Source organism: Salvelinus namaycush, chromosome 12 (genome assembly GCF_016432855.1).
Source record: "Salvelinus namaycush isolate Seneca chromosome 12, SaNama_1.0, whole genome shotgun sequence".
NCBI classification, from domain to species: Eukaryota; Metazoa; Chordata; class Actinopteri; order Salmoniformes; family Salmonidae; genus Salvelinus; species Salvelinus namaycush.
The window spans coordinates 40,316,373-40,378,397 of record NC_052318.1 but is presented as its reverse complement, the minus strand read 5'-3'; the positions used below and the strand labels follow the sequence as shown (position 1 = coordinate 40,378,397).

At 44.1% G+C, this 62,025-nt stretch overlaps 1 protein-coding gene across 2 annotated transcripts; it reads right to left on the bottom strand.

Moving 5' to 3' along the window:
- Positions 1-2,886: 2,886 nt before the first annotated feature.
- On the bottom strand, positions 2,887-54,232 carry LOC120056586 (neuroligin-2-like). Of its 2 annotated transcripts, XM_039004774.1 has the most exons (8): positions 53,797-54,232; positions 40,284-40,337; positions 31,837-31,986; positions 8,559-8,744; positions 5,442-5,707; positions 5,135-5,288; positions 3,960-4,326; positions 2,887-3,820 (listed from the first exon to the last, which is right to left on the bottom strand). In XM_039004774.1, exons 1-8 carry the CDS (start codon positions 54,218-54,220, stop codon positions 2,887-2,889), a joined length of 2,535 nt encoding a protein of 844 aa, XP_038860702.1. In that variant the 5' UTR covers positions 54,221-54,232. The 2 variants fall into 2 exon arrangements, with proteins under 2 accessions (XP_038860702.1, XP_038860703.1); XM_039004775.1 differs by lacking the exon at positions 40,284-40,337 and having other exon boundaries at positions 53,797-54,220.
- Positions 54,233-62,025: the final 7,793 nt, after the last annotated feature.

Here is a 62,025-nt window from a genome sequence, read left to right as displayed (position 1 = left end):
ATACTGTACCTGCTCTAAGCTATTCGGTAATACTATGTCACTTCTCAGGACAGTGATGGTCACTAACAATTACCAACAGCACCACCATCAAGATTCAAGTTCCCTTGTTTTGTAGGTTTGGGTTGAGCACAGTTTCAAACCATGCCTATCTCTACCATTATCACTACCTTCCTCTACCTCTACCATTATCACTGCCTTCCTCTACCATTATCACTGCCTTCCTCTTCAGTCTCTCTCTCTATCGCTCTCCCTTTATCTTTCTCTCTGTATCCATATTCTCTCTCTAAATCTGCTATCTATGCAGCTCTTACCATTGGCCACCTAACAGATGCAAAATAACTCATCTTAAATGAATTGTCATTCAAGACAAAAGCTGTCTTCGTGATTGATGTGGCAGTTGACAAAATGTGCAAGTAATGCCGACCTCCCCCAGAACCCCACCCACGTCCAGTATGTTCCTTCTACCCTAGAGAAACCTGAGCCATATCCCTGTCCCTACTGCTATTTATGTTGAACTCAACCATGCTATGATTTTAGATGTAGTTTTCATTCACAGATCATTCATGTATGTTAATAACTGTCTATATGTGCCCATAACTTGTTGCACTTTGACCTTGAAAATCTAAGATATGAAAGAAAATCAAACAACAAGAGCTCAAATCAGCCATCTGAACTTGCACCTGTTGTCACAAAGGAAAGATTTGGCCCTTCACTCATAAACCAAACCATAAACATAATATTTACAAATACCAGTTTGTTCTCTTAGACTTTAAAAAAATGTACAGTTTGTTTCCCATGTGTGTTTTGTTCTTTTTCTGAGTCCCGGTTCTCTGTCCAGTCCCCTGTGATGGACCCCAGTCTATAACCCCGGAGTGTGATCATCATCATCCCAAAACAAGACAGGAAATAAAACAGGAAAAACATCCCGCTAGTTTTGTTGTTTGTGTTATATGTGAGTAATGTTTATCAAATGTTTTTCTACTCAAGTTGTAGAATGCATCCTCTGTGCATCGGCGACATGTCAGGTGCCTGCTGAAGATTCGTCTCCATTGTTGTTTTCAATGTCAATGTTTTCCTAACGTTGTCTCAACTTCGGGAACAGTTTTTTTTCTCATGAACGTCCAGAGTTTGTCGTGTCCCTGTGTTCAGTTGTGCAGTTGAAAGATCTGAAACGTGCGTACAAGGTTTTTTCACCTTTGACCTACAGTATGTCAGTCTGAGCCCCCTTCATACCCCCTGCCCCTCAACAACAGAGAGAATCTCAGAACAACAGAAGAGATGAAAAGACTGACATATCCAGTATCCAGAAACCTGTAGCACGCAGCTAAAAGTCCACTGAGGAGAGGATAAGAGTGCTTAAAACTAAGATAATTGTTCAAAGACAACCCTCATTTCCAGGAAAATATTTAGAATTATATCCATTTTTACCATTGAGGCAATTCACGTGAAATATGACATTTTCACGATTGAAAAACTAGTATTAGCCTATCATGGATAAACACTGCAAGCTGATGGAGTGGTAAAGTCCAACAACATTTTTTTACAGAGGAATGATCAAAGACAATCTTCAGTTGAGACGGTAACGCGATGACCGTGCAACACTTCACAGCTGAAGTAATGAGAGAAAGAGTGAACTAAAAAGAGAGGTGGGGGAGACGGGGCTTCAAACAGTCTCTCAGGGCGGCAGGTGCTTGTGGCACGGCCTCAGTGATAAGAAATGAAAAAATAAAGGACATATTTGTTCTTCTTGTTCTGATCAATATTCATCCCCTGATACCTCTTTTGAAGTACCTACAGAATAGAACAGTTTTCTTCATGAAGTGCACAAAGTTCAGCAGATATAAAAAACTAAAAGAAATTACTTTTCAAGAAGAAAAGAAAACAACAATAAGAAAACAAGGCCAAACATAAAAATAAACAAGCTTTCCACTCCGATGTCCGTGCTCCGTTTAGAAGAAAAAAAATCATGCAAAAGATCCCAGACAGCAAACCAGTTATGAATCTTAATATTCTCTTTATATTTTTACAAGGATATATTTTCCCCCTTGAGTAAAGCCCAGCCACAGTGCAACACTGAATGCAAGAAAAAACAAAACAAAGTGCGATAGATCAAAAAGAAAGATGAAACATTTGGCACTTTTTTGATGGTAATTCCTTGTGTAAGATCAAGTCAGGATGGGCCTCTCTTGGTGGTCCATTGGACCCTCATTGAGAGAGGAGCGTTATCACAGTTCTTGGCACCAAGAATGCTGGTAAAAACGAGATATCAGAATATCACTTTTTTCATTCATATCCTTACAATTTATCAATAATACATAATTTACATTTATGTGTTTGTATAAAAGACTCCACAGAGGAAAAAAGGAGTCATGAAGTGGTTTATTTGAGAGAGAAAGGAGGATGAAAATGAGACTGGGAGGATTGTGTGAACGTTGTGATCAAGAGCTACAGGAACAGACAGGAAGAGAAAGTGAGTGGGAGGCAGAGAAGAAGAGAAGCAGTAATATGGGTTGGGAGAGAGAGAGAGGAAGATAGACAGAGTGAGAGAGAGGAAGAGAGTGAAACACCCAGATTGTACAGACATATGAACAGGTTGGAGGATGTGTGATAGAGATGTGTTAGTTGTAATGATGGGTCTTTGTCCCAGCAGTCCACAGCCTGAGTTAGACTGAGCCATGTGTCCCAACGGTAGGGGGTGACAGCACAGCCTCATGGGGAGATTGACAGAGAACAGAACAACAGAGAGAAAAAAAGAAAAAAGCAACACAGAAGAAGAGTCCCAGGAAAAAGCTGGAGGATAATCCCAGTGAGAGAGAGAAAGAACAGGGGGGGATCCATCTGTGGTGTTTGTTTGTATCTCTGCTGAACCAGAGGTTGTGCCTCGTCCTATACGCGGGTGGTGGAGTGTTGGTGTGGCAGGGCGTTGTTGCTGTGGCCAGGGGTTGGGGTGGTGGAGGGGGCCGGGGCGGGGGGGTAGGTGTTGAAAGGGTGGAGGGGCTGCATGCCGCTGATGGTGCTTGGGATCATGGTAATGGTGTTGGCCGTCATCAGCGGCACGTCCTCCGGTGCCCGCCGCAGGGCCAGCGTGTAGTCTGGTGGGCCCACCTGTGCCCGTAGAGGGTCCAGGTCGCCGTGGAGACCCCGGGAAGGGAGGGGCGTGCCGATGCCGTGCTCCATCTCCACCCTCTGCTGCTTCATCTGCAGGGACATGAGCTCTTCCTCCTGGCTCAATGCCAGGTCGTTGTGGGACGGGGCGCCCACCATTCCCATGCCCATGGTGGTGCCTATGCCGCGCTGTGGGGACAAGCGGCGGTGGCGTCTCTGCAGCAGCTCGTGGCGTTTGTCCCGCTTGTAGTAGAGGGCTGCGAAGGCCAGCACGTTGAGGAAGAGCAGCGAGGCGCCCACCGCCACTGTCACACTCAGCTCCGTGGAGTAGTCCCTTATCTCGTCGGGGAACGGGTTGCGGCGGGGCGGCTCGGAGGGGTCTGGCTCGGGTTCGGGGGGGTTGGTGGAGATGACGGGGTGGCGGGTGGAGCGTGCCCCAGGGGGACCAGGCCGGTGGACGCGGGGACCTCCTCCTCCAGGCGGCAGGCGGGTGGTGATGGGGTAGATGTCCTCATGCATGGAGTGCAAGTGAGGCACCAGCTCCAGCCAGAAGGCCACTTTGTTGGCCCGGTAGTTGTCCCTGACGCGGGGCTTCAGGCCGATGTGGAGGTACTGCTTGTCCTTGGAGCTGAACTTGGTCCAGATGACCTCCTCAAAGCGGTTGGGCTTGGTGTGGATGAACTTAGTGTCCTGGGGTACAGGCAGGTTGGGATCCCTTATGGGAGGGAGTGAGAGAGAGAGAGACGAAAAGATTATCACAAGTATTGAGCATGTACTGTATGCATCTGATAAAGCATGTTTCTAATTTGATATCTCAATGCTGTGTCTAGGTCCTGTCTAAGTCCAGTACTGACCCGGTCTTGGCAAAGTTGGTCCAGTACGTCATGACCACAGCGCTGAGCATGACGTCGTTCTTGGAGAAGTTACAGGGGAACAGGTCGGTGGCTCCCACCATTGGGACCCCAAACACGTAGGGCAGCTCATCCCCGTGGGCCGCGTCTGCCCACTCTGGCCGGGCCTCCGTCTGGCAATGGTGGTGGAAGGTGTAGAAGTAGACAGGAGACTGGAACTCAGCGTGCAGCTTGGCTGTGGCCACCGCTGGCGCCACCCACTGGTGATCTGTGAACAGTGCCAGCAGGGTCTTCCTCCTCATGTCTCCGTTGTCCCTGTCGGCCCAGTCTGTGTACATGAACTTTATGGTCTCCCTCAGGATGTCCTTACCTGGAGACAGAGACAGACCGAGAGCAATAGAGAGAGCAAGCAAAATAGATTAGAGAGAGACACAGAACGAGGGTGGGAGAAAGAGACAGAGAGAGAAAGGGGGGAGAAACAGAGCGAGAGAGGGGAGAGACAGAGAGAGGGGGGAGACATATAGTGGGGAGGGCGTAGAGGGGAGGAGAGACATAGAGAGAGGAGAGAGAGAGAGAGAGAGAGAGAGAGAGAGAGGGGGGAGAGAGAGAGCTAGAGAGGGGGAGAGAGACAGAGGGGGGAGAGAGACAGAGAGAGAGACAGAGAGAGAGACAGAGAGAGAAAGACAGAGAGAGCGACACACAGAGAGAGGAGAGAGAGAGAGGGGGGAGAGAGAGATAGATAGGGGGGAGACAGAAGGGAGAGAAAGACAGAGAGGAGAGAAAGAGAGAGGGGGATAGAAAGAGAGCAACAAGAGACGGGGAGGAGATGGGACAGAGAGACCTTGAATAGCCAGCAATGAAATACTAAACCATAGTAAAATAAAATATACATCTACTCTTAACACACATGGGTAACTGGAGCATTACTTCTGCTCCTATAGGGGTGTCTATCATGCAGTGGTGTAAAGTACTTAAGTAGTACTTTGAAGTATTTTTACTCAAGTAGTTTTTTGGGGTATCTGTACTTTACTTTTTCTATTTTTGCCAAATTGTACTTCTACTTCTGAATCATTTTCTATTAAGGTATCTTTACTTTTACTCAAGTATGACTATTGAGTATTGTTTCCACCACTGCTAACATGTTTGTGTGGATGAGGACATTTATAACAAACTCTCACCCTCAGGGTATCCATACAGGTTGTCCACAAAGTTGGAGATGGTGTAGTCGAAGGAAGCTGCAGAGATCCCATCATCCCCCTCACTGTCGTCCACAAACTTCAGCCCTTCTCCCTGGTTCACCCCTAGCAGGATGTCATAGTTCAGGAACTCCCCCTGGTGGCAACACACACACACATAGCATCACAGAATATGGAGGAAGAAAAAGACACTGCTATAGCAACAGTAATTGCATTAACATAAGAGACTCTGAGGATTCCAGATATTTGTATATTTTAATGGTGACTGGAGCCAGAGGCTGAGTCTGACCTGTTGCATGAGAATCTCGGGGTCGTCGGGAACCACGTCTCCATCCACCACGGGGCCGAAGGCGATGTGATACCTGGCCGGCTGGATGTCCTGGTCCACCAGCTCCCTGAAGCTCTTCCTCCTCAGACACTCCACCAGGTCGCCTGTGTCCCCGTAGCTGCAGCCTACCTTCTTAGCCAGGATCTTGGTGTACATAAGGGGCCGGTAGTTGACCGACCAGCTGGAGATGGCTGAGCCGCTCTGGGCTATGGCCCTCTGGAACAGCCCTGGGGGCCACAAGAGGGTCAGAGGACTTAGTGTAGTGTAGAATATACAGTGCATTCGGAAAGTATTCAGACCCCTTCACTTTTTCCACATTTTGTTACGTTACAGCCTTATTCCAAAGTGGATTAAATAGTTTCCCCCCCCTCAATCTACACACAATAACCCATAATGACAAAGCAAAAACATGTTTCTAAAACTTTGTAAATCTATATAAAAATAATAATAATTAAATATCACATTTACATAAGTATTCAGACCGTTTGATCAGTACTTTGTTGAAGCACCTTTGGCAGCGATTACAGCCTCAAGTCTTCTTATGTATGACGCTACAAGCTTGGCACACCTGTATTTGGGGAGTTTCTCCCATTCTTCTCTGCAGATCCTCTCAAGCTCTGTCATGTTTGATGGGGAGTGTCGCTGCACAGCTATTTTGAGGTTTTTCCAGAGATGTTCGATCGGGTTCAAGTCCGGGCTCTGGCTGGGCCACTCAAGGACATTCAGGGACTCAGGGCACACTTGCGTTGTCTTGGCTGTGTGCTTAGGGTCGTTGTCCTGTTGGAAGGTGAATCTTCGCCCCAGTCTGAGGTCCTGAGCGCTCTGGAGCATGTTTTCATTAAGGATCTCTCTGTACTTTGCTCCGTTCCTCTTTCCCTCAAACCTGACTAGTCTCCCAGTCCCTGCCGCTGAAAAACATCCCCACAGCATGATGTTGCCACCACCATGCTTCACTGTAGGGATGGTATTGGCCAGGTGATGAGCAGTGCCTGGTTTCCTCCAGATGTGACGCTTAGCATTCAGGGCAAAGAGTGCAATCTTGGTTTTCATGGTCTGAGAGTCCTTTAGGAGCCTTTTGGCAAACTCCAAGAGTGCTGTCATGTGCCTTTTACTGAGGAGTGGCTTCCGTCTGGCCACTCTTCCATAAAGGCCTGATTGGTGGAGTGCTGCAGAGATGGTTGTCCTTCTGGAAGGTTCCTCCATCTCCACAGAGGAACTCTCGAGCTCTGTCACCTCCATGACCAAGGCCCTTCTCCCCAGATTGCTCAGTTTGGCCGGGCGGCCAGCTCTAGGAAGAGACTTGGTGGTTCCAAACTTCTTCAATTTAAGAATGACGGAGGCCACCGTGTTCTTAGGGACCTTCAATGCTGTCTCAGAGCTCCAGGGCCACGGCTTGGTTTTTGCTCTGACATACACTGTCAACAGTGGAACCTTATATAGACAGGCGTGTGCCTTTCCAAATCATGTCCAAATCAAGTTTTAGAAACATCTCAAGGATGATCGATGGAAACAGGATGCACCTGAGTTCAATTTTGAGTCTCATAGTAAAGGGTCTGAATACTTATGTAAATAAGGTATTTCTGTTTTTTATTTTTAATACATTTACAACAAACAAAAAAATATTTGTTTTCGCTTTGTTATTATGGGGTATTGTGCGTGGATTGATGATCATTTTTTATTTATTTAATCAATTTTAGAATAAGGCTGTACCGTAAAAAATGTGGAAAAAGAGAAAGCATTCACTCTTTCCATTAAAACTGGCTTTTTATCCCTCTGACTCAGTTACTAGCAGTTCACGAGGCCTTTAAGGCAGTACAGAGTGAGTGCTTTAAATGATGCGTCAGAGGAGGAGCCACCACCGTGGCACCGTGAAGTATTACATATGGAGGGAGCACTGTTCCAGGTACACTGCCTCTCTCCAAAGCCCCACTAAATCATTGTAAACATTAGGCTTGGCAAATCCGCTGGTTTCCTCACATCACATACGGAGGCAGCGACAAGAAAATGGCGACAGGCCCGGCACACAGCCGTGTTGGCGTTAACACTGACTGGTGGCTGTGTTAAACAAAGAGAGAGAGAGAGAGAGAGGGAGATAAAGAGAGCACTGCTGCACTGTTATGTAAAGTGCCTTGTTGTCCCCCTGTTTTCATCTGCAGATTCTGTCATTAATAATTAAGACCCCCTCCCCTCCATTCCATCCCCCATCCTCTGCAAGTGCCCCCTCCCCTGCTCCTCTCCCTGTGAAATCAATTAAGACTTGTCTCAGCTGCGGCTCAAGTCCTGAGCTCAGCTCAGCTCTGCTCTCTCCTGCTCAGACAGACAGCAATATTTTCAGTCCTCATTAGAGTTCTGTCAAACACCTGTCTCACATACACAGACACACATCCATATTAACGCAGTCCCAAAGTCCTGACTCACACGCCAGTCTCTCCCTTAGATAGCTACACAAACCAAGACTCCTATTCCTATTTCCTATGCCAAAGTCAAATTCATACGGCTGTCTGGTGCATATTGATCTGATTTTACAAAACCTATTCTATGTTTCTGATAGTCGTATACACACGGGCCGAAAGTTCTACCCAATAATACTTTACCTCATTCAAATTCACACATCATCCTAGGGTTCAATGCCATACTACCTTGTTGCTCAGTTAGACACTATGGAACTGAGGCAAGAGGGACGATTGTCTTTAAGAACACCTTTCTGGGTTTCCTTTCTGACACACACCTGAAGTACATTTAAATCATCTTGGATGTTGCTATGGTAGTGAGGATGAAAATGACAGTTGTGATAATGATGACAGGTTTGACAGTGACGGTGGGGATTGTTGTCCTAGATTCGTTTTAGTAGCAGTTTATTACATGTTTACATGTAGGCCGTACTTGGCAGCTAAACGTTGAATGTCAGTACACGTCACATACAAGTAAATACATCTCAAGGCACTTTAAAAGCAACGACGTGATGATGAGATCGCTGTCATCATAGAGGATGACTGATGAATATTTTTGATGATGTTGGCGATGACGATTATGCTGCTGTTGTTGCTAATGACTAAAACGATGGTGACAGGTCCTTACCCTCAGAGTGGTGGGAGAGGATGAGCAGATTGACACAGGAGGCTCCGGCGCCGGAGCCAAAGATGGTGATCCTCTCTGGGTCTCCTCCAAAGTGGCCAATGTTCTCATTGAGCCAGCGCAGAGCCTGGATCTGGTCCAACAGACCATAGTTCCCCTTGGCTGACTGGTCCCCAGTACTCAGAAACCCTGCAGGACAGAGAAAGAGAGAGAGAGAGAAAGAGAGAGAGAGAGAGAGAGAGAGAGAGAGAGAGAGAGGGGATGGAGGGAGGGATGAGGCATGTGAGACAGAAGTAAAGAGTGATTCGAGGAATAGGAGAGTGAGAGAGGTACGCAAGGGTGATACGATGACAGGGAATATTAATGAGAGAAGAAAGAGAGCAGAATAAGAGCGAGGAAGAAATGAGAAGGCAGAGTAGGAAGAGATTCAAGGAGAGAATACCAAATAATTAAATATTTCATCCTGGTCTTTTTCTGTTCTCCACAAACAAAGATGGCAGCAGCATCCGGTGACAGTGGCCTGGGTATTTACGAGGCCACAGCTCGTTAGCAGCCTCAAGTGCTTTAACAGAAACTTTGCCAAATTAGTCAAGCACTGTATTATCTGATAAAAGCAATGACACTCATTTTTAATACCCATGTCGTTAAATGAACGCAGTAAAGAGAGCTCGTTAGGAGAGGCACAGGAGACACATGTTTCATATGCTTCCAATATAGACACATACAGTGGCTTGCGAAAGTATTCACGCCCTTTGGCATTTTTCCTATTATGTTGTATCATTTGATTTACACAACATGTCTACCACTGTGAAGATGCAAACTATATTTTATTGTGAAACAAACAAGAAATAAGAAAAAAAAACTGAAAACTTGAGCGTGCTTGAACTATTCACCCCCCCAAAGTCAATACTTTGTAGAACCACCTTTTTATAGCTGCATGTCTCTTGGGGTATGTCTCTATAAACTTGGCACATCTAGCCACTAGAAATTTTGCCCATTCTTCAAGGCAACACCGCTTCAAGTTGGATGAGTTCCCCTTGTGTACAGCAATCTGTAAGTCATACCACAGATTCTCCATTGGATTGAGGTCTGGGCTTTGAATAGGCCATTCCAAGACATTTAAATGTTTCCCCTTAAACCACTCAAGTGTTGCTTTAGCAGTATGCTTAGGGCCATTGTCCTGCTGGAAGGTGAACCTCCGTCCCAGTCTCAAATCTCTGGAAGACTGAAACAGGTTTCCCTCCAGAATTTCCCTGTATTTAGCGCCATCCATCATTCCATCAATTTTGACCAGTTTCCCAGTCCCTGCCGATGAAAAACATCCCCACAGCATGATGCTGCCACCACCATGCTTCACTGTGGGGATGGGGTTCTCAGGGTGATGAGAGGTGTTGGATTTGCGCCAGACATAGCGTTTTCCTTGATGGCCAAAAAACAAAATTTTTGTCTCATCTGACCAGAGTACATTCTTCCATATGTTTGGGGAGTCTCCCACATGCCTTTCGGCGAACACCAAACATGTTTGCTTATTCTTTTCTTTAAGCAATGGCTTTTTCTGGCCACTCTTCCGTAAAGCCCAGCTCTGTGGAGTGTACGGCTTAAAGTGGTCCTATAGACAGATACTCCAATCTTCGCTGTGGAGCTTTGCAGCTCCTTCAGGGTTATCTTTGGTCTCTTTGTTGCCTCTCTGATTAATGCCCTCCATGCCTGGTCTGTGAGTTTTGGTGGGCGGCCCTCTCTTGGCAGGTTTGTTGTGGTGCCATATTCTTTCCATTTTTTAATAATGGATTTAATGGTGCTCCGTGGGATGTTCAAAGTTTCAGATATTTTTTTATAACCCAACCCTGATCTGTACTTCTCCACAACTTTGTCCCTGACCTGTTTGGAGAGCGTCTTGGTCTTCATGGTGCCACTTGCTTGGTGCTGCCCCTTGTTTAGTGGTGTTCCAGACTCTGGTGCCTTTCAGAACAGTTGTAAATATACTAAGATCATGTGACAGATCATGTAACAGATCATGTGACACTTAGATTGCACACAGGTGGACCTTATTTAACTAATTATGTGACTTCTGAAGGTAATTGGTTGCACCAAATCTTATTTAGGGGCTTCATAGCAAAGGGGATGAATACATATGCACGCACCATTTTTCAGTTTTTAAATTTTAAATAAGTACATTTTTCATTTTACTTCACCAATTTGGACTATTTTGTGTATGTCCATTACATGAAATCCAAATAAAAACATATTTAAATTACAGGTTGTAATGCAACAAAATAGGAAAAACACAAAAAAAACATAGGCACCCACATACATGCACACAAACAGTTTATATATATATACACTGATATGGTGAAGGAGATAATGGGTCTATGAAGTGGTAACAGGTTTTAGCATATATATATATATATACGCTATATATATATATATATATATATATGCTAAAACCTGTTACCACTTCATAAACCCATTATCTCCTTCACCATATCAGTGTTGGACAGCTAATTGGTGTTGCTGGTGTTTTCACATAAAACCCTGTGCACACTGGTAGCAGAGCAGCACTCTGTTATCTGTGCCTCTGAGGCCTAGCTCCTGCCTCTCTGCCTGCCTTGCTGGTTAATTGGTAGTTTGGACTTGATAGTTACTGGGTGGACTGTAAACAATGCCGGCAGTGATTAATACCTGTGGTACTGACATGCTACAACTGTACCAGGAGAGGAGCACACGTGTGAACTGACATGTGTGCCACATGACTTTATGAAAAGGGAATTCATAGCTAGGAAGTGGCATTCTGTGAATGGTGATTATACATATTATACAGCGTTTTGCCAAAGACTGTATTATTGCCTGAATAATGACCTTGACAGTCAGATTAAATGGATCATGATGTGTCAGCAACAGAATCCTAGCTAAGCGTGATGTGTAATTGATTGTCCTTGAGCAGAGCATGCCATCCTGCCTCTATGATTCCACACCATGCAGGTCAAGGAAAACACCACTCCAGGAGCTGCAGTACAAGGAACTACATGGGCAAATATGGTGAAATCCTTCCATGGCTCCGGGAGAGGGTTTTGTATTCTCGGTAGCCCTGTTTGTAAGGAGCAAAGGGCAGAGAGAGGGAGAGAGAGGCCTGGGGAGAGACAGAGGGTCAAAGACATATGAAATGCAGCTATTCACTCATCCACTGCTGCTTAACTGCCCCCAGCACCAAAGTCAAAGAAAAGAGACCAAAATAAGACTAAACACAAAAGCAATCTGACCTCTAACCCCTGAGCGAGCGAAAGCTGGAGAGAGAGGGAGGCAGAGAGCGAGAGAGAGAAAAAGAAAGAAAGAAAGAAAAAGAAAGAGAGAGAGAGAGGGGAATGGATTAAACAGATGAGGATTGGGCGGTCTTCACCCAGTGGCCCCACTCTGATTGGCTGACTGGTAAATGCTCGCCCGGTGATTGGACAGTTTATAGAGTGATGACAGAGTGGTGTCTCTGTGTCATAATGATTTGGATCATTGTGGTCAGGGACAGGCTCTTGGGCTCCTGTGACTCAGTGACCCTACGACCCTTAAACTGTGACCCGTGCTGCTGGCCAGAGCCAGAGGTGTGAAGATGTGTCCGCTCTCATAGCATCCATGTGCTGAGCTGTCTGCCTGCCTCTGTTGCCTGGCAACCAGCCAGAGCTACAGTCACAGAGATCAAGACACACACACATGGACTTAGAGTCAGAGACACTTGCATGCTCACATGAGCTTCTCCCCACTGTCTTTGATTGGGTAAGAGGGAGAGGGAATATGGTTATCTGCCAATATTTAAGATAAGTCAGACTCTCTCCTCCCCTCGCCGCTCTCTCTCCTCTCGCTCTCTCTCCTCTCGCTCTCTCTCCTCCCCTCGCCGCTCTCTCTCTCTCTCTCCTCTTGCTCTCTCTCTCCTCTCGCCTCTCTCTCTCTCTCTCTCTCTCCTCTCACTCTCTCTCTCTCCTCTCGCTCTCTCCTCTCGCTCTCTCTCTCCTCTCGCTCTCTCTGTTTTCTTTTCCATACTCTTCCTGTCTGCTGAGTTGGGCTTCCTGCCGACTTTAGCGCTGAGAGCAGCAGTTTACGAGGCCGAACTCATGCATATTCAATACTCGCTTTAGGTAATGGCCAAGGAACTGTGAGGAGGGTTTTCAACCTCGGAGAGCGAGAGAAGGAGAGATCTGGCAGAGAGAAAGAAAGGGGAGAGAGACATAAATGAAGGCTAGAGAGCACTAGATTGAGAGTGATTTGAACAGAAATGAAAAATATGAGACGAAGAGCTCTCTAAGCATCCACCAGACAACACTTCATGAAAAACTACCCCTTCCTGCTACTGGAACCATGGTAATACCGTCACAGCTGCTGGTAATACCCTACCACACATACCAATAGGATGCTTGTTTAAAATTCTCAAGTCTTATATTGTGAATGATTGATGTTTCTTCTTCAGGGGAGACGGTGAGCAACCATTATCATTAATTAATTGTAGCTTGCATATCTTAAATAGGCAACTTTATAATCATACATACCTGGTATGTGTGGTATTGAATTGTGTGTTCTAATCATGAACTATGAGCAATGAGTCGCACGCACGCACGCACGCACGCACGCACGCACGCACGCACGCACGCACGCACGCACGCACGCACGCACGCACGCAACCCATGAAACAGTTGGCTATGAATGGAGTCAGAGCTATGAGTGCCAATTAGGAGTAGTGATGTGCTGTTCTCCAGTACAGTGGCTCAGTAAAAGCCTGTAGTGTTCACTGTTCCAAGGAGAGAGCTGTCAGTGTGTGAATAGTTGATGTAAGATTTGTTCTTGAGGTGGGCGTGGCAGGCGGTGATCAAATCAGGTCATTAAATTAGATAAGCACGTGGTCGCCACATGTTGTATGTAAACACCTTTGATCTGACTACTTTGATATGGATTACTTTGATGTACGTTCTGCTGCCGCGTATGTGTGTGTGTGTGTGTGTGTGTGTGTGTGTGTGTGTTTGTACCCAGGTGTGAGGGGCTTGTTGTGATCCTGGGGGTAGTGTTTTGGTCTATATGTAAGACAAAAGACTTGGTGCTTTTAATCAAGTAGAGTCCTTGGTCAGTTGTGGGACAAAGATGTGTTATGCCGTTGATCAGGGGCAGTGTATTAGACTATTTGAGGAACTAAGGTCTATTGTGCCTTTTGATACATTTTGTGGGGTGGAGACGAGAGGGGGGGGGGGGGGGGGGGGGGGGGGGGGGTTGGTTGGCCATGTTGAAACGGTTCTGGTGTTGAGGGTAAGGTTTTGGTTGGGGGGCCAGTTGAAACTGTTTTGAATGAGGTGCGTTTTGGGTTCTGGGCTGAAATCCAGCATTGTTATCAAACCGGTTGGGGCAAGGCTTACATGCTGACCACACCGCTTGCGTCGCGTGTGCGAGCATGGCAAAATAAATTTAAACATACATGTTTTTCAATTATTGCACCCACACTGCTCGCGCGGGCCAACGAGTGTCTGCGTTGCCAAGCGCTAAAATAGAAGTCAGTTCTATTTGTGACGCTGAACGTGGTGCAAGTCCTGCCTCTCCTATCTCCTCATTGGTTTAAAGAAGCAGCCATCTCCTCATTGGTTATACACACGTGGGTGATTGAAAGTTGAACTGAGTTTGGTCGGTCGTCATGGTAATTATGAAAGTTAGATGCCAATCGCCATATAAAGTCCAAAGAAGAAATAGCCTGGAAGGAGGAGCAATGACTAGAAATTATTTGGTTGACCGTTTTATGTGTGGATTAATTGTCGGAGTAGAGCATCTTGTGTATTTCAGGTAAAATAACAACTCAACGTTTATATCCCAGGACAAATTAGCTAGAAACAGCAAGCTAGCTAAATAGGACAAATTAGCTAGAAACAGCAAGCTAGCTAAATAGGACAAATTAGCTAGAAACTGCAAGCTAGCTAGCTAAATTGCCATAAATGTTTAATGCTTTTCGACCTGTCCCCAAATTAATATAATTGGTTCAGAGTTTGTTTTGATATTTCAACCTGCGTGTCATAATCACGTTTGGTGTGGGGAGACAAAATCAATTTGCGCGCGGCCGGTTTGGGTACGGTGTTAGGCCTCCCAGAGCATTCACACCTGGCCCAGTGGGGAATCAACAAGCAGTTTGCTGGACTTCACAGAGCCCTGGAAGTTCACTTTGGTGCAATTTTTATATGAAATATTTTCACAACTCTGAGCACAAAAATCCTAAATCAGATCATCAAAATGTCTCATGTTTCAAAACTCTAAGCACATTTTCAATTGACGGAGTACAACAAACACATTCACTGCACCAAATAACTCGTTCAATTTGGATACACATTCAATCTAAGTGTCTGCTTTTCAAAATGAAATATTCACTTTACTTTTGATATTATTTACTATCAGTTAATCAAACTGATCAAAACTGATAAGTAACGAACCAAAAGTATGTGATGCCTAGTTAACGGATATAGTTGGATAACGGCTGTACACCGTACATTTCTATATTTTTACCTCATAAATGTATCAATTTGAGTCAATTTATGTTGGAAGGTAAAACCAAATCATATGTGGATGTGGCTTCAAATACTACATCATAGGATAAAGTAGAAAGAGTCACTACGTGCTACAATTTGGAATTACAGTGTACAGTGCACTGCTGAAATACCTGGGTTTGTCACGCCCTGACCGTAGAGATCCTTTTTATGTCTCTATTTTGGTTGGTCAGGGCGTGAGTTGGGGTGGGCATTCTATGTTTTTGTTCTATGTTTTCTATTTCTATGTGTTTGGCCGGGTGTGGTTCTCAATCAGAGGCAGCTGTCTATCGTTGTCTCTGATTGAGAACCATACTTAGGTAGCCTTTTCCCACCTGTGTTTTGTGGGTAGTTGTTTTCTGTTTTGTGTCTGCACCAGACAGAACTGTTTCGCTTTCGTTCTCCTGTTTGTTGTTTTTGTTCGATTTGTGTTTTTGGATTAAATCATGAACACTTTAAACGATGCACCTTGGTCCACTCTTCCTTCAGCCGACGAGAACCATTACAGGGTTATATCTAACAATATATTCCACTCATTATCTGAATGCCATTGGTACATTGTAAGCTGATGAATTTCAAGGAGCGAGACAGGCGATACTGTATCAGTTGACAAGTCACATAAGAAAAGGTTGATCTTGTAGTGTTGCATGGAGGGCAGAAATGGCATACAACACCGTGCAACGTTTTTAAAGTAGCCAAATGCTTTACAATACTTTTCTTTACAAGGATAATGAGATTGTAAGACTGGAATATTTCTCAACATGCTCACAACCTGCCAAGGATAGAAATAATAAAAACAATTGCATGTCAAGTTACAGTCAAATACTGCATGGAATATTATATTTAGCATCTACTATTCTTTCTATTCAGCACTTCAAAAAGAACAGTTTTGAAATGTGTATGTTATATTTTTGCTATTGGGTTAAATGGTAGTTAATAAGACAAAAACTGGTGAGCATATCATTATCTGCTGTATTGGATGGATTTTCCATATGTCTCCATCACACATTTCAATGTTCACACAAACATAATACAACTATCTAGTTGATGTTTTTTCAGGTGCTTTATCATATTGCTGAATGTCCTATTGACAACTGAACAATCATTCAGACAAAACACACAAGTGTTTATATTTGTGTTTTTCCATAAATCAGTTAGTCTCAGGTTGTCTAGATATGGATTTTGTTTGTAGCATCTGTTACAGTTGCATTTTTTAAAAGATTTGTTTTCAGCATGCTTTCATTTATACTTTCTTTTGTCATTCACAAGTTGAACGTCAATAAGAAGTAATATAACTGTAACGATGTGCGCTGAGAGTTGTGAAGCAAGTTCAGGGAGTGAGTGTTTTAATAAATAAAAGAAATCATGAACACGAAACACAAACAACGCACCGACAAGAAAACAGAGTCAATAACACCCGAGGAAAGAACCAAGGGGAGTGACAGATATAGGGAAGATAATCAAGGAGGTGATGGAGACCAGGTGAGTTTCATGAGGCGCAGGTGCGCGAGACGATGGTGACAGGTGTGCGGGATAATCAGCAGCCTGATGACCTAGAGGCCGGAGAGTGAGTATACGTGACAATAACTGTGTGGTATGAATTTACAATGGAATCAGTTCCTAATCTACTGAAACTTCATGGCCAAGTTATTTTATTTAACATTCCCTCCAGTGTCTTGATACTAAAGGTTTTCTGTACCAAATCTTGGGAATCATTTTACCCACCCTTGGATTTTGATGGATACGACATGACATTGACAGCCCCATTTCACATGTTTATACTTCAAAAATATGTTTTTACAGGGTAGTGAAATATTGTTTATATGCTAAACTGTTGAGAATAAGGAACCTATGGTGAAACAGGAAGACACTAATGTTTTATATACTATACATATCCAGAAGGCTCATAAACAAGTACAGTGGCTTGCGAAAGTATTCACCCCCCTTGGAATTTTTCCTTATTTGTTGCCTTACAACCTGGAATTAAAATAGATTTTTTTGGGGGTTTGTATCATTTCATTTATACAACATGCCTACTACTTTGAAGATGCAAAATATTTTGTTATTGTGGAACAACAAGGAATAAATACCCCCCCCCCCCCAAAGTCAATACTTTGTAGAGCCACCTTTTGCAGCAATTACAGCTGCAAGTCTCTTGGGGTATGTCTCTATAAGCTTGGCACATCTAGCCACTGGAATTTTTGCCCATTCTTCAAGGCAAAACTGCTCCAGCTTCTTCAAGTTGGATGGGTTCCACTGATGTATAGTAATCTTTAAGTCATACCACAGATTCTCCATTGGATTGAGATGTGGGCTTTGAAAGGCCATTACAAGACATTTAAATGTTTCCCCTTAAACCACTCAAGTGTTGCTTTAGCAGTATGCTTAGGGCCATTGTCCTGCTGGAAGGTGAACCTCCGTCCCAGTCTCAAATCTCTGGAAGACTGAAACAGGTTTCCTTCCAGAATTTCCCTGTATTTAGCGCCATCCATCATTCCATCAATTTTGACCAGTTTCCCAGTCCCTGCCGATGAAAAACATCCCCACAGCATGATGCTGCCACCACTATGCTCCACTGTGGGGATGGTGTTCTCAGGGTGATGAGAGGTGTTGGGTTTGCGCCAGACATAGCGTTTTCCTTGATGGCCAAAAAACTAAATTTTAGTCTCATCTGACCAGAGTACCGTCTTCCATATGTATGGGGAGTCTCCCACATGCCTTTTGGCGAACACCAAACGTGTTTGCTTATTATTTTCTTTAAGCAATGGCTTTTTTTCTGGCCACTCTTCCATAAAGCCCAGCTCTGTGGAGTGTACGGCTTAAAGTGGTCCTATAGACAGATACTCCAATCTCCGCTGTGGAGCTTTGCAGCTCCTTCAAGGTTATTTTTGGTCTCTTTGTTGCATCTCTGATTAATGCCCTCCTTGCCTGGTCCGTGAGTTTTGGTGGGTGGTCCGCTCTTGGCAGGTTTGTTGTGGTGCTATATTCTTTCCATCTTTTAATAATGGATTTAATGGTGCTCTGTGGGATGTTCAAAGTTTCAGATATTTTTTTATAACCCAACTCTGATCTGTACTTCTCCACAACTTTGTCACTAACCTGTTTGGAGAGCTCCTTGGTCTTCATGGTGCCGCTTGCTTGGTGGTGCCCCTTGTTTAGTGGTGTTGCAGACTCTGGGTCCTTTCAGAACAGGTGTATATATACTGAGATCATGTGACAGATCATGTGACACTGCACACAGGTGGACTTTACTAAACTAATTATGTGACTTCTGAAGGTAATTTGTTGCGCCAGATCTTATTTAGGGGCTTTGTAGCAAAGGGGGTGAATACATATGCACGCACCACTTTTCAATGTATTTTTTTTTATTTTTTTTAACAAGTATTTTTTTTCATTTCACTTCCCCAATTTGGACTATTATGTGTATGTTCATTACATGAAATCCAAATAAAAATCTATTTAAATTACAGGTTGTAATGCAACAAAATAGGAAAAATGCCAAGGGGGATGAATACTTTTGCAAGGCACTGTAGCTGTATACTTTTAAAGGATGTTATAATATATATTTTAGTTATCAAGATGTCAGTACTGTACTACTACACTAATACTACATTGTAACATACTACTACTGTACTACTTTCTAAGATGGTAACCTTTTACACTCATACCCATATACGGGTTGAAAATGGCAGAATTGGGTACTGATAAGCACATAAACTGGAACGCAGTGGCTGAAAGTAAGATTATATAAATGACGTCAGAGCTCAGGCTCTGCGCTTCATAGCTCTGTATGGGTTTTGACTGACAGCCATTCTGAACTTGAGCACCGCACGTGACAAGAAGTTGCCCCCATCCCTCCTGCTAATGGGCCAACTTGTGCACATTTTGTTGCCCGATTGAGGGAAATGCCGAAAATTAAGAGGACTGTGTATTTTGAAAGATGAGACGTTGAGGATTATAATAAATACTGCTTTGATGTCATACAAGCAAGCCAAACACCCATCGGTCCAAATGTGCACTTCACATTTCCATATCATAAAACTCATGTAATTTACAGTGTTGTTTTTGATCATTATGCTTGATGTACAGTTACAAGATGAAATTACCTCATAACCCTGGGTTGTTCTGAACAGAATGAGCCCGTTTGTCTATTGTGAAGAAAGTTTGCCGCCGAACACGAATCTGAATGCACTCGTGACTGGGGCTGTTAAGGTGACCGTATTGCCACCACACTGGTAGTCACGAGTCATGAAGGCAGTCAAATTCCACGTGACCGTTTAGTTACGGTAATTAGGCTTCTCCAAGCACTGATGCTGCTGCTCGTCATTAGTAGCCTACCAAACTTGCTAACTGCCTGGTACTCAGCACTCTATTGTCCCTCTAATCACTCTGACATCAATGGAAATGTAATCAAAAATCTAATCAAACACTTCATGAGAGCCCATGCGCCCATGTTGCGCAACATTTCTATTGGCTATGCAATTATGTGAGAAAACAGAGTGATGGCCTCTATTAAAAAGAGGAGGATCCCATCAGATTTCTACAGACCTACTATATTTATTTCTTAACCTTCCTAATATTAAGCATATTACTTATCTTTACAACAGGAGTATAGCCTTCCTGGTTGGCATGAAAATCAACCACGGGAAAATCATCCTCCATTTGCTATTTAAGTGCATAGATTACATGTATTTTATTTGCACACCTCATGTAGCCTAGCCCATAGGCCTATACTTTTTTATAAGGTTTGAATCACAACTGAAGTGGCCAAATAACTTCTTAAAATTAAGCACATTAATCCACTTTACAAGGGGTATAGAGCCTAACTGGCATACATATGCAACAAGTTTCAAGTTTGGGGGAATATTTTTCACCATAAAAAAAATTAAAATCGGTCACTTTTGATAATTGTGTATTCTCGCTAATTGGCCATTCGCGCTTATAGCCTTCTGCTGTGTACGCATTGCTGCGCTTATAATGTGAAGAAATAGCCTAATAATTTATCAACATTTTAAGCTAAATGGTCTGATCCGCTACATCAGCCTCATTGCGTAAAAAAGGTTTTTGATGCTAGTGGTTGTATTAATTTGGGATCTATCGCATCCCACAACTGTCCCAGACTACAGTATGTTTGGAATATTTATTTATTGCACAGAGTAGGTCAACTTTCCTACTTTGGGGATAGTAGATTGACATAGGCTAATGCTTTTGCTGTTCGTTAGGCCTACTCATGTTGTTGGCTGACGAAAAGTAAATGTGAACAGTTCTTCCAATATCTTCAATATGCACCTCGGAATTGGATAAGGACGTGCGCAGTTGCGTCCCCGATGTGTCTGTCTTCACTTGTAGCCTGTGAGAAAGACCCAATCACATGAGGAGAGCCATGTGAGTGAGAGGTGCTTCGGAGCAAGCAGCACTCAGGGAGAATAGAATTCAAATTATTATATTTAGCCCAAGGGCACAACGGTCACTGGCCGCAAAAGGCATGTATTTTTTTAGGGGGATTTACTCGCAACACAAAGGGGATGCCGCCGGAAAATTCAAAGCATTACCAAGTGCTTGTCAAATGCTGAATAAGAGTGTAACGCCCTGGGCGTCGGGGGGGTGTGAAATCAGACGCAGGAACAGCAGAGCTTCAATATGTTGTTTCTTTAATGCCCAACTGGCAAACAAAATGTCCAACACGGACTTACTGGGTGTCATACACAACTGTCCCAAAACACGGGAGACAAACCCAGTCCACAATACATATGTCCACTCCCGAAATCCAAAGCTACAAATGAACAATCCCGCACAAAGAAGCGTACGGGCTGGCTGACTAATAAAGCCACACTAATTCCCAACTACCTGAACACAGGTGATACAAATTAACACATAAGGGAGGGGGAGGAAAAAGAGTCAGTGGCAGCTAGTAGGCCGGTGACGACGACCGCCGAGCGCCACCCGAACGGGAAGGAGAGCCTGCCTCGGTTGAAGTCGTGACAAAGAGACTGATGACGTGTGTACAGCCTGTGAAAAAAACAAAGCAGAGCTCATGCCTTTCAAGCTACTTTTTTCATTAGAGTCGCATCATGCAGCCTTACAATGTATTCAAAATCAAAACATTATCCCAACGTTTGTAGAACAACTAAAGTTACATGAATAACTCTAAATTAAGCATATAGGAGAACCTATTTACTTTTTAACCGCTCAACACAGAATAGCCGCATGTGCGCACTCCCTTCAAATCGTTTGGAGAAAATATCCTTTCTATTTTATTCAGCTTTGTATTCTTCATACTATAATAATCTGTTTGTTAACTTGGCTTTCGAAGATTTTAGAAAGGCAGGGCAGGATGTACATAGGTCTATAATAGTTTGGGTCTAGAGTGTCTCCCCCTTTGAAGAGGGGGATGACCGCGGCAGCTTTCCAATCTTTGGGGATGTTGAAATAGTTTTGGTGTTGAGGGTAGGATTTTGGTTGGGGGGGCCTGTTGAAACTGTTTTGAATGGGGTGTGTTTTGGGGTCTAGGTTGAAATCCAATATTGTAATCAAACTGGTTGTGGTTAGACTGGTTGTCCCCACACCTGGACCAGTGGGGAATCAACAAGCAGTTGGCTGGACTACACAGAGCCTTGGAAGTTACCGTTGTTGTTTTATCACTTAGGCACAATTTTTATGTGAAACTTTTTCACAACTCTAAGCACAAGAATCAAATCAAATCATAAAAATGGCTCATGTTTCAAAACTCTACACACATTTTCAATTGACTGAGTACAACAAACTCATTCAGTCACTTGTTCACTGCACCAAATCACTTTTTCAATTTGGATACACATTCAATCTAAGTATCTGCTTTTCCAAATGTAATATTTAATAATTTTTTCTATGATTTTCATGTCATTTGATAACAATACAATTAACTATCACTTTGAAAACTATTACAATCAAACTGCTCAAAACTGATAAGTACTGACTCAAAATGATGTAATGCCTAGTTAATGTAAATAGTTTTATAACGGCTGAACACTGTAAATCTATCAATTTGACATCAATTTATGTTGAAGGTAAAACCAAATCATATATGGATGTAAATACATCATAGAACAAAGTGGAAAGAGTCACTGTGCTACCATTTTGAATTATAGCATAGTGTACAATAGACTGCTGAAATATCTGGGTCTACTTTTAAAAATCCACCTTTCCAGAAAAAAGTATCTCACCGTTGCCACTTGTTATAGACCCCCCTCAGCCCCCAGCGGTGCCCTGGACTCCATATGTGAATTGATTGCCCCCCATCTATCTTCAGAGTTCGTACTGTTAGGTGACCTAACTGGGATATGCTTAACACCCCGGCCGTCCTACAATCTAAGCTAGATGCCCTCAATCTCACACAAATGATCAAGGAACCTACCAGGTACAACCCTAAATCCGTAAACATGGGCACCCTCTTAGATATCATCCTGACCAACTTGCCCTCTAAATACACCTCCGCTGTCTTCAACCAGGATCTCAGCGATCACTGCCTCATTGCCTGCGTCTGTAATGGGTCCGCGGTCAAACGACCTCCACTCATCACTGTCAAACGCTCCCTAAAACACTCCACCGAGCAGGCCTTTCTAACCGACCTGGCCCGGGTATCCTGGTTGCTCTTTAAAAGTGCTTTCCTCACCATTTTAAATAAGCAAGCCCCATTTCAAAAATGTAGAACTAAGATCAGATATAGCCCTTGGTTCACCCCAGACTTGACTGACCTTGACCAGCACAAAACATCCTGTGGCGTACTGCATTAGCATCGAATAGCCCCTGCGATATACACATTTCAGGGAAGTCAGGAACCAATATACACAGTCAGTTAGGAAAGCTAAGGCTAGCTTTTCAAACAGAAATTTGCATCCTGTGGGCACTAATTCCAAAAAGTTCTGGGACACTAAAGTCCATGGAGAATTAGAGCACCTCCTCACAGCTGCCCACTGCACTGAGGCTAGGAAACACTGTCACCACCGATAACTCTACGATAATCGATAATTTCAATAAGCATTTTTCTACAGCTGGCCATGCCTTCCACCTGGCTACCCCTACCCCGGACAACAGCTCTGCACCCCACGCAGAAACATTTCCAACTCCCCCCCGCTTCTCCTTCACCAAAATCCAGACAGCTGATGTTCTGAAAGAGCTGCAAAATCTGGATCCCTACAAATCAGCTGGGCTAGACAATCTAGACCCTCTCTTTCTAAAATTATCCGCCAAAATTGTTGCAACCCCTATTACTAGCCTGTTAAACCTCTCTTTCGTATCGTCTGAGATCCCCAAAGATTGGAAAGCTGCCGCGGCCATCCCCCTCTTCAAAGGGGGAGACACTCTAGACCCAAACTGCCCTGCCTTTCTAAAATCTTCGAAAGCCAAGTTAACAAACAGATCACCGATCATTTCGAATCCCACCGTACCTTCTCCATTATGCAATCTGGTTTCCGAGCTGGTCATGAGTGCACCTCAGCCACGCTCAAGGTCCTAAACGATATCATAACTGCCATCGATAAAAGACAGTACTGTGCAGCCGTATTCATCGACCTGGCCAAGGATTTCGACTCTGTCAATCACCACATTCTTATCGGCAGATTCAATAGCCTTGGTTTCTCAAATGACTGCCTCGCCTGGTTCACCAACTACTTCTCAGACAGAGTTCAGTGTGTCAAATCGGGGGGCCTGTTGTCCGGACCTCTGGCAGTCTCTATGGAGGTGCCACAAGGTTCAATTCTCAGGTCGACTATTTTCTCTGTATATATCAATGATGTCGTTCTTGTTGCTGGTGACTCTCTGATCCACCTCTACGCAGACGACACCATTCTGTATACATCTGGCCCTTCTTTGGACACTGTTAACAAACCTCCAAACGAGCTTCAATGCCATTACAACTCTCCTTCCGTGGCCTCCAACCGCTTATAAATGCTAGTAAAACTAAATGCGTGCTCTTCAACCGATTGCTGCCCGCGCCCGCCCGACTAGCATCACAACTCTGGACGGTTCTGACTTATATGTGGACCACTACAAATACCAAGGTGTCTGGTTAGACTGTGAACTCTCCTTCCAGACTCACATTAATCATCTCCAATCCAAAATGAAATCTAGAATCGGCTCCCTATTTCGCAACAAAGCCTTCACTCATGCTGCCAAACATACCCTTGTAAAACTGACTAGCCTACCGATCCTTGACTTCGACGATGTCATTTACAAAATAGTCTCCAACACTCTACTCAGCAAATTGGATGTAGTCTATCACAGTGCCATCCGTTTTGTTACCAAAGCCCCATATACTACCCACCACTGCGACCTGTATGCTCTCGTTGGCTGGCCCTCGCTACATATTCGTTGCCAAACCCACTGAATCCAGGTCATCTATAAGTCTTTGCTAGGTAAAGCCCTGCCTTATCTCAGCTCACTGGTCACCATAGCAACACCCACCCGTAGCACGTGCTCCAGCAGGTATATTTCACTGGTCATCTCCAAAGCTAACACCTCATTTGGCTGCCTTTCCTTCCAGTTCTCTGCTGCCAATGACTGGAACAAATTGCAAAAATCACTTAACTTCTCTAGGGTAGGGGGCAGCATTTTCACGTTTGGATGAAAAACATACCCAAATTCAACTGCCAGTTACTCATCGCCAGGAGATAAGATATGCATATTATTAGTAGATTTGGATAGAAAACACTCTGAAGTTTCTAAAACTGTTTGAATCATGTCTGTGAGAATAACATAACTTATTTAGCAGGCGAAACCCAGAGGACAAACCATTCAGATTTTTTTCTTTTTGAGGTCACTGTCTTTTCAATGAGTTTTCATTGGGAAACCAAATTTCTAAGCAGCTTGCTTGCAGTTCCTACGGCTTCCACTGGATGTCAACAGTCGTGAGAAATAGGTTGAGGTTATTCCTTTGTGTAATGAAGAAATACGGCCATCTTGAAGTCGAGGCACTCCTGGTGTCCTAGACATGCGTTTCAATCAAACAGAAGGCATGCTACATATCGTTTTAATCCTGTATTGAACACATATCATCCCGTCTTCAATTTTATCGATTATTAACGTTAAAAAATACCTAAAGTTGTATTACATAAGTAGTTTGACATTTTTTGGCAAAGTTTAGAGGTAATTTTTTAGATATTTTGTCGTCATGTTTGAGCAAGTTGGAACCGGTGTTTTTCTGGATCAAACGCGCCAAATAAATGGACATTTTGGACATATATCGACGGAATTAATCGAAATTAATCACAATTAATTTGTGATTTTATGGGACATATTGGAGTGCCAACAACAGAAGCTCGTCAAAGGTAAGGCATGAATTATATTTTTATTCTTGCGTTTTGTGTCGCTCCTGCAGGTTTGAAATGTTTTCTCTCTTTTGTTTACAATGGTGCTATGCTCAGATAATAGCATCGTATGCTTTCGATGAAAAGCCTATTTGAATTCTGACATGTTGGCTGGATTCACAACCAGTGTAGCTTTAATTTGATATCTTTCATGTGTGATTTAACTTCTCTGGGGCAGGTGACCGGCCAATAGCCAGGGAAAATACAGCGCGCCATATTCAAATAACATGATATAAAAATCGAACTTTCAGTAAATCACACATGTAAGATCCCAAATGAAAGCTACACTCGTTGTGAATCCAGCCAACATGTCACATTTCAAAAAGGCTTTTCAGTGAAAGCATAAGATGCTATTATCTGATGATAGCACAACAGTAAACAAAGAGAGTAGCATAATTCAACACTGCAAGCACGACACAAAACGCAGAAATAAAATATAAATCATGCCTTACCTTTGACGAAATTCTTTTGGTGACACTCCAATATGTCCCATAAACATCACAAATGGTCCTTTTGTTCGATTAATTCCGTCGATATATATCCAAAATGTCAATTTATTTGGACCGTTTCATCCAGAAAAACACAGCTTCCAACTTTCGCCAAGTCACTACAAAATATATCAAAAGTTACATGTAAACTTTACCAAAACATTTCAAACTGCTTTTGTAATACAATGTTAGGTATTTTTAAACGTTAATAATCGATCAATTTGAAGACGGGATAATCTGTTTTCAATACAAAAAGAAAACAAACTGACGCAACTTTTTTCGTAACGTGACTCTCTCAAAAAATTTACTTCATGTGACCCTCATTTACGATAGCCCTACTTCTTCACTACACAAAGGAATAACCTCAACCGATTTCCAAGGACTGGTGACATCCAGTGGAAGCGGTAGGAACTGCAAGCAAGTCCATTAGAAATCTGGTGTCTCTAAGAAAACTAATATGAACTTTACCGAACATAAAATACATGTATTGTGTAACATGAAGTCCTATGAGTGTCATCTGATGAAGATTATCAAAGGTTAGTGATTCATTTTATCTCTATTTCTGCTTTTTGTTAATGCTCTCTTTAGCTGAAAAAATGGCTGTCTTTTTCTGTGACTTGGCTCATACCTTACATAATCGTTTGGTGTGCTTTCGTCGTAAAACCTTTTTGAAATCGGACACTTTGGCTGGATTTACAACAAGTGTAGCTTTAAAATGGTGCAAAATACTTGTATGTTTGAGAAATTTAAATTATGGGATTTCTGTTGTTTTGAATATGGCGCCCTGCAGTATCACTGGCTGTTGATGAGGTGGGACGCTAACGTCCCACATACCCTAGAGAGGTTAAGCTAGAGACTTATATCTCCCTCTGTAACTTTAAGCATCAGCTTACCGATCACTTTACCTATACACAGCCAATCTGTAAATAGCCCACCCAACTACCTCATCCCCATATTGTTATTTATCTTTTTGCTCTTTTACACCCCAGTATCTTTACTTTCACATCATCATCTGCACATCCATCACTCCAGTGTTAATGCTAAATTGTAATTATTTCGCCTCTATGGCCTATTTATTGCCTTTATTATTGACTGTACGTTTGTTCATGTGTAAGTCTGTGTTGTTGTTTTTGTCGCACTGCTTTACTTTATCTTGGCCAGGTCGCAGTTGTTAATTTGAACTTCTTCTCAAGTGGCCTACCTGGTTACATAAAGATGAAAAAAATAAAAATAATACACATTCATATAGCCCAATACACCATCCCTAGGATCACAACAAGCCTAGGTACACACACACACACACACACACACACACACACACACACACACACACACACACACACACACACACACACACACACACACACACACACACACACACACACACACACACACACACACGAGGTGTGAAATACAGTTTGACAGACCAAACTCTACATCAACTACTTGTATGTGTGTGTGTGTCCAGCCTAGCTAGCCTGCAGTGTGAGGGAATAGGCCCTACATACCCAGTGTCTCAGATACGAACAGGACAATTATCAGGAAGTAACCGAACAAACGGCTATATGAATACATGGGTAGGTGAATAGAGCTCTACCCAGAGAGGAGAGGAGGAAGGGGGGTATGGAATGGAAAGAAAAAGGAGAGGTGAAAGACGATGGATACAAAGGAAGCATATAGATTCAGGGCATTATTCAAACGATACGTGGAAGATGAAGAGTGATGGACAGATGGGATGAAGATCACGGAAGGGACTTTACATTGTCCAAACTCATCTCTGTGCATCAGGGGGAGGGAACCAACCCATCATAGATACAAGGCCAATAAGAGAGAGAGACCGATATATTGTAAGAAGACAAGGAGAGATACATAGACAAAACAGAATTATAGAGACAGAGGGACAAACACAGGGAAATAAAGAGACAGCCTTCAAAGCTATGGAAGTGGGGTCAGGTTGTGTATAACATCCCTTAATGGAGGTAAATCCACAGATGTACACGTCAAATTTCCTGTGTTTGTTCTTTACAGATGGAGTATTACTGTAAGCTGTTTGTCCTCCACAGATGAGGCTGTGCTCAAAGAGAAGTGCTGTGTTTTCAGACTAAATTGTTCACGGACGGTTTGTTCTTTTTAATATTGTTGTAAACACGAGCCTGTGTCCAACAGCGTAAAATTGGACTCATAAGTGAAATTGCTCATTGTGCATTGTAAGGTAACCTTTGAGATCAACTGTATCCACCATGGCCTTCATCAGTATCTGTGGGTTTTATAGAAACCACTATGGCACTGTATTCTGCTATTTGGCTGTTGTGCTCTCTACAATGTTATCCTGTTGTGGTATGCAGTATTGGGTTGTGGTATATTCTATTCTAGTGTGTCGTTTGACCATCTAAATGATGATTCCATACAGTCACATTACAACCCTTTCTCTTTTCATTTCATGCTTCCTCCACTCGGTTAATTTGTGCAGGCAAATTCACTCTCTCCTGTCAGCCCCATGCAACAATAACCATATGATCGCCTCATTATAACCGAGAACATGTTATTTCTCATAATACTCAAATCCCAATACTGGCTCTATTTATTCAGTCTGAGCCAGGGTTGTAATTATACTGTACATCCAAACCAATAGAATGTATGCTGAAGTATTAATAACTCTAAAATAACTCCTTGGGTGCATCAGGAGAGCGCTGGGAATTATAATTCTGTGATTTGGTGTTTGTTGGTTGCAGAGGGAGAGAAACAAACACATGAGATTAACTCATTAAGAGTCATCCGATTCTGTCAATCAGATGGGACTGATCTGATGGAGAGAATGGGGACGAGATGAACAAAAAGAAGAAGAAGAATGAGGAGGAAGAGGAAGAAGAAGAAGAAGGAGGAGAACAAGAAGAAGGAGAAGAAGGAGAAGAACAAGAAGAAGGAGAAGAAGGAGGAAGGAGAAGGAGAAGGAGAAGAAGAAGGAAGGAGAAGGAGAAGAAGGAGAAGGAGGAGAAGGAGGAAGGAGAAGGAGAAGGAGAAGGAGAAGGAGAAGGAGAAGGAAGAAGAAGGAGAAGGAGAAGGAAGGAGAAGGAGAAGAAGGAGAAGGAGGAGAAGGACAAGAAGGAGAAGAAGGAGGAAGGAGAAGGAGAAGAAGGAGAAGGAGAAGAAGGAGGAAGGAGAAGGAGAAGAAGAAGAAGAAGGAGTAGAATGAGAAGAAGAAGGAGAAGAACAAGAAGAAGGAGAAGGACAAGAAGGAGAAGAAGGAGAAGGAGGAAGGAGAAGGAGAAGGAGAAGGAGGAGAAGGAGAAGAAGGAGAAGGAGAAGGAGGAAGGAGAAGGAAAAGGAGGAGAAGGAGAAGGAGAAGAAGGAGGAAGAAGGAGAAGAAGAAGGAGTAGAATTCTACTCACGAGAAGAAGAAGGAGGAAGGAGAAGAAGGAGGAAGAAGAAGAAGAAGGAGGAAGGAGAAGAAGGAGGGAGAAGAAGGAGGAAGGAGAAGAAGGAGGAAGGAGAAGAAGGAGAAGAAGAAGGAGAAGAAGAAGGAGGAAGGAGAAGAAGGAGGAAGGAGAAGAAGGAGAAGAAGGAGAAGAAGAAGAAGGAAGGAGGAAGGAGAAGGAGAAGAATGAGAAGAAGAAGGAGAAGGAGAAGAAGAAGGAGAAGAAGGAGAGCGGAGTGTTTCATCTCTCTTCTTGATGTGAGAAAGCCTCTCTCTCTCCCACAGCCTAGTGACGGTGGGCCCTTTCCCAGAGTTCATTAATTAGTTAATTAGTTAATTAGTCAGAACAGATGGCTTTGCAGCACAAATCAGGAGGCTGCATGGGCCTGGAGCAGCCACGAGGAAGGTAGGGGCAAGGTGAGCAGGCAGCAGCGTTGGGGTGGAGCTCTACTGTAGGTAGGTACTAGTATACACACTCCTAACTTCACCATGCTTAACACTCCTGGACTGTACATGGCAGACATTTAGGATTTTCTTGTAGACATATTCTCCCCTTTCACAAATCACAAGTATATCATGAATTAACTTAACATCCACCAAACGTTAAAAAAAGTGAAACCCCTTATGTAATTGTATGTGAGTATATAGAGATGTGTGTAAGCCTATATATATGTGTGTGTGTGTGTGTGTGTGTGTGTGTGTGTGTGTGTGTGTGTGTGTGTGTGTGTGTGTGTGTGTGTGTGTGTGTGTGTGTGTGTGTGTGTGTGTGTGTGTGTGTGTGTGTGTGTGTGTGTGTGTGCCGTGGCCATATTGCATTACATTTGTTTGAACGAATTTTTTTTGCTTCGCTACAGATTTAAAAAGCACTTCTGATGGTTTATTTTTAGATTGTTCCCATCTCCCCCTTCTGTTGCTCCTTTCCTCTCTTTAGCTATGTCTCTCTCTGTTTCTCCCTCTCTCATCTGTCTCTATCCCCCTTCTCTGTCGTCCCCTCCCTCCCTACCCCCATCTCTCTGTTAAAGGCACAGGCTGAAATAAGGTTGGCATATGTGAGTGTGCGTGTGCATAAGTATAGGATAATACTATGTGATTATGTGCTAAACCTATTGTAGAAATGTGGAGCAGTTGTCTTTCTCTTTTCAGGCCAAAAACGTTTTTGTCCATTGAGAGAGGTGGTGAGGATGGATGGCACATTGTACTGTTACATATTCAAACATACACACACGTATGCAAACACATACAAACACACACACACACACACTTCCATGTACGGACACACCCACATGCACGTACACACACACATACAAACTCCCTAACACGCACACAAACAAACACACACACACACATAATCCCTTCAGTACAGTAGAGTAACCCATTAAAAGCAGAACAGAGGGAGCGAGAAAGAGGAAATAGAGAGAGAGAGAGAGAGAGAGAGAGAGAGAGAGAGCGAGAGAGAGGTTAGTCTACTCGCCTACGTACCAAAATGTTCAACCATGTTAGAGGAATCGAGGGCACTGCATCATCTCTCTGCATCGCTCAGCAGGATCTCTCCCTACCTCTGTATGTCACTGTGTGTGTGGTGCATAACTACTGTACACTACACACGGGTAAACTACACACAGCACACATACAGTATGTAAATCACACAGACAAAGACTACTATTTGGCTTGGGTATGATGCAAACTGTTTGGATCAGTGAATTAGAGGCATGCAGAGCAAGGATTAGATCGTGCATTAAGGAAACTTAAGTTCACACGGCGGATTGTTCTCACGCTCCACTCGCTAATGTTTCCAGTTTGTCAGACAGATGTAGAAAAGCATAACAGCACATGAAACATGCACCACAAAACAGGCAGGCCCAAATCTAGCAGGCAGGACAGAGCTGCTGCCAGGTGTACCTCAAACTCTCAGTATGTTCCCTCTACTGGCTGGCCCCGTCTGTCAATGACTGTGTGGATCACATTCCACTGTGTTTACACTAGTGGTAAAGCTTGGACTGTATCCTAAAATACTCCCATTTCTCTCTTTATGAATACTCTGATGTGTTGAGACAGGCTTGATACAATAAACCAGATCCCATTACCCAACCTGGCAACCACAATGGAGACTGTGGATGCTCTGTGGTGTACAGTACACAAACAAACAGCTGTAGAAACAAACAGGCAGTCAGCCCCTCAGAGCAGCTGACTAAACTCCTATCCACTGGCTCAGAGTCTGTACACAGGGACAGGGCAGAGCACACAAAACTCAGGTCACATGGTGCAGCTAGGGCCAGTTCTACTGTTCTGGTCATGTGATCAGGACCAACTCCAGGACCTAGCTGTAGACTATAACTAGGACCCAGATATCTTCCTGGTCAGTTCACATCATTAGGAAAAGTGCCTCGTTCTGTATAATTGTAAGGCATCTAATTAAGGAGAGTGAAACCATAGAATAAGAGTTCTGGGCCCTGATGGTGCAAGCAGGAAGTGATGTCATAGTATGCAGACAGACAGACTCACCGAGCACGCCCAGACGGTAGTTCATGGTGACCACGATGACGTTGCCGTAGGCTGTGAGGATGCTGGCGTCGAACATGTTTCCCGCCCCCTCCATGTAGGAGCCGCCATGGATGAACAGCATCACCGGCTTCTTCCGACGGTCACGGATATCTGTGGCGAAGAGCGGGATATGGACATACACAGAAGTATGCACAAACACAAAAGATGAGAAAGAGAGTAGAAACACTTTAGATTCTGAGAAAGAGATGACAACGTTTGGTCTATCTACAAAAAAACAATCCACAGGAATGTCCACAGAGCCATTCACAAAAAATCATATATCCCCTTCTGCATACAGATGTAGGATCTTAACTGGATCACTCTTTCGTTGCTGAGATTTTTCCTGCACAGGTGTAAAAAGGCTTCTAAAGTTTAATTTCCACTGGCCCTAAAGAAAAATGTATCAACCCCTACAAATAATGTCCATTCATTATAATCAACATAATAATACACATTCCCTGTTGCTGCAGGATTATTCACCTGATGTAGCAAACTGGCACAAATGAAGATCCTACATCTGTACGTGCCTTTTGATCTCCCTCATCTTTAACTATATCCCCAAAGTCTGAAACATACACTTCTTCTCCTCATTCCTGCTCTTCATACTGAACTGAGGTGACATTATAGGTTGAAGCAATAGTGTTGAAAGCTATAAGGTTAGAACCTATCCAGTATTGTCTCTTATCAATGGTTGGCCATTTTAGATATTGGAACATCGTCTTAGTGTTGTCATGGCAGTCTGTATTTTTCTGTCCCCTCTTGTAGTGTCGTGGTCCTATCTGTACGTTTCCCTGCGTCCCCTCTCTCTGTGGTATTATGGTACAGTCTGGAACTCTCACTGTCCCCTCTGGTTAGTTATGGTACAGTCTGCCACTGTCTCTCCTACTGCAGTATAATGGTACGATCTGGGGTTTTCTGGGTCCCCCCTCTCTGTGAGGTACTGTGGTACGGTCTGCGTGTCTTTAATAAGGCAGAGCTGCCAGTGGTTCCCAGTTAGCCTAGCGTCTGCCCTGTGGATAATTCATATGAGAGCCAGACCAAGTGGAAACATAAATAAGAGCCACATCATCTGTTTACCCTGATGACTTTCTGGAAGGAGATGGGAAAGAGACAGAGGGAGAAAGATGGGAAAATAGAGAGAGAGAGAGAGAGAGATGAGAAAATACATACTGTAACTTAGAGAACGATGGGAAAAGAGACAGGAAGGAGAGCGAGAGAAAGAAAAGAGAGAGAAGAGAAGAGGAGAGATAGAAAGAAAGAAAGATACATGGCCCCTGAACAGAGACAGAGAGAGAGGGAGTGAGCAAGAGAAGGAGAAAGAGTAATGTCACAAGAAAATGGTGGGATGGGATGAGATTAAACAAACCGTTACAAAGTTGTACATGGCAAGGTCTCTTCACGGACACAGAGATGCATGTAGGAAAATGCACAAACGCGCACACACTGACACACAGAGACACACAGAGACACAGGCAGGCAGCTGCGATGCTGAGTCGCTATGGAAACTGCCTCCTCTCTCTCTAATAGAAACGCACCAGCCATTCCATTGCATTGACTCACTCGGAGCCTGTTGCCGTGGTAACAAATTCTACTCACGTATTTGCACACCCGCCTGCATCACAACCTGAATCTCAGGTTACACATGCACCAGAACGCATCACTCACACACCACTGCAACAATGTACAATTTATCAATACGCACACATGCAGTCACCTTTTATAGAACATACAGTGCACTCGAGAGACATGAACATTCACACACAATACATTAAAGCCCTGACACACACACACACACACGCACTCTTTTCCCATCTCTCCGACATTCACACTTATGCAACCAACATTGCATATGCACACACTCAGCGGAGGAGTTCACACACACTCTCCCACCCTCCATTCCCTTTCCCCCTCTCTCCAGTGTGTTGTGAGCCTCTGGTGATTTCCCAGAGGAGATGTAAACAAGTTCAATTATCCCAGCATTACCAGGCCAGCAGAGCCCTGGGTGTGATGCCTGGCTAATGGATCAGCTCTCCTCTCTGTCACCAGGCAGTCACACTCCACTTGCACATGACAAATGACACACACACACACACACACACACACACACACACACACACACACACACACACACACACACACACACACACACACACACACACACACACACACACACACACACACACACACACACACACACACACACACAGAGAGCACTGGACTGGCGCTCATCTAGAGCAGAGCTAGGACACTTGGAATACCTGGAGCAGGAAATACGTTTCCCGTTTCACGGATGTTCAGCATTCATGGCGCGATTGAAATGTAAAGCATAGTTTACTGTGAACACCGTCTCTGCGCACATTGCCTTTAAATGACATTCGCCCTACAGCGCTGAACTTCTGCGATCAGGATTGAACCGAGCCCTTTGTCTCTGAGACTGTCGTTGTATGACTGTTGTGTGTATGTGTGACCTCCAAAGGATGCAAGACAATATATCTCATTGTATACCCACATAAAGCATTCAATTATCTCTGTGTGAATAAGAGCTAAATTAAAGTACACTGACTGTACAAAACATTAGGAACTGCTCTTTCCATGACATAGACTGACCAGGTGAATCCAGGTGAAAGCTATGATCCCTTATAGATGTCACTTATTAAATCCACTTCAATCAGTGTAGATGAAGGGGAGGAGACAGGTTAAAGAAGGATTTTCCTTGAGACAATAGCAACATGGATTGTGTATGTGTGCCATTCAGAGAGTGAATGGGCAAGACAAACGATTTAAGTGCCTTTGAACGGGGTATGGTAGTAGGTACCAGGCGCACCGGTTTGAGTTTGTCAAGAACTGCAACACTGCTGGGTTTTTCACACTCAACAGTTTCCCTGTGTGTATCAAGAATGTGCATTCTGAAATTATTCAGATCCCTGGACTTCTTCCACATGTTGTTATGTTACAGCCTCATTCTAAAATGGGTTAAATACATTATTTTCCTCATCAATCTACACACAATACCCCATAATGACAAAACGAAAACTTGTTTTTTAGAAATTTCAGAACATTTAAGAATAAAAAACAGAAATAGGTGCAGGTGCATTCTGTCTTCATTGATCATCCTTGAGATGTTTCTACAACTTGATTGGAGTCCAACTGTGTTAAATCTAACTGATTGTACATGATTTGGAAAGGGACACACCTATATAAGGTTGAAGGAATAGTCCATAGAGCTTCGAGACAGGATTGTGTCGATGTAAAGATCTGGGGAAGGGTACCCTAAATTTTCTGCAGCATTAAAGGTCCCCAAGAACACAGTGGCCTCCATCATTCTTAAATGGAAAAAGTTTAGAACCACCAATACTCTTCCTAGTGCTGGCCGCCTGGCCAAACACAGCAATTGGAGGAGAAGGGCCTTGGTCAGGGAGGTGACCAAGAACCTGATGGTCACGCTGACAGAGCTCCAGAGTTCCTCTGTGGAGATGGGAAAACCTTCCAAAAGGACAACCGTCTCTGCAGCACTCCACCAATCAAGCCTTTATGGTAGAGTGGCCAGACGGAAGCCACTCCTCAGTAAAAGGCATATGACAGCCCGCTTGGATTTGGCCAAAAGGCACCACCTACAGGACTCTCAGACCATGAGAAACAAGATTATCTGGTCTGATGACTGGTGCGAAGGTTCACCTTCCAACAGGACAACAACTCTAAGCCCACAGCCACGACAACGCAGGAGTCGTGGCTGTGGTCGTGAATGTCCTTTTGTGGCTCAGCCAGAGCCCAGAGACCTGAAAATAGCTGTGCAGCAACGCTCCCCATCCAACCTGCAAGAGCTTGAGAGGATCTACAGAGAAGAATGGAAGAAACTCCCTAAATACAGGTGTGCCAAGCTTGTAGCGTCATACCCAAGAAGACTCAAAGCTATAATCACTGCCAAAGGTGCTTCAACAAAGTACTGAATCCTTATGTAAATGTAAAAAAAAAATGTTTTTGCTTTGTCATTATGGGGTATTGTGTGTAGATTGATGACGAGAAAACAAACAATTTAATACATTTTAGAATAAGGCTGTAACGTAACAAAATGTGGAAAAAGTCAAGGGGTCTGAATACTTTCCGAATGCACTGTACATGTGCGTTTGAAGTTGATTGCATGTACAATGGGGAGAACAAGTATTTGATACACTGCCGATTTTGCAGGTTTTCCTACTTACAAAAATCCAGAAAATCACATTGTATGATTTTTAAGTAATTAATTTGCATTTTATTGCATGCCATAAGTATTTGATCACCTACCAACCAGTAAGAAATCCGGCTCTCACAGACCTGTTCGTTTTTCTTTAAGAAGCCCTCCTGTTCTCCACTCATTACCTGTATTAACTGCACCTGTTTGAACTCGTTACCTGTATAAAAGACACCTGTCCACACACTCAATCAAACAGACTCCAACCTCTCCACAATGGCCAAGACCAGAGAGATGTGTAAGGACATCAGGGGTATAATTGTAGACCTGCACAAGGCTGGGATGGGCTACAGGACAATAGGTAAGCAGCTTGGTGAGAAGGCAACAACTGTTGGCGCAATTATTAGAAAATGGAAGAAGTTCAAGATGACGGTCAATCACCCTCGGTCTGGGGCTCCATGCAAGATCTCACCTCGTGGGGCATCAATGATCATGAGGAAGGTGAGGGATCAGCCCAGAACTACACGGCAGGACCTGGTCAATGACCTGAAGAGAGCTGGGACCACAGTCTCAAAGAAAACCATTAGTAACACACTACGCCGTCATGGATCAAAATCCTGCAGCGCACGCAAGGTCCCCCTGCTCAAGCCAGCGCATGTCCAGGCCCGTCTGAAGTTTGCCAATGACCATCTGGATGATCCAGAGGAGGAATGGGAGAAGGTCATGTGGCCTGATGAGACAAAAATAGAGCTTTTTGGTGTTTGGAGGAAGAAGTGTTTGGAGGAAGAAGAAGGATGAGTACAACCCCAAGAACACCATCCCAACCGTGAAGCATGGAGGTGGAAACATCATTCGTTGGGGATGCTTTTCTGCAAAGGGGACAGGACGACTGCACCATATTGAGGGGAGGATGGATGGGGCCATGTATCACGAGATCTTGGCCAACAACCTCCTTCCCTCAGTAAGAGCATTGAAGATGGGTCGTGGCTGGGTCTTCCAGCATGACAACGACCCAAAACACACAGCCAGGGCAACTAAGGAGTGGCTCCGTAAGAAGCATCTCAAGGTCCTGGAGTGGCCTAGCCAGTCTCCAGACCTGAACCCAATAGAAAATCTTTGGAGGGAGCTGAAAGTCCGTATTGCCCAGCGACAGCCCCGAAACCTGAAGGATCTGGAGAAGGTCTGTATGGAGGAGTGGGCCAAAATCTCCTGCAGTGTGTGCAAACCTGGTCAAGAACTACAGGAAACGTATGATCTCTGTAATTGCAAACAAAGGTTTCTGTACCAAATATTAAGTTCTGCTTTTCTAAATATCAAATACTTATGTCATCCAATAAAATGCAAATTAATTACTTAAAAATCATGCAATGTGATTTTCTGGATTTTTGTTTTAGATTCCGTCTCTCACAGTTGAAGTGTACCTATGATAAAAAATTGCAGACCTCTACATGCTTTGTAAGTAGGAAAACCTGCAAAATCGGCAGTGTGTCAAATACTTGTTCTCCCCACTGTATGTGCATACATGTCTAACATGATGATGCACATGTTGGAGTATGTCTGTTCATGGTGAGTAAATGTGTCTTTGAGCCACCTGCAGCAGTCTCCAGGTGTACTTGTCTCAGAGAGACATCTCCCTATGTGATTGACTCACATCTTGTCAGACAGCATTTCATTAAACTATTAACAATGTTAGTAACATACCTAGTCACGGGAACAGCTTTTAGACACTGCCCCATGTATGTGGCATGCATGTAATATGCATATGTATATAATATTTAAACTCAAAACTGTAACTAGGCCACTTTTTCTATGTCATCTTGGTAAGCAACTCCAGTGTATATTTGGCCTTGTGTTTTAGGTTATTGTTCTGCTGAAAGGTGAATTTGTCTCCCAGTGTCTGTAGGAAAGAAAACTGAACCAGGTTTTCCTCTAGGATTTTGCCTGTGCTTAGCTGTATTCCATTTTTTTTATCAAAAAAACTCCCTAGTCTTTGCCAATAACAAGCATACCTATAACATGATGCAGCCACCACCATGCTTGAAAATATGAAGAGTGGTACTCTGTGATGTGTTGGATTTGCCCACAACAACGCTTTGTATTCAGTTGATTTCTTTGCCACAATTTTTGCAGTACTACGTTAGTGGCTTGTTGCAAACATGATACACGCATTGGAATATTTTGATTCTGTGCAGGCTTCCTTCTTTTCTTTCTGTCATTTAGGTTAGTATTGGGGAGTAACTACAATGTTGTTGATCCATCCTCAGTTCTCATTTCACCACTATTAAACTCTAATTAACTGTTTTAAAATCACCATTGGCCTCATGGTGAAATCCCTGAGCAGTTTCCTTCCTCTCTGGCAACTGAGTTAGGAAGGACGCCTGTATCTCTGTAGTGATAATTAATAACTTTGCCGTGCTCAAAGGGATATTCAGCGTCTTTTTTTTCTTTTTCTTTACACATCAACCAATCGGTGCCCTTCTTTGCAAGGCATTGAAAAACCCCTGGTCTTTGTGGTTGAATCTGTGCTTGAAATTCACTGCTCGACTGAGGGAACTTTTATTAACTTCGAAGATTTTCTACAAACAAAATTCCACTGACATTATGGAGTATTGTGTGTAGACCAGTGACACAAAATCTCAATTTAATCCATTTTAAATTCAGGCAGTGACACAACAAAATGTAGAAAAAGTAAAGGGGTGTGAATACTTTCTGAAGGAACTGTACATCATATATATGTAGCTGTACATCCCTTTGTACAATATATATAATTCATTCATTCTCATGGAGGTGTTGCTAAGCTTCAGCACCGGAGCGAACATGGCAGCAGTGGTCTGGACTGACCCAGTCAGACTGGTTCATCCTTAGGAGCAAGGGGACCAGGGGTTTGTCAAGACTTCCCACTTGCTATGTTTGTGTGGGTTTTGCTGCCCATGTTTGTATGTGATGGAGTGTGTGTTGCTGTAGGATGTGTGTGTGAAAAAAAAGTGATGAAGTGTGATTGAGTGTCTGGATTCATGTGTATGTGAGAGTGCTTGGAAGTCATATGTGTGTGTTTTCACGCATGATAAGAGTGCATGTGTTAGTGCATGATAAGAGTGCATGTGTTAGTGCATGATAAGAGTGCATTTGAGTGTGAGAACGTGTGTATCATTTTCCTCTCTAACCTTGCAGTGACAGTTGGGGATGAGGCTGTGTCCAGATGGGGAGATGACAGGAGCAGTCTCACTCAGCCTGAATCCCAGGCCTACAGGGCCAACAATGCCCTCACTGTCCTGCCTGCTTCAAAACAGCCCCTAAAATATTCTCCCTCTCTCCCTCTCCAAATGGATTAGCAAGCTCTGTCTCCTTTTAAACCATAGCAATTAGAGACGGCAGAATGGGACAACTTAACACGTAAACAGCATACACACTCTAACACATGCACGCCCACATCATCACACGCACATATATACAAATCAGACACACAAACACCTGATCGGATGCACACACAAAGATGCACGCACACACAAAACATTATGGTAACAGTCTGATCTTTCAAACCTCTTGATTACATAAAGTCAATGCATCTTTTCCTGGCTAGTTTTAACAACTGATTACCTGAGTATTTGCATGTGTAATGCATGTCAGTTAGCAAGCTCCACTGCCTGCTCCACCCCCCACCAACACCACCCACCCAAACTATAATGCTTTTACTGTAAAAATCCTCACCTATTCCCCAACAAATAACTTAATAAAGAAATGGTAAAGTGGATCAATCGGATGACCCAATCCAAATGATGAAGGTAAAGAATATTACACAAGGTTAAATATTCACTGGCGCAAGACAGAATACAGTCAAAACAGCATGACTTTGTAAAACATTCTATGCAAATCAAATTCTGTTTATTGGTTGATTAACCATATAGCGAAAAAGGAGAAAACTGCTCTGTGGCAAGGGTGTGTGGAACAATTGAGGTGTGTGTGTGTGTGTGAGAGAGAGACTGAGAGTGAGAGTCTATATCAGTCTACTTCACACCATTAACTAGTGTAGCTAGTTTTAAGTATATGGTATAAAATAATGTATAATTGTGTATATTATTAGACGTATTATATTATTGTGAGACGATTACAATTACAGAGAAAAAGAATAAGTGATTACACTTAGACACAAACTTATAATATCAGTTTGTTATTCAATTGAACCATCCCCTCCAAAAGTTTGAAAAAGACAACAAAAGGGTAAAACATGCAACAAAAATACCTTCATCCCTCGGTTTGTTCATTGTAGACTCATCGTGTTTTTTTGTGAGCGGACCTAAGGTTCAGAAAAAAGGGAGGGAAAAGAGAAAAGAGAAAATTCAAAAAGATTGCACTTTGCTGAAAAAGCAAAAAGTGAACAAGAAAACAAGAGGAGAAAAATGACAAAGCAGGAAGAGCAACCTCTATCTCATTTTCAAAAGTCTCCGAAACAACCGAAAGCCAAAAGTAAGAGAGAATTACAGATACAGCTTGTCCTGTGGAGACAACTAGCCTGTTCCCCTGCACAGTACCTAGCCAAGAGCTGCCTGGTCAACGACCCCAGAGAACATCTCATTGTTTTTCTCTTCCCATTTATTCCCTACACGTTAGTGCTTTGTAGAGGAAAATCAATGAAGAGAATCAAGCCATCATTCTTTGCCGTCAGAAGGCAGACAGGGGAATGCCAACCCATCATGAAGCATGTGCCCACTTAGCCCCTTAGCCCAGCGCTGCAGCCCTCAGGCTACAGGGTATCTGGGCCCTCTACACCATGTCCATGGGGACTGGTCTGCCACTATACACAACTACACTGGAGGGGATGACCAGGGACACACACGCACACTCCAGCGATGTTAATGCACATGATGAGTGTCTCTCCCTCCTCCAGTGTAACCATACAAGAAGCCGACCAGGGAGTGGTGGTTCAGTATTTACGCAGCCATGTGAGGACGTCTGACAGGGCTCCCCTATGCCAAGGTCACAGAGGTCCACATTCCGTTTTAATGGTGACGGCAGTTAAACGCTCCATAGGGGAAAGACAATAACGCCGCTCTCTGTAAGCCTGGCCAATATGGATCCTGTTCATTTGTTTATTGTCTCCATCAGTCAGCGGAGCGCTACATGGCCAGCCCAATCACTACACAGCTTTTATCGTTCCTCTCAATCACTGTTAGCATTTAGCACGCTAGCCTGTCCACACACACACACACACACACACACACACACACACACACACACACACACACACACACACACACACACACACACACACACACACACACACACACACACACACACACAGTGTGCTAATAACATAGTGCCACCTGGCATGCTAGCTATGCTAACAACACACTCTCCCTTTATGGTGCTAACACACTCCTTACTGGGCACACAATGGTTGAATCATTTCAATGAAATTAAGTCGCACCAACGTGGAATAGATGTTGAATAGACGTCTGTGTCCAGTGGGGCCTCTCTCCTTGTGTGTTGGCGATACACTCTCTCGTCTAACAGACACAGTATACTCTCTGTTGGTGAGCCAGCAGCTTTATCAGTCTCACAGTGTGCTAACTACATCTCTCCCATTGTCTTCTGATGGCTCCCTCATAAGGTGCTAACAACAGCCTCTGTCACACTGTGCCGCAAAGACAGATCTATTGGCAAAACGCATGGCCAACACTCTGCACTGCTGGATGAATGGCTGCTGGAACAGGGACACACCCAGAGCACCAGCACTGCTCTCTCGCTCTCTCTCTGCTTTCTCTCGTCATTACTATAGTGCTTCCTCAATCCTCATATGCAAGTGCTTTTTTATAAGGGGAGTGATCAATGTTGACCTGATTCCCTTCCGCCCCCAGTCCCCCTGGTGTAAGGGCAGTTCCAGTAAGAGGGTGGGGGTGAGAGACGACCCAGTCAGCACTTTCCCAGCAGCACTTTAATACCACACCTAACTGCTTAATGGAGAGCACAGTGATTTCATACCTGCTCTAATACCCATTAAAAAGCTTAAGCTGCATACAGAGAGCAGCTCTGCTGAAATGGAACCCGTCTCCCTTTGAAATAGAGTGGCAGACTTCAGTTAAAGACTTTGCATGGGCGTAATGCTTCCTGGAAGCCCAATTCTGTCTCTGATGGGAGAGGAGGCTCAATCCGAGATGATTGTTGGATGTGTTTTGTTGGGATCTGTTGTGCTGTCAAAGGAGTTTTTTTTTGTCGTGTTGGAGGAGAAAATGTAATGTGCTGGAGCGCACTTTGGGACATTTTCTGCAGTGCATTTTGGGATGCGACAAGCAGGTATGATAGCGTTGTTTCCTAACAGAGACATTGCTCTGTGGGGAGAGAAACAAACAGGTTTGTCTTTGTGTTCAGCGACGATGTCAGCATGTGCAGTGGTGCTGCATGGGGCTGTAGCTGGGGCCTTCTCTCACAGCTAATTGACAGAGCCAGTTCTACGGAGTTGTCAGCTCCACGTGGACAGCCACTTAGAGTAGGAAATAGTTACAGCACCTACAGGCCTGCTTCAATGGCTTGACATTGAACAAGATGTCTGAGAATGGCCAAGAACACCTTAATACACACATCCATCCTTGAAACAGTCACAAATACTCCACCGGACATACGTCATAAACACGTATACAATACTGCAGTATATACACACGGTGCATGCCTCATTTGAAGGGACAACCTCATTGCCACTTTCCTCATCTCTCAGCCATCACTCTCACTCCAATGAACTCATTGTTACACTTCCAGGAAAAGGATGGCGGCACAACAAGTTTGGTAAAGAATGGTAGACACCTCGTTTGTCTGCATACTACTGAGCAAGAACAGTGTTACTAGATGTGAAAGCCTTCCCTTCGGTTTCTAGACAGGTCAATAAGGGCACAAATACATTTACATTCCAATTATTTATACCTTGGAGAATTGTTCTGCAGTTTGGCCTCTGATTCTAACACCATTTATAAAGTGAAATTGGCAGGAAGATGCAGCCAGGATCAGTCATGCAACCAAAAGAGTGAGAAAATAAACAAACACATCTTACGCATAATAATCAACCACACCGATGAAAAAAACACGTCTAAAGAATTTTAACAAGCTTGATTTGAATATATGTGCAGTTGAAATGTTGCTGGGTCAACAGAGGAACAGAGTATCTATTTCAGCCCTTACATGTGCTCCAATTAGGAGCTGGGCAGCAAACTGACTGACACATGATGTAATGGGCTGGCGTTCAGTGAAATCCAGTGGTCCACAGATGATCATTTAGCTCAGCTCCTGTCCCCCTCCTCCCAGTCAACACTGTTTCTCCACGGTTGAGTGAGCGTGGAGCGGCCTGAACACAAGCTGCTGTCTGCTGTCCTTCTCCATTTCCCCAGTGTGTCATGACCGTACTGTGCTGTGTGTTTGACGAGGTGTGAGACACAGCATCATGCCCCCACCGTGCTTCTCCAGCGGCTCACAGTGTTCACAGTGCCATTCCCATACCCCTCCCTCCGTCCATCCCTAGCTCTGTGGCCCCGCCTGCTGAAATATGGACGGTAAAACGGCCGATCCGACCGTCTGGAGGAAATAGGAATGCAATGACAAGGTGCTCTCGCCGAGCAGGCTGACGGCTAATACAGTACAGGGGATTCGCCACGTGAGGAACCCAGGCACAGCTGGACTAAACAGAGCCCCTGTGTGTGTTTGTCTCTGACATTAGGTCAGCTTTGTTTTCATTATTCTAAAAAGCTATTCAAATTTCATTGGAGTTGAGGGCGCAGCAGGCTACATAGCGGCCTGGTGGGGAAGGACATGGAACTGATTTGCATTCAGAGCCTGTGACCTCCTCTACCACAGCCCGCATAGAGAGGACGAGGGAGGGGGGATACAAAGAGAGAGCGAGGGAGGAGCTCAGAGGCTGAGAGCAGAGGGGGTTCTGTCTGAGTATTTCCTCCTTCCACGGTACTACTCTTAAAATTGTGCAAAAGGGTGTGATGTGTGGTTTCCTCTGTGGTCTGTGAGTGTTGGGTCATTCTGAGGCCTCAGATTCAGGTAGCAGATGAGGATCCATTAGAGGGACAGTCAATAAGGGGGATACATAGAGTGGTGCACTAAACAGGCCTTGGGCGTGTGGGACATTGAAATATGATGTGTGGAAACTGTAATAATCCATATACCCTAAGCAAATCAAAATATGTCAATACTGTATGAACTATATCTGCTGTATGAACATGGAACATTGATATTTTGACTTTCAAGAACACTCAATTGTTTCACACACAGGAAGTAATAGATGAGGACAGCGACAGGCCTGTGTGAGCAGTGACCCCTAACAATATGTGACAGAATATGACAAGAACACAAGCCATATGTAAAAAACACACTTTCATTCACAGACAGGCACTCCTGTACCCTTGGGAATAACCAAATCACACACAATCCGTTTTCCTCCCAAGCAGCATAACCCATAGCAACTTGACATAGAATATGATTTCAGCCAATCACAAGCCAATCGCAGGCTTCCCAATTACAGTAATCTCCCCTTCTCTCCAGTACTTAGACAGTATTTAGAAAAGATTTACAACATAACTCACTACCCTATTCATACACTATTTAGTGTTCAAGGTGCTGCCTCACTTAACAAAATGATTAAACGCAATTAATCAACAGGATGAAAAATGTCTGTTGGCCAGGTCGAGCTAGAATCCAGCAGTGTTTCTGGTGCCCCTCGTTTCCCATCCCAGCCCAAAGCTCACTTTCAAAGGCATCCCTCTTTTGTGTACATGGAATTAGATAAACCTTCAGTTTCTGGGCTAATTAGCTGTGGAGTTGTGCACTAGGTAGGAGCTAGCAGAGGTGCGATTGCTACAATACAGTACACAACGATTTCTCATTTCCCCCGAAGAACAATCCTGATCCAATTTTCACCAGATCAAGGGCTGCTGCGATAGCAAAAATAGAATAATTTGTTTGAGGTTTGTTCTTGCATCAGAGGCAATTCACACGGTAGTTCTTCTGCAGTGTCAATTGTTATTTATTCATTTATTTATACATTCATATCAGTTTCCCCTCCCCCACCAATCATCATCACCCTACCAGTCTTCATGTATATTATACTCTGAAGCTTGAAATGACTCTTGAGCACGTACCATCTTTTTGTTTGGCTGTGGAACATATTGATCGGATTAAAACGGAAATTAATTTGGAACGCTGCCAAGACGTGGCCTGGTGGATTGTGATGTCACATCCTTCGCAGTGTATTGCTGCTGAGTAGACATCACAATGGGATTGCAACACTCTAACTCTCTGTTACAACGCCTCATACACAGTGAAATATGCATGTCGGCTAAATGTAGACTGCAGCCTAAGCCCATTACATCTAGTATACTGTGTGAGCTGGGTTTTGACATATCATGGGGTGAAGCAAAGCCCAATATGTTACTACAGTAACACTATAGAGCCTAGACATTTACTTAGGTCTATAAAAAGGGTCTCTATTGTGAGGTCAGTCTAACAGTACTTTATATCCATAGTCCAGGGGGATCGACATACTGCAATTCTGTGTGGAGTGAGTTTTGTGAGTCAGTACTGTGTGTGTGTGTGTGTGTGTGTGTGTGTGTGTGTGTGTGTGTGTGTGTGTGTGTGTGTGTGTGTGTGTGTGTGTGTGAGAGTGAATGTGGCTTATGTTAAAAACTACCTGCTAATTAGCTTTACTGAATACAGGACAATCTTTGAAAAAAAATCCTTCCCTCTCCAAATGTGTTTAATTGGTCCTGATTGAAGAGAATATTGAAGTTACACTGTTATGTTCCATTATGCTTTTATTAAGTGAAAATAAATCAATGCTTGGATAATTAATCAACTACAAGGGGGCAGAACCTGTCAAAAGAAAATAGCAAAATACTTTTTATCCCTCTCCTTAAAGCCACACTCCAGAGTCTGTACTTCAACCCAACAGCAGCCCCAACTCTGGTTTGGGCTATGCTACGGTATATCAATAATACAAATATAAAAAACATGAAACAGCAGGAAATCTTACAGATTGTGCATTTAAATTATTACGTCAATCTTCAGCAGTAGATTTCTGTCACATTGAATATAATCAGAGATGAGCAGACCCCCGTCAGAACACTGCTTGATGCAGATGGAAGCAGGCTGATCTGCTGAGGCAAGCACTTCTTATTGAAATGATTGGTTCGTGGCCGATAGTGGGAACCAATGAGGCTAGGATTCTCAGGCCCTCTATTGCAGTGATGCTTTTGTCACGTTCTTTCAAAATTGAACCCAGAAGCAGACCAGGACAAGGAGCGTAGGAAGAAGGTGAGTATTTATTTACAAGTAAATGTGAATGGGTAGATATATCCAGGTGGCGTAGCGGGCAGCGGTGGTGAATTGATGGGAGTAAATAGGTGACTCCAATGGAGTAGCGGAATCCTCCGTCGACCAGGCGTGAATGGGGTGAATGATCCGGGTGAGTAACTGAAGGCAAAACAAACGGAGGTAAGTTCAAGGCAAGCAATACGTAAACAAAAATAACAAAACAAATACTATCCAACTGGAGTCTGATACTATGGCACAACATACTGTTCATGGCTAACGATCCGGCAGGGAATGGAAGTCAGGTCAGAGCTTTTGAAGGGGAGAGATGATGATCAGGACAGGTGTGCAGATTACTGATGGGACACAGGTGCGGGTGAACATCAATCTCCCAACAAACTAATTCGCCCGGCAACCAGACAGGGTGCGTTCCAGGACACCTGAAACACACTCCAGGACAGACACACAGGCAAACCCAGACTCAGGAAGCGGGATTCGTGACAGTACCCCCCCTCCGACGAACGCCACCGGGCGGACTACCTGGAGCGCCAGGGTGGAGGCGGTAGAAGTCACGAAGCAGGTCGTCATCCAGGATCTGACGCCGAGGAATCCAACTCCTCTCCTCTGGACCATATCCTTCCCAATCCACTAAATACTGGTACCCTCGACCCCGCCGTCTGGAGTCCATGATGCGGCGCACCGTGTAGACAGGACCACCTCCGATCATCCGAGGAGGAGGAGGACGAGGAGGAGGGGGCAACAGAGGACTGAGGTGAACCGGCTTGAGGCAGGAGACATGAAAGGTGGGATGTACTCTAAGAGTTGCAGGCAACTTGAGTCGAACCACAACAGGATTAATGATTCTCTCCACTACAAACGGACCAATGAACTTCGGTGACAACTTTCTCGACTCAGTCCGTAGAGGAAGATCCCGTGTAGCCAACCAAACCTTATCTCCGACCGTATAAGCTGGGGCAGGAATACGGCGACGATTCGCCTGGATCTGATACCGGTCAGACACTCTAAGGAGAGCCTTCCTGGCCCGATGCCAGGTCCGGTGGCAACGACGAATGTGGGTCTGGACAGAGGGAACCGAGAGATCCCTTTCCTGAGAAGGAAACAAAGGAGGTTGGTAACCGTACAGGCATTGGAAGGGGGACATCCCAGTGGCAGATGACGGAAGGGTATTATGGGCATACTCGACCCAGGGTAATTGAGATGACCAAGAGGTAGGATCAGAGGAGACAAGACAACGCAGCGTGGACTCCATCTTCTGGTTGGCTCTCTCCGCCTGACCATTAGATTGTGGATGAAATCCAGAAGTGAGACTGACTGTAGCTCCAATGGCCAAACAGAAAGATCTCCAGACAGCAGAGGTAAACTGAGGACCACGGTCAGAAACAATGTCACTGGGCAATCCGTGGACCCTGAAAACCTCCCTAACCAAGATCTCAGACGTCTCCGTAGCCGATGGAAGCTTGGAGAGAGGGACAAAATGAGCAAACTTGCTGAATCTGTCCACAATGGTCAGAATGACCGTGTTCCCAACAGAAGGGGGCAATCCTGTGACAAAATCCAGGGCCAGATGCGACCAAGGTCGCCGAGGAATAGGTAGGGGGTGAAGAAGCCCAGAGCTGGGCCGATTGGTACTTTTGTTCTGAGCACAAACAGGACATGCGGCAACAAACCTCCGGGTATCTTCTCCCATGGCAGGCCACCAAAATCGTCTGCGCAGTAGCGACATAGTCCGAGCAACGCCAGGGTGACAAGCTATCTTGCTGGCGTGGGACCACTGAAGAACAGCAGAACGGAACGACTCAGGCACGAACAACCGACCGGGTGGACCGTTACCAGGGCCGGGCTGCGTCCGAAGGGCCGCCATCACATCCTCCTCAATCCTCCATGTAACGGTTCCCACGACAACATTCTGGGGAAGAATCGTCTCAGTCTTGGCCCCACTCTCCTCCGTCTTAGAGAACATCCGGGACAGGGCATCCGCCTTCCCGTTCTTCGACCCAGGTCGGAACGTCAGGGAAAAATTGAAGCGTCCAAAAAACAACGCCCACCTGGCCTGACGGGCGTTGAGACGTTTAGCCGATTGCACGTAAGCCAGATTCTTGTGGTCAGTCCAGACCACAAACGGTTGCTCCGCTCCCTCCAACCAGTGACGCCACTCCTCCAAGGCAAGCTTCACAGCGAGAAGCTCCCGGTTACCCACATCGTAGTTTCTTTCAGCTGGAGAAAGACGACAAGAGTAGAAAGCGCAGGGATGGAGTTTACCGTCAGTGGAGCTACGCTGGGACAGGATGGCGCCCACCCCCACATCAGACGCGTCCACTTCAACAACAAACTGACGGGAAGTGTCAGGTTGAGAGAGAATCGGGGCGTTGGTGAATCGGCTCTTCAAGTCCAGAAATGCTCGGTCTGCCTCAGGAGTCCAACAGAAATTTCTGGTGCAAGACGTCAGAGCAGTTAAAGGGGCGGCCACCCGGCTGTAATCACGGATAAACCTCCGATAGAAGTTCGCAAACCCCAGAAATCTCTGGAGCTGCAATCTCGTACCGGGCTGGACCCAATCCCGAACCGCCCGAACCTTCTCTTGGTCCATCTTGATCTCTCCCCTGGATATGATGTACCCGAGAAATGACGTCGTGTGGGCGTGAAAATCACACTTCTCAGCCTTCACGAACAGACGGTTCTCCAATAACCGCTGCAGGACCTGCTTGACATGCAGAACGTGGCTAGAAAGCTCCTTCGAGAAGATGAGGATATCATCCAGGTAAACGAACACAAAAATTCCAATCATATCTCTCAGAACGTCATTTACCATACTTTGGAACACAGCCGGAGCGTTGGTCAGTCCAAACGGCATCACTTGGTACTCAAAATGTCCCATCGGAGTATTGAACCCAGTCAACCACTCGTCCCCCTCTTTGATCCGAACCAAATGATACGCATTACGTAAATCAAGCTTCGTAAAAACCGTAGCACCCTGTAAGGAATCGAAAGCCGAGCTCATCAAGGGAAGGGGATACTTGTTCTTGACCGTAATATCATTCAACCCCCGATAATCAATACACGGTCGAAGAGAGCCATCCTTCTTGCTCACAAAAAAAAATCCTGCTCCCAGAGGTGATGACGAGGGCCGAATGAGACCTGCAGCTAGAGACTCCTTGATGTAGGTCTCCAAGGCCTCACGTTCAGGTCGAGAGATACTGTATAACCGTCCCTTGGGAAAGGCAGCTCCAGGAAACAGATTAATCGCACAGTCATAAGGTCGGTGGGGAGGAAGGGACAGAGCCTTCTGTTTACTGAATACTTCACCCAACTCGTGATATGTTTCTGGAACCAGAGACAAATCAGGAGGAGCAGAGTCACTGACCTGACTGGAAACAGCAGGAGAACAGGCAGTCCTAAGGCAGTTAGCATGACACTCAATGCTCCAACTAGTTACCTTACCCGTCACCCAATCAAACGAGGGATTGTGTTCCTTCAGCCAGGGGTAACCAAGAACCAGAGGAACATGGGGCGAGGACAGAATGAGGAAGGAGATCAACTCTGAATGATTCCCCGACACCAACATCTTAACCGGTTCAGTCCTCATAGTGATCCGTGCCAGACTACTCCCGTTCAGAGTGGTTGCTTCAATGGCTTCCGGCAATTGCTCCTTGGAAAGCCCCAGCTGTTCCACCAAGTCGGCATCAATAAAGCTGCCATCGGCACCTGAATCGATAAGAGCGTTCATCTCTAATCTCTGATCCTTATTCATAAGGGTCGCAGGAAAACGGGGTCTGACAGGATCCTTGAGAGATTGAAACTGGCTCGCTAAAATTCCTCCCAAAACTAGCGAGCCGGGCAGTTTAACGGGCGCTGTGGACAAGCGGAGATGTAATGTCCCGAGCTACCACAGTAGAAACAGCTGTTGGTCTTACGTCTACGTTGGCGCTCCTCCTTAGTTAGCCCGTGTCGCCCCACTTGCATTGGTTCAGAATCTGGTGGCAAGACCCCTCCACTAATACCGTGTGGGGAATAACGATCAATACTTTCTGGTTCACTTCCTGAACCGAATGGTAACCGAGTGGCTGATTGATTGGATGGGCCCCACTGCTTCTCCCTCCTTCTCTCTCGGACTCTATTATCTACCCGAATAGATAAAGTGACCAAGCTGTCTAGGTCACTAGGCTCTGGATAAGATATCAGCTCGTCCTTAAGTTCCTCCGACAACCCCTTGTAAAAAAACGCTTGTAGTGACTCCTCATTCCAACCACTCTCCACCGCCAATGTCCTGAACTCGATCATAAAATCTGCCACACTGCGAGCTCCTTGGCGAAGAGAGAACAAACGTTTAGCTGCGTCCTTACCTCGGACTGGATGATCAAAAAGCTTTCTCATCTCTCCCGTGAACTCCTGATATGAAGCCGTGCAGGTTCCCTGTCGTTCCCAAATGGCTGAAGCCCATTCCAGAGCTCTTCCACGCAGCAGTTCAATAACAAAGGCTATCCTAGCCTTGTCCGTGGCGTAAGAATGGGGCTGCAGATCAAACACTAACCCACACTGCATAAGAAACGAACGGCATCTTCCCAAATCCCCTTCATATTTATCAGGCGTCGGTACCTTGGGTTCACGGAAGGAAACCGCTCCAGACCCGGCAGGTGAGATGGGTGAAACAGGTGGTGAATGAATCGCCGGCAAACTGAGCTGATCCTGGATTTGTGTCAAGCTAGCAGATAAGTTCTGGATTGAACTCGCTATCTCCTGTAGCGCCGTATTGTGTTGTCCCAATGTCTTCCCCTGCTGGGTAATGGCATGGCAAACGGAGTCCAGGTCCGCTGGGTTCATCCTTGGCCGGATCGTTCTGTCACGTTCTTTCAAAATTGAACCCAGAAGCAGACCAGGACAAGGAGCGTAGGAAGAAGGTGAGTATTTATTTACAAGTAAATGTGAATGGGTAGATATATCCAGGTGGCGTAGCGGGCAGCGGTGGTGAATTGATGGGAGTAAATAGGTGAATCCAATGGAGTAGCGGAATCCTCCGTCGACCAGGCGTGAATGGGGTGAATGATCCGGGTGAGTAACTGAAGGCAAAACAAACGGAGGTAAGTTCAAGGCAAGCAATACGTAAACAAAAATAACAAAACAAATACTATCCAACTGGAGTCTGATACTATGGCACAACATACTGTTCATGGCTAACGATCCGGCAGGGAATGGAAGTCAGGTCAGAGCTTTTGAAGGGGAGAGATGATGATCAGGACAGGTGTGCAGATTACTGATGGGACACAGGTGCGGGTGAACATCAATCTCCCAACAAACTAATTCGCCCGGCAACCAGACAGGGTGCGTTCCAGGACACCTGAAACACACTCCAGGACAGACACACAGGCAAACCCAGACTCAGGAAGCGGGATTCGTGACAGCTTTGGGTCAACCAATTATGACAAGCTAATGTATAGAGGTTGACCTCCATGACAACCAAGGAGATGAGCTATCATCTGTAGCATATGAAGTCTCTCAACCTGATCATAGGTTCACTGTGCTTACTGGTTACTGAGCTGAGCATGTTAACATGTCATACCTACATTATTATCTTCAGGAAAGGAATTTACCTTCTGTGTGTGTGTGTGTGTGTGTGTGTGTGTGTGTGTGTGTGTGTGTGTGTGTGTGTGTGTGTGTGTGTGTGTGTGTGTGTGTGTGTGTGTGTGTGTGTGTGTGTGTGTATTGGTGTGCTGGTCTTGAAAATAATTCAATATGAGTGCTATAAATGGCTTAACCCCAAACGGACTGGTAACACTGCCTGAAATCTGATTATAGCTAATGCTCAACTCCAATGAGATTCAGTCCACAAAGGATTTCAGGAGCACAGCTGAAATTCTCAGAACCGAATGCCCTCGATACAAGCAAGCCCACTGGGCAGCCTAAAATGGAGATACAAATCCCGTATATGTAAATGCTAAACCTAGAAGTCTCACAAGTATGTGCAAAATATTGTTTTCCGAGCACACAGCGGGGAAACAAACACAGTCCAGTTGGGTCAGACAATAAAGATGATCTGGTGTAAACATACAATTCATCTATTTGCTTCATTAGAGGGACATGTTTTTCCCTCTCAATACTGTGGTCTAGATTTACTGTTGTCCCTCGCCAAGAATTAAAATATTTTAAGTTTATGTTATTTAGTCAATTTTGTCATTGAAATGTCTCAATCCTCAAGCCATGGGTAAATATACTTCCTCAACAAATTTGGACGCAGAGTGAGGGAGTAGCATAGCTAACAAACACTGACCTTTTGACCGAGCCTATACTTCAATAAAGCATGAAGCATCACTATACACTAGTGATGGGGGTTTGACAGTTGTGTATCATTTTGGAGGATATTATATCAATACTTTGACTCCAAGGTTGTTGTTTTTTGTTGCTAGCTAGCTCTAGTCGGCTCTACCTGTGCCAAGACTCCAGTATTTTTCATCCTATAGCATGTTATCCATCTTCTTTTTAAATAGTGAGCCAACATGTTTTGAGCACTTTTATGGTTGATCAACACTCCTTTTCTCATGCTCTCTCTCATCTCTCTGCAGCAGACATATAGTGAGAAATATGTTTGGAACATCAAATCGCAATGCATATAGAATCGTGAAAATCCCAATAAATATCGTATTGGCACCTAAGTATCGTGAAAATATAGTGTATATTGATTGACACATTGTTTGATGTGTATTGATGAGTATAAAGGGCTCATTTGTGAAAGAGACCTTGGTCTCAGCATGACTCCCTGTTAAAATAAATAAAATATCCTATTGTGAGGTCCTGGGCAATTTCCAGCTCTACTATACACTGAAGCTAAAAATCCCTTGCTTTGACAGGACTAGGGTACAGTATGCATAACAAGGAAACCCTGCCTGAACAACAGACTAAACAGTAATCGAGGCTGACATGAGTGTAAGTGCTGCTATTCTTTGGTAATCTCATGGGTGTCTATTGGCTCAGCTTAAGAGCCCTTGTGTCTCTGATTACAATCTCCTGAAAGAATGATCCAAATGATGCCACTCTATAAAGATGCTTCTATAGCGTTCCCTCTTGCTGGGACCAAATAACAGCTGCACTGTGACATAAAAAGGCTGAGGAGGACGACACATGTAATGCATCCTGGTCATTTTCACACTACCGTCTTACTCTGGAGTGAGATAGCCAAGAAGGACCTGCTTCTCAACCGGAGACGAAACACACACAAGGTTAGTAGTGATACCTCAGAGGTGTAAATGTGGTAGCTTACTCCTAACCTTAAATGAACCTAACCTACTCCACACCAGTTAGTTCATTCACATCCTGTTCTATCTGACCAAAACTGAGGAGATCTCTTCATCCCCAGCAGTAGAAGCCCTAGACAGTCTGTCCTAGCCTGAGCCTGCCTGACTGGAAGTGTACTCTGGCCTGATAGATGGAACAGGAGCTGGACTCACCATCCTCAGTGGGCACGTAGACATTGAGGTACAGACAGTCCTCACTCTGGTTCTGAACGTAGCCTGCTGCAGCGTCCAGGTTGTCAGTGAACCACACCGGCAGCATGATCTCAGGCAGCACCCCGTGTACGTTCTGCGGGCACACAGGGGCAAACTGGGTGGCGTTGCGGATCTCCTGCCAGGAACCTGGTGCCTCAGGGGGCTGGAAGCGACGCTCGCCGATGGGCGGGGTGGCATAGGGCACGCCCAGGTACTGCTCCACAGGCCCCAGGATCTCGTTGTTGAGCTCCTTCCTGACGCCGCGCAGCTTGCCATAGCCCGTGGTGACCATGGGGTGTTTCCCGCTGAGGTCGGCCCGCTGGCAGGAAGACAGTGTCAGGCAGAGGGCCAGGCTCAGGAGACACACCAGACACGGGTCAGACATCCTGCGGGGGCTGGAGCGCCGCGTCCCACCGGAACCCTGCCGTCTGGGACCACTCTCTGAGAAGAAGGACATGTCCTCCAGTCTTCTAGCCAGAAAAACAAATTATGACCAGGAGTTCACTCGTGGGCAGAAATGGGTATAGAAAGGACCTCCAAATAACCTCAAATAAGTAGGTTATTGGAGATACTGGGAGAAATAAGGTATTGGGAGGGGTGGGGGGAGTGGGGGGGTTGGTCAAAAGCAGAGGTGCAGAGTGTGTCTTCCTAGCATGGTGTGAGAAGTGAGAGAGCAGGTGTAGAGATGGGGAGGGACGGGGGGCATCCTCAGCTAGACTGTCTGCTCTGGTCCATTCTCCTGAGAGCTCCTGATAGGCCAGCTGCAGACTGACAGCTCCCACGGCCAACACGCCACACCTGGGTACACACAAGGGTCAGAGTTCATGTTTCATTAGTGGGTCTGTGTTTGGAGAGACACACACACAGAGAGTCATTAACTATAGCCGTTTTTAGTATTATGTAAACACGGCAGTCCTACATCAGTTACATATGAACGTAAGATTTGCATTACATCGTGTACATTGTGCACTTGAGCTGCCACAACTAAGACATGTTCCCATTCACATGTTCACATCTTGGATACTGTATATCCATCCATGCTACGGTACTTTGAAGTGTAAAATGCTCTCCATGTAATCGACTTGACTCCTCAGAGAACACAACAGCAATAAAAGCCTATTGACACATCAATCAGGAAGACTAAAAAAGCGTGACACCTCTCTCCCCCCCTCCGGTGCGTCTATGTTGGCTTCCCCCTCACAGCTTTGTTTAGTTGGTTCCTGCCTTCTCATGGTTCCACTCGAATGGGCGGCGCTAATCTGGCCCTGGCTTTGGGAGATGGAGCCGTTTAGGCGTGATAAAGGCTTTATGTGGCTAGCTCTCACTGTCTGCTGAATACCTCCCACCCCACCTCCACACCGCCCCTCACCTCCCCTGCTGCAGCCACTCCACCTGATGACAGACTAACACGCTACAGTGATGGCATATGATGCTACAACACGCTATGACAAGACGAGGATGTGAGCCCTATCAGGCTGAGGGAAAGGAGAAAGGAGCCAGCTAGCTGCCTGTAAAGACAACAATTCATTAACAAGCATCTGACTCCATTTTAAGACCGGCAGGCTAGGCTCTCTGTAAATGTCATGGAAATGACACAGCTATACTGAATGGATGTTATTGACTATGCTGTAGCCTACACATTCAACTGAGTCAGGGATATAGTGTTTCCAAAATATCACTATTTTTAAAACAAGCCATAGAAAGCTGGTTGCAATTTCAGTTTAATCTACCAGAAAAGACAGAACAAATATTACAACAAAAATTATGGCTAAACTCAAATATACTAATTGCTTAAAAAATATATATTTGTTGAGAAATGTTTTTTAAAACTGTATAATCTTTGAAAAAAATATCATAAATAGGACTGGTGGAGTTGTCACACATGCAGTTATCAAAAATATGGAAACGCCTTCTCTATCCAAAATTACAACCAACTGATTGCAGCATTACCGCAAAAATGGAGGAGGCAAGTGGAAGCCAGAGAAGGTAAGGAACATTTCTGTTGGCCTTGCATTTAAGACCAAAATTGGTTAAAGAAAGTTGTGATGAATAAAAAAGTATACCAGTTTCATTTAAGCACCAAACCATTAACAGCTGAGAAACACAAGTTGCAAAATAGTTGGTAAGAGATTTTCGATGTACCGATTCCATGGCACATGGTTTATGAACTGTTACATAAAACAACGTTTTTCAATTAAATTATACAATATCCTTGCACCCAATAGAATGTTAGATACATTCAGAAAGTATTCAGACCCCTTGACTTTTCCCACATTTTGTTACATGTGCATAATGTCATGTGCATTATTCTAAAATTGATTAAATAGTTTCCCCCTTCATCAATCTACACTCAATTGCCCATAAGGACAAAGTAAAAGCATTTTTTTTTTTACATTTTTGCAAATGTATTAAAAAACAAAACTGAAATATCACATTTACATAAGTATTCATACCGTTTACTTAGAACTTTGTTGAAGCATCTTTGGCAGCGATTACAGCCTCGAGTCTTCTTGGGTGTGGCGCTTCTTGGGTATGAAGCTTGGCACACCTGTATTTGGGGAGTTTATCCCATTCTTCTCAGCAGATCCTCAAGCTCTGTCAGGTTGGATGTGGAGCATTGCGGCACAGCTATTTCCATGTCTCTCTTAGATCGGGTTCTGGGCTCTGGCTGGGCCACTCAAGGAAATTCAGAGACTTGTCCCGAAGCCACTCCCACGTTGTCTTGGCTGTGGGCTTAGGGTTGTTGTCCTGTTGGAAGGTGAACCTTCTCTCCAGTCTGAGATCCTGAGCGCTCTGGAGCAGGTTTTCATCATGGATATCTCTGTACTTTGCTCCGTTCATCCTTCCCTCGATCCTGACTTGTCTGCCAGTCCCTGCCGTTGAAAAACATTCCCACTGCATGATGCTGCCACCGCCATGCTTCACCGTAAGGATGGTGCCAAGTTTCCTCCAGACGTGATGCTTGACATTCAGGCCAAAGAGTTCAATCTTGTTTTCATCAGACCAGAGAATCTTGTTTCTCATGGTCAGAGTCCTTTAGGTGGGCTGTCATGTGCCTTTTACTAAAAGTGGCTTCCGTCTGGCCACTCTACCATAAAGGCCTGATTGGTGGAGTACTGCAGAGATGGTTGTCCTTCTGAAAGGTTCTCCCATCTCCACAGAGGAACTCAAGAGCTTTGTCAGAGCGACCATCAGGTTCTTGGTCACCTCCCTGACCAAGGCCCTTCTCCCCCGATTGCTCAGTTTGGACGGGCGGCCAGCTCTAGGAAGAGTCTTGGTGGTTCCAAACTTCTTCCATTTAAGAATGATGGAGGCCACTTTGTTCTTGGGGACCTTCAATGCTGCAGAAATGTTTTGTTACCGTTCCCTAGATCTGTGTCTTGACACAATCCTGTCTCGGAGCTCTACGGACAATTTCTTTGACCTCATGGCTCGGTTTTTGCTCTGACATGCACTGTCAACTGTGGGACCTTATATATACAGGTGTGTGCCTTAACAAAGCATGTCCAATCAATTGAATTTACCACGGGTGTACTCTAATCAAGCTGTAGAAACATCAAGGAGGATCAATGGAAACAGGATACACCTGAGCTCAATTGCAAGTCTCATAGCAAAGGGTCTGAATACTTATGTAAATAAGGTATGTGTTAATTTTGTGTTTTTTATACATTTGCAACATTTCTAAAAAACAGATTTTCACTTTGTCATTATGGGGTATTGTGTGCAGATTCATGAGGAATTTACTTATTTAATCCATTTTAGAATAAGGCTGTAACGTAACAAAATGTGAAAAAAGTCAAGGGGTCTGAATAGTTTCCGAATGCACTGTATATGGGGGCTACAACCATCCCAGCTCTGCAGATTTTGCTGTGAAGAGACAGAATCATTACATCATGTGTTTTGGTACTGCCCATATGTAGCTTGTATTTGGTCACAGGTTCAAGGCTAGAGAATTGCAATATTTACCTTGCGCGAACTCTGCAAATAGCACTGCTGGGTGATAATAGTCTTAGCAAAAATGTATATCTGTAGAAACTATGAGAATAGAAAGGTTCAGAACGTTTGTGAAACATCACAGCACAGTTGAAGAATATATGGTAATTAGAAATCAAAACTGGGTGGCCTTCAGAGATAGATGGGAGGGGTTGAGGATAGCTAGGACTAAAAACAAACAAACAAAAAAAGACAACTAATGTCAAATATATTGTGTCTGTAAAATGTATATAGTATGTATAAGCTGGAAGTAGAAGCCTAAGTATAGTTGTCAATTAGTTTTTACTCCAATTAGGGGAGGGATGGTTGGGTTAGGGTAAAATAATAAAATAAAATATATATATTTAAAATATATACAGTACCAGTCAAAAGTTTGGACACACCTACTCATTCCAAGTTTTTATTTTATTTGTATTTTTACAATTTTCTACATTGTAGAATAATAGTGAAGACATCAAAACTACTACATAACACATATGGAATCATAACCACCAAAAATTGTTAAACAAAAATATATTTTATATTTGAAAATTCTTCAAAATAGCCATGCTTTTCCTCGATGACGGCTTTGCACACTCTTGGCATTCTCTCAACCAGCTTCATGAGGAATGCTTTTTCAACAGTCTTGAAGGAGTTCCCACATATGCTGAGCACTTGTTGGCTGCTTTTCCTTCACTCTGCGGTCCAACTCATCCCAAACCATCTCAGTTGGGTTGAACTAGGGGGATTGTGGAAGCAGCACTCAGCACTCCATCAATATCCTTCTTGATCAAATAGCCCTAACACAGCCTGGAGGTGTGTTTTGGGTCATTGTCCTGTTTAAGAACAAATGATAGTCCCACTAAGCGCAAACCAGATGGGATGGAGTATCGCTGCAGAATGCTGTGGTAGCCTTGCTGGTTAAGTGTGCCTTTAATTCTAAATAAATCACAGACAGTGTCACCAGCAAAGCACCCCCACACCATCACACCTCCTCCTCCATGCTTCATGGTGGGAACCACACATGCATAGATGATCTGTTCACCTACTCTGCGTCTCACAAAGATACAGCGTTTGCAACCAAAAATCTCAAATTTGGACTCATCAGCCCAAAGGACAGATTTCCACCGGTCTAATGTCCATTGCTCGTGCTTCTTGGCCCTTCTTCTTATTGGTGTTCTTTAGTAGTGGTTTCTTCGCAGCAATTAGACTACGAAGGCCTGATTCACGAAGTCTCCTCTGAACAGTTGATGTTGAGATGTGTCTGTTACCTAAACTCTGTGAAGCATTTATTTGGGCTGCAATTTCTGAGGTGCGGTTAACTCTAATGAACTTATCCTTTGCAGCAGAGGTTCCTCTGGGTCTTCCTTTCCTGCTGGCGGTCCTTTTGAGAGCCAGTTTCATCATAGTGTTTGATGGTTTTTGCGACCGCACTTGAAGAAACTTTAAAAGTTCTTGAAATGTTCCTGATTGACTAACCTTCATGTCTTAAAGTATTGATGGCCTGTCGTTTCTCTTTGCTTATTTGAGCTGTTCTTGCCATAATATGGACTTGGTCTTTTACCAAATAGGGCTATCTTCTGTATACCACCCCTACCTTGTCACAACACAACTGATTGGCTCAAACACATTAATAAGGAAAGAAATTCCACAAATAAACTTTTAACACAGCACACCTGTTAATTGAAATACCTTCCAGCTGACTACCTCATGAAGCTGGTTGAGAGAATGCCAAGATTGTGCAAAGCTTTCATCAAAGCAAAGGGTGGCTACTTTGAAGAATCTCAAATATAAAATATATTTTGATTTGTTTAACACTTTTTTGGTTACTACATTATTTCATATGTGTTATTTCATAGTTTTGATGTCTTCACTATTATTCTACAATGTAGAAAATAGTAAAAATAAAGAAAAACCTCTTGAATGAGCAGGTGTGTCCAGACTTTTGACTGGTACTGTATATTTCCCAAAAATATATATGGGGGATTGGAAATGATGCAGACAATTACATTTATAGAAGCCGCAATCTTTCTGCAATATTAAAGCTGGGAAAAAAGTGTCACTCTTACTCTAAATGTCTGTAATTTTAAGATTCACACCTTATTTGAATCTATGTAATCAAAAAAAGAAAATAGATATATTTAACAATAAGAGCAATGGTGTGAAATTGTACATTTCATTACTGGAGATAAATGGAAAAAGTGAGATATGACACTCAGTGTCTGTTCTTTAAAAGGTTAAACATTGTGTGGGTCGTAATGGAGTGAGAATGTGTGATTTGAAAAGACATTCCTAGGTTGGTATCTCAGACCGCCAAGTGGAGAGGCAGAGGAAGGAGTCAGATGCCAACCCATCTCACAGAGATTTACACCCAGAGATTTACACCCAGATGAGAGACCTCTTCTGACCGATATGCCATCGGTTTGCCAGCCAACAACTACCCGTCCTGTTTTAAATATGGCCCATTAAAACAATGAAGTACGACAATGATGATTATGATCCCAGTTTGGCAGGTGTAAAAGCCAGAGCACAACTTCCTGTGTCACATTGTATATGAGGATAATAGGACAGAGATTAAGATAAAGCATGATACATTTCTACCTTGAAGTTTCAGCCCATTGGTTTTTGAGATGTGATTGTGGACGATTGGAATTCCTATACTTGATGACTAAGGATGTATAGATCTGTGTTGATCCAATTATTGATCTGTTTCTCAACATTATGATGTTGTGGTATTTCTGTTGATGTAATGCTAGACTGTAATGGTTTCTCAGGGTGTATAGACCTCATGACTGCATCCAGATATGAGTCACCCTCGTGTTTTAATGAGATCTCTTTGCTCTGATTATTGGAGATCCTCAAATGTCGTTAGTCATGCATATTTATCAGATATAATTAGGGCCTGCTGCATATCGCATTTGGCAAGTGGGCTGAAATTAGATTTCATAAATATGCATTTGTTTTTTTGACCCCACACCCCCACCCCCCGAAAAACAAGACTAAACAAAGAGAAGGAAATGAAAGGAATATGACACACTAAACAACAATAGGGAGACATAGCTATGGCTGCATCGACCAAACTGTCATAAACACCACATTTCCACCCGGTTTTTACTCCCACAGATTAGAGAGCAGGAGAAGAGGAGCGAAGGTAGTTATGCTAGCAGATGACAGTACAGTGTTGGCCAACCACCGCAAATTGTGCGCTATCATTAATACGGGCAACACACCTGGAGGGCATTACTACCAGCAACCCCCCAGCCATACGCATAATATTATTGATTTTATGAAAATGGATCCACCACCATTTTCTAATATATATATATATATATATTTTAAACAAGCCTAGGTACAGGCGCCCACACACACACACACACACACACACACACACACACACACACACACACACACACACACACACACACACACACACACACACACACACACACACACACACACACACTGTAAATTGCAGTCTGGACATAGGCATGCCAAGCATAGTTAAATTCACTAGGTTATTGATAAGGCCCAAAAAGACAGTATATAATGAAAAACAAAACAACAATATGTTTTAAATAGGCTGTCTAAACAGTTACAGGCAGCATAATTGCTCCCCGTGGGCGTATTATTGGCCTATAGACAAGGAAACTGAAGACTATGGAGGGTTTTACACGCACCCAAACTTTTCACAGGAGCTGGACAAAGATCCAGTATGAAGAGAATGGGGAATGTCCACTCACCATGACACTGCTCCCAAATGTAATGCTTTATAAACATCATGGAACCATCTTAGAGACCGTATTTGGACTTCTACAGAAATAGCAGACAAAATTGTATCGCATTCGAGCCACGTTCTCAACAAACTCATGGACGGTGAATCATTCTAATAAGTTAGTTTTTTCATCAAAATAAATGAAAAACAATCAATCTGTTTGTTAAAATAGGATATGGTCAGAAGCATGATATTATAAATCACATCTCTCATTCCATGAGCAAAAGGCACCCTAACACCCACCAGAAACATCAAAATGAACTCTGAATTCATTTGGAGACATTTAGCTATTAGCGCTGCTTAAACATTGGGGCACGTTTGTAAGGATACACCTCAGTTATTTCCACTACTCCCACCTCAGCGCAAGCAAGCTCTAATAATAAGGCGCCAGGGTTGGAAAATAGCGGAGTGCCAGAGAAGTGCAAGTCGAAATTGCAAAAGAGCGT

Bases quoted from the DNA above. Each gene is read 5' to 3' on its own strand.
- LOC120056586 (XM_039004774.1), bottom strand. From the start codon at position 54,220: ATGTCTGACCCGTGTCTGGTGTGTCTCCTGAGCCTGGCCCTCTGCCTG. The intron at 31,987-40,283 runs GTATTTTTGTTG...TCTTCGCCACAG, and splicing joins GAACAAACCGAGGGATGAAG to ATATCCGTGACCGTCGGAAG. The intron at 5,289-5,441 runs GTCAGACTCAGC...TGTTGCCACCAG, and splicing joins CCGAGATTCTCATGCAACAG to GGGGAGTTCCTGAACTATGA.